General features: G+C 35.5%; 1 protein-coding gene and 1 long non-coding RNA gene across 15 annotated transcripts in view; both read left to right on the forward strand.

Annotated features, from left to right (window-relative positions):
• LOC104233975 (uncharacterized) overlaps window positions 1–1,325 on the forward strand; it is an 11,764-nt gene extending 10,439 nt beyond the window's left edge. For 5 of the 11 annotated variants that reach the window (XR_011403819.1, XR_011403820.1, XR_011403821.1 and 2 more), the window contains one exon: window positions 1–1,325. This exon is cut by the window's left edge and continues 2,641 nt beyond it. Coding sequence is in view for 2 of the 11 variants with exons in the window: in XM_070162859.1 (XP_070018960.1) it covers window positions 489–554 (66 nt within the window). In the remaining 9 variants the exon portion in view is untranslated. The other 6 variants (XR_011403817.1, XR_011403818.1, XM_070162859.1 and 3 more) reach the window with 3 other exon arrangements.
• A 36,801-nt stretch (window positions 1,326–38,126) lies between these two features.
• LOC104233964 (uncharacterized) lies at window positions 38,127–49,449 on the forward strand. 4 transcript variants are annotated; one of them, XR_712801.2, is made up of 3 exons: window positions 38,132–47,211; window positions 47,816–47,882; window positions 48,879–49,449. It is a non-coding gene; the product is annotated as an uncharacterized lncRNA (long non-coding RNA). The 4 variants fall into 4 exon arrangements; XR_712804.2 differs by lacking the exon at window positions 48,879–49,449 and having other exon boundaries at window positions 38,132–46,595; window positions 46,706–47,211; window positions 47,816–48,042; XR_712803.2 differs by lacking the exon at window positions 48,879–49,449 and having other exon boundaries at window positions 38,132–41,248; window positions 41,343–47,211; window positions 47,816–48,042.
• Window positions 49,450–72,089: the final 22,640 nt, after the last annotated feature.

Genomic DNA, 72,089 nt, shown 5'->3' on the forward strand with positions numbered 1-72,089 from the left:
AAAGGAACCCATGCCTAAACCTCTCTTTCCGCCCTGACTCAGCCTCAACATGCTTTTTTCCCCCTTCCTGAAATGGCATTGGCCAGTTATTTAAGTTGTTTTCTCTTTCGCAGGCAAATGATGTTTTTGCAGCCATGGCATGGTTAACTTTTCTTTGCCTGATCTTTTCTGCAGATCTGAGCCTCACATTTTTGTGTCAGCTGCATTTTCTTATTCAAATACACATATTGCACCAGATTTTTTTTTAATCTTCAGATGTTGAATAAAAGAATAGGCAATATAGGTGTCAAAATGAGTATATTTCTTTAGAGAGGTTGTTCGTGTTTATTTATTTTTTAAAAATCTTTTCCATGTGATATAGCTTTAATTTAAAAGAATCAATTTTAGTCCTGCAGAGTTGTAACTGTGTTTTTCTCTGTCTTTGATGGCCTTTGTGTGTATCTTCTATGTTGTTATTCTGTGTTCCCTTGACTTTTGAGTTCGAACAGCTTTTGCTTGGAGTACACGTAAATGGGGCTGTGATGATACTTCAAGTACCTTCTTTTCTGGGTTAATCAATTTGCATGGAGACGACCAGACCTGTTGGTTTGGCAACTCAATGTGGTTTGTGTTAAGGTTTCTCTCTCTCATGCAACCTTTGTTTTGCAGCCATGATGTGGTGGGCTTCTCTTTTCCTTGTTCTAAGATAGATTTGAGCCTCAATTTGCTTAAAAACAAACCTTTTCCTTGGTTCAATGCAGGGTTATGATCTAGCATGTGGCCTTCAGGTTATAAAGTTCCAAGAGAAAGCATTTTGTTGTAGTGTTGCACCATGCTGGTGTTGAATTGTCCGTTCGTGTCTGTGTTTTCAATAAGCATCAAAACCATGAGTTTCAAGCAATCATGCCTCAATCTTGAAAACAGACCCGGGTCTCTCTCTGTCTTGAGTACATATCTGACCGCAGCTTTCTTCAATATTTCTAGTTTTGTTTACCTTTTAGTTTTCAGAACTACAGCTAGTGAAAGAAAAATTGAAAAAAGTTAAGCAAAAGATTAAGTCTTTTAAAGTTCATTTCAAAAGTTTTGGGTAGAAATACTCCATTCGTATCTAAAAGATGCTATTTTATTCTATATAGCAATTACCAGAGAATGGAAATGCAGTATTTTGAGTGTTATAGCTGGCCCCCTAAATCCTAAATAGTAAGACAAAAAGGGGAACACCCAAAACTGACCAAAGTTTTTATTTTTGTGACACGAATTGAAAAGGGGATTTTTGTTCTCCTTTTTGACTTTTGACATGAATTTAGTCATAATTAATATACAGGGGGTTTGCCCTTTTTATTCAATCTACTGGATCTTAGATCTCACTAATTAACAGCCACTTCATGAGCGAATTTCAGTTGGAACCTCGTAAACTTAGTGTATGATTGACTCTATCAGTTCTGCAGTAATGAGGTTCCAAAGCCCTACTCGTAACTTCAAGATTATTGAAGCTCCATTTCTTACTGCTGATATTACATGAAAAATGTTGAAAGGGCTTTGGTCTAGTGGCAAGGATACAACACGTGATGTATGAGTTAGCCACAGGTCAGTAAGTTCATTAGAAAGAAAGGAGGAGAGGAAGTTCGGGATTATTAAAAGACCTGGACTGGCTTAGACTTATTATAGGGTTAATACGACCTATGATGGGCAAGCAAGCGAGCTAACTATGCATCGGAAAGCAAGCCTTCGACGTCACTATAGGCCAAGCCCTATACCTCATGGGTTTGAATCTTGCCACAGACAATAACCTGACATATAAGTGGAGAAAGGTAGATAGGTGGGTTCATTATCCATCCAGTTTTGAGCTGTGCGCCACTAGGTCTTGAGGATTTCTCGATCATAAAAAAAATGTTTAATTGATCACATCTTTCTTTAGTTATTTCATCTTTCTTGATTCAGAAATATACATGACCTACTAGCTTGGATCGTAATCCTGTGTTTTCATCTTTTTTGTTATATCTCCTATATGTCCCTAGTTTACTTTTTTTTTTTTTAAAAATGAAAAGGTGCCCAAAGTCTGTTCACTTGCTTAGCAATTTTGAATTTCTTTTTCTAATCATCCTTGTACTATAGCAGAATTTAAACAAATTATTCAATTTGAAAAACAGTGGTGCATATTACGTGTTCCAACTTTTCAAATCCAAATCCTTGAGCCATTGACCATTCACTTGTTTTACTTATTGTGGCAAGTACCCTTTAACTTTTACCTTACATTATGTTTGGATTATTGTTACCCATCGTTTTATAATGGATTGTACTGTACTATATTATATTGTAATGTATTATTTTATGGATACAAAGGTTAGATAAATTATATTATTTGCTGTTGTTAAATAATATTTTTGTTGTTTTGTTTGACTGTATCGTACTATACTGTAACTGATAAGTTTATTAAAATACTCTCAATTGTTTTAAATAAAATTTATCAAGAATGACGTATAAAAATAATTTAAGAAACCTCTTTCTACTAATTTATCACCAATTCTGTCGCTTGGAAATAAGAGCAAAAACTTGAAGAAAAAAATTAATTATCATTAGCAATTTTTTTTTATCTAATATGATGGAAAGAGATAAAGAAACGAATAGAGGTTTGGATGAAAAGAACGACACGAACCAACTCTAGAAAAAATGAACGTAGATAAAGTAGGTCAATAAGTTGAAAATTTGGAGTTAATAAAAAATAAAGGATAAAATAAAATTATGGAGTAATAAATAAGGATATAATTGGAAAAGAAAATACGAAACAATCCTACTGCACCAAATCGGTTGTTTCCAAAAATGGGGCTTTTGGTTGTTCCGAAACAATGGATTTAACCATATAATATAAATAATTTTAAATAAATAATCAAAACAAATATTATTTTGGGATAACAATACAACACGATACAATATATAACAATCATCCAAACAAGCTGTTAGATAGGCTAGTGTAACCTGATGTAGAGACTAGGAATCATTTATTAGGAGATAGTTAAATTGCTTGCAATGTGTGAAATTATTTTAATAATGCATGTGGTGTACCTTTTTGCCAAAGGTAAATCTGAGATATACTTTGATACAATGGTGGTTGAGCAAAAGAAACAAAATGGTGCAAGATTTGGAGGAACGCTGCTACTGCTGCAAAAATTATTAATCAGGTGTGTTATTTGATGAAGTTATTAAAATTTCTTCATTCCCCTCTCTTACCTTTTATGACTATTGGATAGAAGTCTATAATATGGGGTGTTCATAAAAATCCGAAAAATAGAACCAAATCGAAAACCAAATCAAATCGATCAAAAGACCCGATATTTTTTGATTTGGTTTGATTTTGAATTTTAAAAACCGATCAAATTTGATTTGGTTTTGATTTTAATCAGAAAAAAAACCGAACCAAGCCGACTATAGGAGTAGCTATTTCAAAGTTATTATTACACACATATATATATATATATATGTATATTTTAATACAATTCAAAAATTTTATGGGCCCTCCGAACACATTCGTATATAATCGAGACAGAGGAAGTAATTAAAAATCTAATAAAATAGTTACTCCCTCCGTTCACTTTTACTTGTCCACTAGTGACCTTGCACACCCATTAAGAAATAATAAATAAAGTGTATAATTTATCATGATATCTATATTAATTGGTGTATAGTCTTAATGATTTTGGAAAATGATTTGGAATGAGTAATATATGCTAAAGGCAAAACAGAAAAAATAAATTATTTTTATCTTGATATGCAAAATTGACAAGTAAATATAAAATTTATTTTTAAAATACTTGACAATTAAAAGTGGACAAAGGACGCACTTATTAGTATTACTTAGGAGTATTAAATTTTTACTGATAGTATAAAAGAATATTTAAATATAACTTAAATTTATAGATAAATTACCACTTAACCCGTTCTAGACTCTTCCAATCAAGAGTGTATTTATCAACTATTTATAACAAGAGAACACCAAAGGTGAAAGGTGGAAAATCATTTGGTTAAAACCAAAGGATTTCCCAAGCAAAGAAAAGTTAGCCCAGAAAAGGAAAGAAAAAATGAGGCAAAAACAGAGAGTTTGGGATTTTTTTTCAAAGGGTGGTTGACCCTCTCTGTTTAGCCAATGATTTTTCCTCTTCCATTTATATATAACAACCCTTGGACTGATGAACATAGAAAGCATATAATCAATTCTTCAGTTTTTTCATCAACAACAACTCTATTTCTCTGTTTCTGCATTTGTTGGTCATTGTTTCTCCGTTTTGATCCGTAAAATCGAGGCAGTGATGATTATTTATTCGGATTCTGGGCTAACTGGGTCGGGTATGGAGACTATTTGACCCGTATCTTGGCTCGGCAAATCACCGGCCGGCCGACGATTTTGCAGCCATGGCGTCGTCACCTCTCTTTTGCCCGATTTCTCTTTGCAGATCTGAGCCTCTTAAGTCCTTTGGAAATTGACCTAAAACTTTTTCTGCTTACTTTTTGCTTATGATTTCGAGAAATCATTAGTATTTTTTCACTCTGATTGTGGCCGACTGATGTGTTTGATATCCTTAGTAAACAAATTTTACATGAGAAATATTTTTTTTTAAAAATTATTTGTTTGTTTGATTGGTCAGTGAAAAATATTTCTTGTAAAAATAGTAAGTAGTATATATTTTAGTGATTAGTAATGATATTAGAAAATCAGATATTAATTTTTGAGTATTAGATACTAATAATAATATTAATTGTTGTTTAGAGTAAATAATACTCCTATGAACTTAAAAATTAAAATAACCGTCAAGAATAGCCTCCTCTAGTGGTCAAACAACAAAAATATTTTTTTAAATGAAGAAAAACTTTCATTGTGTATACACTCGTCTGCATTCTTTATTGCGTGTAAATGCAAAACCATATTGGCCAAAATGACTACACAAATAAACAAATAGATGGCCTTATGGGAACCTAAGGTAGTTTGGTAGGATGCATTGGAGAAGATGATGCATGCATAAACTTTTGGTATTATTAATCTTTTTTTTGATATATATTTTTAATTTACGTATTACTAATGTAAGTATTAGCTATATAATTTATTTGGTATTATTCTATGTATAATTAATACATAGTAAACTATGGTATTGGCAATACCAATGCTATTAATACATGTATAAACGGATTTTTATTCTCCGAGCTATATATCCCGAACTCGACCCACTGTACTTATATTCCCGTTGTCTCAAATTATCTGTCATGATTTTTAAAATAGTTGTCTCAAATTATTTGTTATTTTAGAAGTTCAAAAGTAAATTAATTTTTTTTTATTTATTTTATTCTTAATATTAATTGTTCTTGAAGACAACAACTATCTTAGTTATGAGTAAATATTAAATAAATAGAGATTATATTTTAAGATATAAATACGGATAAATTATTTTTAAAAAAGAATTATTTAAATTTTTTGTTAAAGGGCGTGTAAAAAAAATCATGAATAATTTGAGACTGTAGGAAAGTAGATACCAAAAAAGTATGTGACCTACGGTTAAACAACTATGACCAAACTGTTTTAGAAAATTATAGTTCTTGCCACATACATTACCAATTATACACATTTTAAAATTAAAATACAAATATAAATAATATATCACGTACCCCAAGTAGGGGTGTCAATGGTTCGATTTGGTTGGTTATTTTGCAAAATTTGTACCATATCAATTTTTCAGTTATTCTATTATATATAACCAAAATTAGACTTTTCGAAACCATCATAGTCATATAGGTTTCTTTTGGTATCGGTATGATTCAGTTAATTTTCGGTATTTTTTTTAAATACCATATAAAAGTCACTAATAGAAATATAATATAATAACATACATACTTTTATATGACTTAACAAGATTCTCTAGACATTTTTACATTTTAAAGGGTGATGAATTAAGAAAATATGAAATATGGCTAGAGTATAGGTCTATCAACAATTTTATAACAGCGTAAAAGAAACTAAGCAAATTAATATAAAAATATAAATTGCACGAGTGGAAAGATATTAACCAAGCTGGGATTCAAAAAGATAAATTTAAATCATACGAAAAGAAACATATTTAATACAGAGTAGTTTGCTACTCATAATCGCTACAATACCTTGTGTCTTGCTAGTGAATATATTGAAAATAATTTAGTTTCAATAGGAATAGCATAATAGGTTTGAGAATTAGGATTTTAAGTTTAATTACTTACTGGCTTGTAACTGTTTTCATAATTCAAGACCAAATTTAATGCTTTATTATTTTTAAACTTAATATATAAATATATTTTTCACAGGTAAATTTATTAGGTAGGATTCAGTATGTTTTCGGTTTATTTTTATAAAATAAAAAATCTACCATAATTATCGGTACGATTATAAATTTATATAAAAATCTACGATTTTATTAAAAAAAAAAATCTAAAAATTTATTCGGTACGATACGATTCGCTCGATGTAGTCGGGTTTTAAATATCCATTTACCCCCCTAACCCCAAGTTTTAAACTTTCAGTTTTTGGTAAATGCATCCTTTCACTACACTATGATTTTGCGTTTAACCTATTTTTTAATCTCAATTTTGTAAAGTAAATATTTATAACATCTTCTAACAAATTGAAATAAATAAAAGGACATGTCAAATAAAAAGAAAATTATCTGAAAAATTACCTTAAAAAGAATATTATGGGAGGTAGAAGAAGTTTTATTGTGTGCCTCACACAACTTACATTAGTCGAGTGAGACTCTTTTTTATCTCATAAATTTATATATCCCAATCTTATATTTTTGGGTCCACAAAAATCCAATCGCATGACACGCAAGATAAAGGTGGAAATTAAGAGACCACGTCTCCACGTGCTGTTCTTTGTTTCGAAGTCTTCCGACAATAACCTTAAAATTTGATCCAAAGTTGCAACTACCAAAGCAATCACTTTAAGGGGTCCTTCGGTGGGGTGTATAAGAATATGATGAATATGGTGTATTAGTAATTGTTGGTATTAGTTATATTTGTATTAGTTATGCTTGTATTAGTTATGTTGGTATTAGTTATGCTGACATATTTCTTATCCATTGTTTGGTTTGATGTATTAAAGCATTGCACAATTTCTAAAAGAATTGCTTGTTTACAAAAATACCCTCAAAACTAGTCCATCACTCAAACTTTTTAAAAGAAACATATGTTGAGAAATATTTTTATATGAAAAAGTTTTAAAAAATTATTTGATTTGTCTACCTATATTGTAAAACATAACTAAATATTTATTTATAAAAAAGAAAATATGCTAAGTATCTATTTATTTACTAGAGATATAATTTTATTTCTCAATATTTGAATTTTGCATTAATATAATAACTAACATATTTTAATCAAGCATAAATTTTGAAGGACAATTTTATCTTTAACTAATCTAATATATGCATTAAAACCCTTTGCATTGCTAATACCATTATTTTCTATGAATTAGTTATGCATAGTATAATACCAAATATGATGTATAACTAATGCTTGCATAACTAATGCATAAGTTCAAAATGTCTACCAAATAAGGTATTATTAATACACAAAGTTAATGCAAATATTATTTTTATCTAATGCATGCTACCAAACGACCCCTAAATAAATTGACACTTAACTCCTTCTAGATTCTTCCAAGCAAGAATGTATTTATAACAACAGAACCCAATCAGGGAAAGATGGAAATTCATTTGGTGAAAACCAAAGGATTTCCCAGCAAAGAAAGTTAGCCCAGAAACGAAATGAGGCAAAAATAGAGAGTTTGGGGTTTTTGTTCAAAGGGTGGTTGCCACTCTCTGTTTAGCCAATGATTTTCCTTTTCCACTTTGAAAAAAAATCAACAGCCCTTGAATTAATGGAAATACGTACTACTATACAATCATTTCTTCAGCATCAATCAACAACAACAGCCAGATTTCTGTTTCTGTGATTTTAGTTCCTCTTTTTTGATACAACATTAACAATTGAGGCAGTGATGATATTTTTATCCGGATTCTGGGCTAACTGGATCGGCATAGAGACTATCCGACCCGTATCTTGGCCTGGCAAATCACCGGACGGCCGGCGATGTGAAGGTGTTTTCTTTGCATGCAATCGGTGATTTTGCAGCCATGGCGCGGTCGCCTCTCTTTTGCTCGATCTCTCTTTGCAGATCTGAGCCTCGTAAGTACTGTGAAATAGAAAAATCTAAAACTTATTCTTCTTTGAATTTCAACTAGTTTTTGCTCCTAAGTATTGAATCAAGTTGTACGTCAGTGGGCAAAACAAGAATGGTTGACGCTTTAAATAGTTCTCTTTGACACAGAGCCGGAAAAACGAGAAGTTTTATTTTGCGTCTCATAACATGAGTTTCATTTTTGTCTCGGAACTTTGTGGACCCAATCTTACACTTATGGGTCATAGAAATTTTACAACTGGTCTCATAAGACACAAAATAAAATTTTCCGCAGAAAACCAAAAGCTCAGAGACAGTGAATGAGGGTTGCAGAGAGTAGAGGGAAGCTCAATAAGGGCAGCTGCTCCTCTCTACAATACCTATGATTTCATTTTTGCCAACAATGCCCTTCTGCAGTAAACAATGTCCAAACGACCACTCTACTGTATCTCCAAATCCTCACTCCCAAAAGGAGAATCAATAGTAATAATAATAATAATAATAATAATAATAATAATAATAATAATAATTGTAGCAAAAATCTGAGGCTGTGATGATAATTTTTCTTCTTTCTCTGAGCAAATTGATTAGGGCAGGAGAACAATCGGGACCCGTATCTTGGCGAGGCGACCCAGACGGTAACGACTTGCAACCGGTGTTTGCAGCCATGGCGGTTTCTCCAATCTCTTGCCTTATCTTCAAATATTACAGATCTGAGCCTCAATTGGAAGGTTATTTTCTTAAATGCAGACTTACGAGCTCTTTTCCATTAAATTTTGAAATCGCAGGTGAAAAACCCACGAGAATTTCCCTAAAAATGCAAAAAGGTTAGCTCAGAAAGAAATGAGGCAAAACAGAGAGAATTGGGATTTTCCTTTGAAGGGTGGTTGCCCCTCTCTGATCCGCCATTGATTTTCCTCCATTAAAATAAAAACAGAAAAAATAGCCCTTGTTTATGACGATTTACCCTCAAAATCGGATAACAATTGAATTTGTAAGTGGTTTTAAGGATACGCGGATTAATTTGACACAAAGCTTGGATTAGATTGAACAGGTAATGATAAAAAATGAATTCAAACCACACGAATAGGATAGTTTCAACCTTAATGAAATGTTCACCCTCGATCCGGGCTCACTAAGCATGGAATCAAGTTGTACGTCAGTGGGCAAAATAAGAATTGTTGATGCTTTAAATGGTTCTCTGATGCAAAGCAGAAAACTAAAATCTCAGAGACAAAGAATGAGGGTTGCAGAGAGTAGAGGGAAGCTCAAAGGGTAACTGCTCCTCTCTACAATACCTATGATTTCATTTTTGCCAAAAATGCCCTTCTGCAGTAAACTATGTCCAAACGACCTCTCTACTCTATCTTCAAATCCTCACTCCCAAAAAGAGAATCCGTAGTAGTAATAATAATAATAATTGTGGCAAAAATCTGAGGCTATGATGATATTTTTTCTTCTGTCTCTGAGCAAATTGATTAGGGGAGGAGAAAAATCGGACCCGTATCTTGGCGGGGCGACCTGGACGGTGACGACTTGCAACCGGTGTTTGCAGCCATGGCGGTGTCTCCAATCTCTTGCCTTATCTTCAATATTACAGATATGAGCCTCAATTGGAAAGGTATTTTCTTAAATGCAGACTTATTGGCTCTTTTTCGTTGAATTTTGAAATTCGCAGGTGAAAAAGGCACGAGAATTTCCAATGCAAAATGGTTAGCCCAGAAAGAAATGAGGCGAAACAGAGAGTATTGGGATTTTCAGTTGAAGGGTGGTTGCCCCTCTCTGTTCTGCCAATGATTTTCCTCCTTTTTCAAAAAAAAAACCAACAGCCCTTGTTTATGACAATATCAGACAGCGTTTGGACATAAGAATTGTAAAATTCCGGAAAAAGTAAAAAAAATTCTGAGTGAAATCTGTATTTACTTTGTGTGTGTGTGTGTGTGCACGCGTGCGCTTATTTTACTGATGGAAGTTACATAAAGAGGCAGTATGATGACGTTTCTTGTATTTGGGCTAACTGATTTGGGCATAGAGATGACCCAACCCGTATATAGGCGTGGCAATCCGGTATGGCATGTGATTCAGATTTCTGTCTCTCACTTGCAATTGGTGTTTTGCAGCCATGGCGTAGCTGTCTTCTCGTTGCCTTATCATAACACATTTATGATAAGCCTACTATAGCATGGACCAAGTTGTAAATAAACACACACCAGAGGGCAAAACAAGATTTTAGATGCTTTAAATGGTTCTGTTTGACACAAAGCAGAAAACTAAAACCTCAGAGACAAAGAATGAGAGTTGCAGAGAGTAGAGTGAAGCTCAAGGGCAGCTGCTCCTCTCTACAATTCCTATGATTTCAGTTTTGCCAAAAATGCCCTTCTGGCTTCTGCAGTATACTCTAACCAAACGACCCCTCTACTGTATCTCCGAATCCTTACTCCCAAAAAAGAGAATCAATAGTAGTAATAATAATAATTTTAGCAAAAATATGAGGCTATGATGATGATTTTTTCTTCTGTTTTTGAGCAAATTGATGAGGGCAAGAGAACAATCGACCTGTAACTTGGCGGGGCAACCCGGAAGGTGACGTCTTGCAACCGGTGTTTGCAGCCATGGCAGTGTCTCCAGTCTCTTGTCTTGTCTTCAAGTTCAATTTTACAGATCTGAGCCTCAATTGAAAGGTTATTTTCTTAAGTGCAAACTTAGTTAAATTTTGAAATTCGTAGGTGAAAAACCCTCGAGAGTTTCCCCTAAAAATGCAAAAAGGTTTGCCCAGAAAGAAATGAGGCAAAACATAGAGTATTGGGATTTTTATTAGAAGGGTGATTGCCCCTCTCTATTCCGCCATTGATTTTCCTCCATTTTCAATAAAAAACCAATAGCCCTTGTATGTGACAAAAGCAGAAGCAGACAGGATTTAAGTGGACGTTTAGACATAAAAATTGTGAAATTCCCGAAAAAAGTAATTTTTTCCCAGTGAAATCTGTGTTTACTTTGTGTGTGTGTGTGTTTATGTTGCTGATGGAAGTTACATAATGAGGCAGTGATGATGATGTTTCTTGTATCTGGGCCAACCGATTTGGGCATAGAGATGTTCCAACCCGTATCTTGGCGTGGCAACCTGCTATGGCCTGTGATTGAGATTTTTGTATCTCATTTGCAACTGGTGTTTTGCAGCCATGGCGTAGCTGGCTTCTCTTTGCCTTATCATAACACATCTGAGCCCCATTTGCTGAAAAGAAAAAAAAAAGATACATCTTTTCTATGATTTGGATTAACTGGAAAATAGGAAGGGGAGTCTCGGAGCAACGGTAAAGTTGTCTTCGGGTTCGAGCCGTGAAAGCAGCCACTAATACTTGCATTAGGGTATGTTGTCTATATCACACCCCTGTGTGAACGCCCTGTGTGAACACGGGATGCCTTGTGCACCAGGCTGTCATTAACAGGGAATTGGCAAAAAACTCATTTTGTTTAATTCTGAGGCTGCGGTCTAGGCAGAGAGCTGTAGGGAATTTCATTGGGTGGTTTTGCCCATCTTTGTGATTGTCCGCCGCCAACGATCACTCTCCCTTTGACGCAATGAGGCTATGAAGATTTTATTCTTAATCAGACTTATAAATCTATTGAGCTGGGACAAAATTGTAATCTTGGCGTGGCAGCCAGCTTAGATGGGTCTTTAAGATATTGGAGAAAAATCCATTTCTGTGTGTGTTTTCCTGTTTCCTAAGACTAACTGATGCTTCAGCCATAACGGTCTTTTTCCAAAGCTTTTTGGGTGTTTGTCCGAGAAAAGGAGAAGAATAAGGCAACAGAGAGATTGGGATTTTCTGTAAAAAGGGTGGTTGCCCCTCTCTGTTATGCCTACGATTTCTCCATTGTAAATCAACAGCCCTTTGAATTAACCCCCCCCCCCACCCCCCCACCCCCACAACAAAAAAAAAAACATCATCCAAACAGACCCTTAATATATTGCTCTTCCTCCTCCCTGTGTTGCTGCTACTGAATACTGGTGTATATAAAAAGGTTGTGATGATTGCTTTCCTTTCTGGGCCATGTTCAATTCATGGCATTGAGAAGATATCTGACCCGTATCTTGACAGGGCTACCTGGTACGGCTTTTGTATAGCAAACTGGTGTCTGCAGCTATGGCAGCGTTGCCTTCTCATTTACTTTGACAAAAAATACAGCAAATCTGAGCCTTCACGAAAAGGCCTGTGTAATAGCCCGTTTGGCCGTGCTTCTAAAATCAACTTATTTTGTAATAGGCTGTTTGGCCGTGCTTCTAAAGTCAGCTTATTTTGTAATAGCCTGGTTAGCCGTGCTTTCAAAATCAGCTTATCAGCTCTAAGAAACTACCCCTTATTTTCTGAGACCTCACAAGTATGCAATTATGAGAAGGGAAAAGGTTAGGCCAGAAGAATTAAAGAAATGAGGCAAAAACAGAGAGTTTGGGATTTTCTTGAAAGGGTGGTTGCTCCTCTCTGTCTCACCATTGATTTTCCTCCATTATTTGAAAAAAAAAACCAACAGCCCTTGTTCATGTCTTTATGACAAAAACTGAAGCAGCAGAAATGATTTATGTTATATATACTAACATCTCTGTTTGGAAACAGCCTCTTTACCTGCACAAGCTAGGGTTAAGGGTGCTTACTCACTGTCCTCCCCAAACCCCACTTGTGGGATTATACTCGTTTGTTGTTGTTGTTGCATATTGACTTCTCTGGCTTTCCTCTCTGTCCTTTTATAGTGTTGATGGAAGGTACACAAAGTGTCAGTGATGATGCTGTTTCTATATCTCGGCTAACCGATTTGGGCATGGAGATGTGTCGACCCGTATCTTGGCGTTGCAACCCGGTATGGCCTGTGTGGAGAGTTTTGAATCTTCTCTCACACATGCAACCGGTGTTTTGCAGCCATGGCGTTGTTGGCTTCTCTTTTTCCTTATCATAACACACATTTGAGCTCCATTTGCTTGAAAGTACAAAAACAAAATCTTTTCGATGATTCGTTGTTGGGATATGTTGAACATGCGAGCTTCTGCCACAACTAATATATTGTAAACCCAGTAACTCAAATGGGTTGTGGTAGAAATTCGAACTCGAATAAAGTTGAAATCGGATTCATTTATCTGTATGTCTATGTTACACTAGCAGCCTGTTTGGATGGTTGTTCTCATTGTATTTATTGTTACCTTGAAAAGCTACACACCAAAAAAACGGGGAAGAAATTATAATGCGGCGATAAAGAAGACCTCAATGGCGCCTTTGCTTTAGGCATTACTGGATTCTTAGTATGATCTTATAGCCTGTTTGGCCGAGCTTTTTTTGGCCAAAAGTGTTTTATTTTTTTGCCAAAAGCACTTTTGGCCAAAAATTGAGGTGTTTGGCCAAGCTTTTGGAAGGAAAAAAAGTGCTTTTGAGGAGAAGCAGAAGCAGTTTTGGAGAAGCAGAAAAAAGTAGCTTTTCTCCAAAAGCTCTTTTTTTAGAAGCACTTTTGAGAAAAATACACTTAGATGCAGTTTTTTAAAGCTTGACCAAACACTAATTGCTGCTCAGAAGCGCTTTTCAAACTAATTAGCCAAACACAAACTGCTTCTCACTAAAAGTACTTTTGAGAAAAGCACTTTTGAAAAAAAACACTTCTCAAAATAAGTTGATTTTTGCAGCTTGGCAAACGGGCTAGTCCAGAACTTCCATACTTACATGAAATGTATGAAAGAGTAACATTTTTTGAGAGGCAATTATTGTGCTTGTTTAGTTGGGCTATAAACCATTGGGGCGTAGAGACAATTCGACCCGTATCTTGGCTTGGCAAACGCCGGAATGGGCTGTGAGATTTGAGGCTCCTCTTTCACATGCAATCGGTTGTTTGCAGCCATGGCGTGGCTGGCTTCTCTTTTGTCTTACCAAAACACACATCTGAGACCCATTTGCTTGAAAGGAAAAAAAAAAAATCTTTTCCATGATTCAGTGTTGGGATATGTTGAACCGGCGACTTTCTGCTACAAGTTGCAAATCATCTTGCAGCCTATTGTATCACCATCTTTTTTCAGTATCAGTTGAGCATAGCCTAGAAATATAGAAGAATGAGGCATCAGAGGGACTGGGATTTTCTGTAAAGGGTGGTTGCCCCTCTCTGCTATGCCCATGATTTCTCCTTTTATAACCAAAAGACAACAGCCCTTTCAAATAAACAAAAAGATAGATAAAAAAGAAAAAAGAAAATAGTTCATCCAAACACACCCTAGTATATTGCTCTTCCTCTTCTTTTTGTGCTGCTGCTATTGATGTTGTAAAGGGGCTAAGAAGGTTGCTTTTCTTTCTGGGCTATGTTCAGTCATGGCATTGATAAGATACTCGACCCGTATCATGGCAAGGCGACCCAGTATGTCCTTTGTATAGCAAACTGGTGCTGCAGCCATGGCGTCGCCGCCGTCTCTTTTGCTTTGTTCAAATATTGTAAATCTGAGCCCTCAATGGCCAAACATAGAGAAAGTAAGCTCATAGAATGAAGCATCAATGAGAAATATGATTTATTTATTTATCTATGCATTTGTTCAGTTTTGCTGGTAAGCCCATGATTTCTTGCTGGAAGCAAGTACCGGTGCTTAGTTCTATCTATAAATCTAGTTTCGAGAGATGCATGTTGTTGTTGATCTGATGTTGCTGTTACCTTTTTTTTGTTCTGGCTGCTATGTGGCTGTGTTAACACCCAAACAGCGGGATCATACAAAAATTAATGGTAAAAGTGAAGTTTGAGGCAGTGATGATATGATTCTTGGCAAATGGCATTATTGATTTGCATTGAGATGGTATTAAACTCGTATCTTGGCAGGGCAATCTGTAGGAGATTGCAGCCATGGCGGTTTTGAGAAACTCAATACCTGATCATAGTGAGATATGAGCCTCATTTGTTACTCTCTCTGTTTCATTTTATGTACGATAAAGCTATGATTTTTTTTATTTTTTTTTTGTGGAAGATGAATCAGACATATTTTTCTATTGAGCTGGAAAAAAAACTCTATCTTGGCATGGCCGCTCAGATGGGTCTGTGAGATATTGGGAAAAATTCCATCTTTATGGTTTTTCTTCTATATCCCATAAGGCTAACTGATGCTTGCAGCTAGGGGTGTGCATAATTTGGTATATACCCTTTCTTTTGAGAGCTTTTAACTGAAGACACCTCACCAGTTTGAATTTAAGAAAATAACTGGCCCTTTTAGGGCTGGGAAATGCGAAGGTGAAAAAACCAAAAGAATCTCCCCAGCAACGAAATATTAGCCTAGAAAGAAAAAAAAGAAATGAGGCAAAAACAAGAGAGTTTGGATTTTCCTTGAAAGGTTGGTTGCTCCTCTCTGTTGCGAAATTGATTTTCCTCGTTTATTGAAAAAATGAACAGCCTTGTTTATGAAAAAAGCAGTAAGAGCAAAAAGGATTTTCGTTATATACACTGGCATCTCTGTTTTTACTATATATTTGTGTTTGAGACTGTGTGTGTGTTTCTTATGGTGTTGATGGAAGGTACATAGAGAGGCGGTGATGATGATATTTCTATATCTGGGCTAACGAGTCCAGGCATGGAGATGACACGGCATGTATCTTGGTGTGGCAACCCGGTATGGCCTGTGATTGAGACTTCTGTCTCTCACATGCAACTGGTGTTTTGCAGCCATGGCGTGGTTGGCTTCTCTTTTGCCTTATCATAACACGCATCTGAGTCCCATTTGCTTGGGGAAAAAAAACTTTCCATGATTTGATATTGGGACAAGGTGGGTTGCTATGATTGGTAAGCACCCTCCACTTTCAACCAAGATGTTGTGAGTTCGAGTCACCCCAAGAGCAAGGTGGGGAGTTCTTAGAGGGAAGGATGCCGATGGTCTATTGGAAACAGCCTCTCTACCCCAGGTAGGGATAAGGTCTGCGTACACACTACCCTCCCCAGACCCCACTAGTGGGATTATATTGGGTTGTTGTTGTATCTCGTTAGTTTAAGTCTGAGGCTGCTCTGAAATCAGAGGGCTGTGGGGAGTTTCAATTGGTGGTTTTTCCCCTCTCTGTCATTCTCCGATCACTCAAATGAAAAAAGTTTCCGATTCCAAAACCAGCCTTTTGGTGAAAATTCAAATAACCTCTCTATTTTCCTTTCTTGTTACTCCTGTTTCATTTTATGTGATGCAACGAGGCTATGAAGATTTTGTTCTTCTATGAAAAGTGAACCCAAGACATATATTTCTGTTGAGCTGGAAAAAACTGTAACGTGGCATGGCAGCTCAGATGGGTACATTGGAAAATATTCGATTTTTTGGTGCTTCTTCTGTTCTTGTAAGGCTAACTGATGCTTGCAGCCATGGCGGTTTTACCGAAGCTCTTTTGGTTTCTGTCTGAGGAAAGGCGAATCTGAGCCTATCCCATTACTTGCAGTTTTGTTTTTGCCTTTCTCCTTGGTTTTACACCATTAATCTGAGCTTACCCGAAAGCTTTCACTTATGACTCACTCCTAATTCCTAAAGAAAGAAAGAGAAATATATACAAGAATAAATTTATATTTACAGCTTTCAGGATAGTATAAAAAGAACTGTTATGGAGATGCAATAAAACAAAAGCTCAGGAGAACGAGAATGAGGCTTCAGGGAGTTTAGGATTTTTTGTTGAAAGGGTGGTTGCCTCTCTCTATATTAGCCCATGATTTCTCCATTATTGTAACAATCCCAACAACCCTGTAAAAATTTCATGGTATGGCCAGTTTTCACCTTGCTCTATAAGCTTTATCCAGTTTTTTCAAAGTATTTAATTTGTAGCGAGTTGGTGAGTATGATTAACTGCTTGAAAGAGGCGATGATGATTTTTTGTCCATGTGATCAGGAGGTCACGGGTTCGAGCTGTGGAAATAGACTCTTGCAAAGATGCAGGTAAGGTTGCGTACAATATACCCTTGCAGTCCGGCTCTTCCCCGGACCCCACGCATAGCGGGAGCTTAGTGCACCGGGTTATGCACGGGAGCTTAGTGCACCGCGTTGTCCTTTTCTTCTATTCCCTTCTGAGCTTATTAATTGGGCATTTGAGATGATTCGACTCGTATCTTGGCAGGGCATGCCCCCAGATTTCTGGTGGTTCTTTGCAACCATGGCGTCGTCGGATCTCCTTTTGCTCGAGTTATAACAGAGATCTGAGCCTCAAAACTGTAATCGGATCTATCCAATTGGATCGAAGCAGGGGTGATTTTGCACAAATAGGATGTTTTGAGGCCACCATTTATATTTTGGTACGTAAGTTTTTTTTTGCAAATCTCATTAGTTTAAGTCTGAAGCTGCGGTGAAAGCAGAGAGCTGTTTGGAGTTTCAGTGGGTGGTTTTGCCCCCCTCTGTCATTCTGCGCTGCCAATGATCACTCAAATGAAAAACTTTTCCAGTTACAAAACCACCGTTTTGGTGAAAATACATGACCTTGCTAGTTTCCTTTTCTTGTTGCTCCCTCGGTTTCATTTTATGTGCGATGAGGCTATGAAGATTTTGTTCTTCTGTGGAATATGAATCAGATATCTTTCTATTACAACAGCAACATACCCTCTGGGAATGGTAGTGTGTACACAGACCTTACCTCTACCTTGTGAAGATAGAGACTGTTTTCGATAGAGTTGTAAAAATCAGAATTTGAGATTATTCGGACCATATCTTGGCAGGGCATGCCCCCAGATTTCTGGTGGTTTATGCAGCCATGGCGTCTTTGGATCTCTTTTTGCATCTGTCGAGTTGAAGTGTCTCAATGACAATTCATGACAAGTTTGAGGGGCTATCTATCTATTCTGCCTATCTGGAATAACTATACAATACAATGGTAACAACCATCCAAACAAGCTGTTATTAGTTTGTTTGGCTTAGAGACAGGTTATGCCAGTCGTGGTGAGTATGATTGACGGCTTGAAAGTGGCAATGATGATTTTGTATATATTTCATTCCATTCTGAGCTTATTAATCAGGCATTTGAGATTAATTATCTGACCCATATTTTGGTGGGGCATGCTTCAGGTTTCCCTTGGTGGTATTTGCAACCATGGCGGTGTCGGACTCTTTTTGCTTGAGTTATAACGCAGATCTGAGCCTCAAAATGGAAACACAAAAATGGTGATAATCTTATTAGTTTAAGTCTAAGGCTGTGGTGAAAGCAGAGAGCTGTGGGGAGTTTCTATGGGTGGTTTTGCCCCTGTATATTTCTGCTGCCAATGATCTCTCAAATGAAAAAATTTCCAATTGCAATACCACCCTTTTGGTGAAATTTCAGTTGACCTCCCTCTTTTCCTTTTCTGGTAACTCCTTCCGCTTAATTTTATGTGCAACGAGGCTATGAAGATCTTGTTCTTCTGTGGAAGATGAATCAGATGTATCTTTCTAATGAGCTGAAAAAATCTGTATTTTGGCGTGGCAGCTCAGATGGATCTTTCAGATATTTGAAAAATTCTATCTTTTTGGTTTTTCTTCTGTGTCTCACAAGCCTAACTGATGCTTGCAGCTATGGCAGTTTTTTCAAAGCTTTTTGGTTTTTGTCTGAGAAAAGGCGAATCTGAGCCTACTACATTGCCTTAATTTTGTTAAAAGAATGAGTTTTTTATACTCGGAAAATGAAGGAGATCGTAAGGGTGGTTGCTCTGTTTCTCTCTGAGTTTATACATATCTTGGCTTGATAAAGTTCAGTCGAATTTGTGAGTTTTATTTTCCCCTACAATAAGCCATCTGCCTTTTGCAGCCATGGCGGCCTTGCCCATTTTCTGATGGTTTTCGGACAAATCTGATCCTCATTTCTGTTAAACTTTGAATTCCTTCTACAATCTTTCTGCTCTTATTATGTTCTTTTTTATTTTTGATGTTTTTAATTCTCTAATATTTTCACCATGACCTTCTCGATATATATGGAAAAATCCCAATTTCAAAAAGAAGTGTCATTTAGTCCTCAAATTTGGTTAATGCCCTCTTTTGGATCTTGAGAACCCAAATTACCGAGGCAGTTGATATTTTTGATGTTTAAAAGACTGAAACATTATTTTTTAGTTAATTCCTAGACCTGGCTCGGAAAACATTATTCTGAAATAATTTCTCTAAATTTATTTCTGAATATTAGTATTTTAACAGGAAATGGTGATGCCAGCAAAACAGTCACAACCACAACCAATCTACAAATTCTCATGTTTTTGGAATTCTAGGTATTGATGTGAATGCAAGGTCTATTTTTGAGTTATTATATTTTGCTAAAGGTGAACTTTTGATACCTTATTCTATTTTGTCCCTTTTTGAGCTTTATATGCTGCTTCACTGATATGAGTGTGCCGAAAAATGTTTTCTTTTGACGAGAATTCTAGGAACGCAAATGCTAACATCTATGTTTGAGTTTCTTTGTTGGTAAATATGTTCCTTTTTGATACTTAGTCCTATTTTCCCCTGTTTCTTGACTTTGTAATGAATGTGAATGCGAATGCTCTGAGATGGGTGTGTCTTAATTTTCTCTCTCTTTGTCTAGAATCATAGGCATTATTGCTAAAGATGAACTTTCCGTCTTTCCAATACTTTAACCCTTATTTTCTCTGTTTTTGTACTCTCCCTAAAGAATCACAATGCTGCCTCTTTGATACGGGTAAGTTGTTTCCTTTTGTCTATAAATTTAGGCATGTGAATACTGATGTCTATGTTTGAGTTACTTTGTTGCTGAGATGTTTTATTGTATTTATATGTTGAGTTCCATAATTTCGCCATCATTACATGTACTTTGAACTATAATATACTCAACTTTGAAAATAATGTAATACTACTGAATCGATTTATGCAGGAGCTCTGCAGTTGCTGTTGTCAGAACCACAAGCCAAAAGCTACATTTTGCTTCTGTTGGTAATTGTTGTGTTAACCCACTATTTTTTTTGAGATTGTATAGCACTTGTTTCCTTTTATGGGGTATGGTACTAGGCAAACTGGAAATTTTAAAAGAATATGGAGAAAGATTGAGAGGGGTGTCACATTTCCGACTTGCATTTCTATTAAACACAATGTTTTCCATTTTTCAGCATTGACCTGTGACGAGTTGGGATTGGCGGAAGGGTGAAGATGTAAGCTATCATGAGGCTCTAATATACACATACAATGATAATATGTCTGTCAACTATTCAACTAGAATGGCAATATAATGGTGAAATGTGATTTATTATTTGTGTACATGGGTTCATTGCATTAGTTCACATGCAATTTGTGATTGACCTAAACAAGAAATCATAAACCTTGCTCTTTTCCTTCAATTAAATTTGTATGTTCTGTGCATAGAGGAATATACTAAATGATGAGTAATTCAAGTAAGCTATGGATTAACATCCAAATGAAGCTTTTTTGTGATAGTTACACTGATAGATGAAATTCCTTTTTAGGTCTATGTTATCGTGACTAGTTGTCTAAAAAAATTGTTTTCCTAAGGTGCATTTTCTGCTTTATATAATCAGAGATCATCCGTCAATTTAACTTCTTGTTCCACCTCTGAGACTGTAACTCGGAGAAGCTGTGTGGGAATAATTCTTAGCTTTCTTCATCAAAAATAATTCTTAGCTTGAAGGTGTCCATGTCAGTCTTAAACTGGTTTCATTTTCCAAAATGCTCGGAATAATTTCTCCAAATTGTATTTCTGAATATTAGTAATTGAACAGGAAATGGATATGACAGGGGAGACGCCAGAACCACAACCAAACAACAAATTCTTTGTTTTTGAATTCCAAGGAATGTGAATGCTGGATGTCTATTTTTGAGTCGCTTTATTGTTAAAGATGCACTCGGTGATACCTTAGCCTATTTTCCTCTGTTTCTGAGCTATCTGTGATTGGTAATGCTGCTTCTTTGATATGGGTGTGCATAAAAATGTTTTCTTTTGACTACAATTCTTGGAATGTGAATGCTAATGGCTATTTTTGAGTTTCTTTGTTGATAAATGTGTTCTTTTGGTACAATCAAAAAATATGTTCCTTTTATACTTAATCCATTTTCCCACTGTTTCTTTAACTCTAATGAATGAGAATGCTCTTGCTCCGAGATAGGTGTGCTATAATGTATTTTTCTCTGTTGAAATGTAGGCATCATACGTTGAAGAGGTACTCCCCGATACTTCAGCCCTTATATTCTCTGTTTCCAAACTGGGTAAAGAATTACAATCCTACGCAGTTCTTTGGCATGGGCGTGCCTAAATATGTTTCCTTTTGTCTAGAAATCTTGCATTTTTAATAACGTCTATTTTTCAGTTGCTTTTTTGGTGAGATGTTCTATTGGACTTAGCCTTTTTCGCGAAGCTGTAATTTGATTACTCAACTTTGAAATAATGTAATATGATTCCATTAATTTATGAAGGAGCTCTGCAGTTGGTGTTGTCAGAAGACAAGCCAAAAGCTAAAATCATGGAACTTTGCAGGAAAGGCGATGCATTTATAAGAGGGTAAGTTCATTTCTTATAATTTATTGCAAAGTTTGCAGTTGGTTGTTTTGTGAATACCCCCTAATTTTTTAGATTTATTCCGTGATGATTGATTTTTCCTTTAAGGGGATGATATTAGGCAAATTGGAAATTTGTACAAGAATGTGGAGAAAGGTTGAGAGGAGTGTTGCAGTCCCAACAGGAATTTCTGTAAACAATACTATTTACCTTTTTTCACCATTCGCCGGTGACAAATTGGTATAGGAGGGTGGTGATATTGAAGATATAAGATATCATGAGGCTCTATAGACACATACAAACAGTCAATTATTCAACTAGAAATAAAGTTGGATAGTTTTCATTGTATACTTTGTGATTGACCTAACAAGAAGTCATACTTCTTGTGCTTCTCCTTCAATTGAATTTGTTTATTCTGTGCATGAGGAATTCATCCTAAATGATGAGTAATTCAAATAAGCTAAGGATTAACATCCAAATGAAGCTTTTTGTCATAGTTACTCTGATAGATTGATGAGATTCCTTTTTAGCTATATGTTATCACTACTAGTCTGTCTAGTCTAAAAGGATTGTTTTCCTAGGTGTATTTTCTGCTTTAGTTAGTCAGGTTCTTGATACTGCTATGTGTTATCTTAAGGTTTCTTTTTTCTTGATGAATTATCTCATAGTTTGTTATGTTGTAGATAACAAGAGATTTAGTACTTATCAAAAGAAAAAAAAGCGTGATGTTACGTGAGCATCGAAGATTGTGGATTAGTTGTCAATAAAGTGGGTGCGAGAAAGAGTGAAAAAAACAGTGGAAGAAAGACAGATTTCCTGGTTCTTCAAAGCGAATGAGGAAGTGGAAAAATGAATAAGTGTGTAGTAAAATGAAGGTTAATTTCACCGACCTCAGCAAAAACAATCCCCAAAGTGTTGACTATACTTGTTTTGGAACCATTTCTTCAATTGCAAAGACTCTAACCTTAAGTCTCGAGTTTGAGCATTGGGAGTGAAAAAAACTTTTGTTAGGAAATGCACATCCCTTTAATGAGCCTTGCGCCGCACGAGTGTGAATTGCTTTTGGTTTCTGCTGTTCACTCTTCCACTTTGTAAAATTTCTGTTACTTCTGATTGTCTTTGAATTACATGAATCAAATTAACATTATATAGTGTATTTGAATATACATGAACCTAAATAGAATAGGGATGCCAATTGAGTGTACACTTTATAAAGATTTCATTGTCGGAGGAAATTGAATCGTCAGTCAAAGACTGACTGCTGAACTGATCTGCTTTTTGTATTTGTTAGAAGAGTTTTAAGTTATATATACCATCAGTATAAGGAATTTTTGTGGTGGCTTCTACACCAGCAGGGTGATGAACATCATTGGTTAGTATATTAGTTACTATACATTTGCAGCAGGTGAGATTATCTCCGTAGCAATCAGTATTATATCTCAAGGGCTTGTTGAACCAAATGATTGAATTTCATAATTCAGATTGTGACATACATTTGATTAGGGGTGGGCATATATCAGTTTGAACCGAAAAAACCGACCGAACCAAAAAAAATTTAATTTCGGTTTCGATTATTCGGTTTTTTCGGTCGGTTTCAAATTAAAATTTTTAAAATTCAGTTTTTCGGTTCGGTTGTCGGTTATTGATTTATATTTTTCGGTTAACCGAAAAACCGAATTATTAGTTCATGGATTCTTTAAAATATATATTCCATACTTATATAGGCTAAGGCCCAATTTTAAGTTCCATAAAAATCAGCCCATCCCAAACCCAATTGCCCATCAGCTCCTTTTCTTTTCACTGTCTCAGACTCTCAGTTCACTCATCACATCAGCTCCTTTTCTTTTCCCATTCTTAGATTAGGGCTTTTCTTTCTCCCTTCTCTTCTCAGTTCTCTCTAGTCTCTATCGGGCATCGGCACTTCGGCAGTTCCTCCCCCCAAATACGCTAGGGCTTCCATTGATACACTGGTGGTTTTCCCAAATACGCTAGGGATCTATCATTGTCGTCAAATTTCTTGTGGCGGTAAGCTTAATTTTTGTTATATTTCGCTCATTTCTTCTTTTTTTGTGTTCTACTCCTCGACCCTCGCCGATCTTCTCTTCTTTCTCTCGTTTCAGTTTATTTTTTATTTTTTTCTGCTAAAAGTTAGTATTTAAAGACTTAAAGATGCATGCAACATATATATTATTGAAAGAAGTCTTGACTCTTGAATGTGATGTCCATTTTCTTGTAATATTTGTTGGTTTCAGTGTTGTTGAGAGGTTCTAACTTGTTATTAAAACAAGAAAAGCTCACTGTTCAGTATTTTTTTTTTTTTAAGCAAGGTCATACTCATTACATTACATGGGTCATAGGGTTACAAAACCCCATCCCATTTATGTTCAGAATCATGAAAACACATACTAATATGTCCATTAACAAAGGGGAGAAGATTCAGAGAGTTGTGCCTCCAGTTTGATGCAACATTGCATCAATTTCATCACCATCTTCCATCTCCAGCTCATCCAGAGTCTGCTCCCCACGAAGACGACGACCATCAAACAAGAGGGCAATTGAATTGAAATCAATTGACTGCCTGTCACAATAAGCATTCATCAGTTTTTTTAGCCGTGTTTTTTTTTATTCTGAAAAAGTCCTCATTCCCATCCTGGCCTTTGACTTTAAGATTGATGTGAACTTGATCGCCGTTGGGCTTCTTGTCTTCCTCTGCTTGCGACATTTTTCTCTCCCAAAATGCTTCTCTCTCTCTTTGGCAAAGCAATAGAATTATATCACTGCTCAGTATTTTATTGTTATGTTTGTATTCTTTTTTTAGATGGAAGAAAATGGAAGTAGGGTAAGTGAAACCTGCGAAGGTGGGGGTTCAAATGATAGCATACCTAATATTGAAGGTCTTAGTCCAGACAGTCCTGATGAAGCTCCAAAGAAAAGGAAAGCGATGCAACCTAGATCTGATGCTTGGAAACATTTTGAGAAATATGATGATCCTAGTGGAGCTAAAAGAGCAAAATGTAACTACTGTCAAAAAACTTATGTTGCTGCTACGAAAGGTAATGGTACTACATCAATGAATAATCATCTCACTAAGTGTCCCAAAATGCCCCGTAGCATGGAAAATAGTCAAACACAAATCAGTTTTCTACTAGCTTCAAATGGGGCAAATGAAGGGGTGCTTATCACTTGGAAATTTGATCAAGCACTTAGTAGGAGAGTTTTAGCTCAAATGATAATTTTGGATGAAGTGCCATTTAGTTTTGTTGAAAAGGAAGGATTTAAGAAGTTTATGGGAGTCACAATGCCTCAATTTCAAATTCATTCTCGTAGAACATTGACAAGAGATTGTTATGAACTTTATTGTGAACAAAGACATAGTTTGAAGAAGTCCTTCAATGAAGCACGTCCTAAAATCTGTCTTACAACATATACTTGGACTTCTATACAAAGAATAAACTATATGTGTCTTACTGTTCACTTTATTGACAGAGATTGGAAATTGCATAAAAGGATAATAAACTTTTGTCCTATCTCTAGTCATAAGGGTGATGATATGGCATCAGTAATTACTAATTGCTTGCTTGATTGGGGGTTGGAAAATATATTTACTATAACTGTAGATAATGCTAGTTCCAATGATGTCACAGTAAGAGAAGTGTCTAAACAATTGACTACTTGGGGAACTAATATAATGAATGGTAAACACCTGCATGTTAGATGTATGGCTCACATACTTAATCTCATTGTACAAGATGGGTTGAAAGAAATTGGTGTTTCTATCAAGAGAGTTAGACAAGCTGTGAGATACATTAGACAATCTCCCGCTAGGATTAGAAAGTTTAAAGAATGTTGTGAATCTCAAAAGTTAACTTCCAAGAGATCATTATGCTTAGATGTTTCAACTCGATGGAACTCTACATACATGATGTTAGACACAGCACAACAATTTGAGCTTGCCTTTGACAAATATAGTTTCTTTGATATTAGATTGTTGTATCATCTTCGTACCTATGTTTGTGAAGATGGAACTAGTGCAGGTGATCTCACAAGTGCTGACTGGAATAATGTGAGAACAATGGCAAAATTTCTTGAAGCTTTTTATTTGCTTACTTTGAGGGTCTCTGGTTCTATTTATGTCACTTTCAATGTGCATTTTGTTGAAATTTGTGAGCTTGATCTTATTTTGAAAGAGTGGATGGAACATGAAGATACTAGTTTGAAAGAAATGGCAAAAAAATGAAAGAAAAATTTGCCAAGTATTGGGGTGAACCTAAAAAATGAACAAGATGATCTTTATTGCATCAATTTTGGATCCCCGTAACAAGCTTGAATATGTTCCTTTTGCAATTGTGAGGATGTTTGGAGAAAAAGAAGGGAAAAAATTGATTTTAGAGGTGAAAAATTATATGGATTCTTTGTTTGATTATTATGTAAAAAAAATTCAATAGGAACATCATCTGCTTCATCTGGAAACACAACAGCTACTGTCAGTGGTTATGGTAGCTTTTTGAAAAGAGGAACAATGAGAACAAAATTGGAATTTGAGAAATATAAGGAAGTGACCGGAGGTTTAGGTACTAAATCAGAGTTAGAAAGATATCTTGCTGAAGATCTTGAGCCTAAAACAGATGACTTTAAAATCTTAAAGTGGCGGAAAATCATTGAGCCTAGATTTCCCATTCTTGCGGAGATGGCTCGTGATGTATTAGCCATTCCTATTTCAAGTGTTGCATCTGAATGTGCATTCAGCACGGGAGGTCGCATTCTTGACTCGTTCAGGAGTTCGTTGACGCCTAAACTGGTGCAATCTCTTATTTGTCTTCAAGATTGGCTTAGAAGTGAACCTATTCCTATTAAAGTTGAGGAAGACTTGGAGTATCTGGAACAACTAGAACTTGGTAATTATTTTGTGTTTTGCCTTTATTATATTACAAATAGTTTACTTAACACTGATGCATGACAAAGTTTTCTTCAATATTTTCCTTAGATTTGGCTAATAGTGCAAAAGATTCAACTATTATTGACATATAGTTGCAACATGTACCATGTGTGGTAAGTTGGTAGCCTTCTGTATATTTGAAGATATAACATTGATATACTTTATTATAAATCAATTGTGTTTTTGACCTATAATTATGTCTTTTGATGCAAAGGTTTGATCATGGCGCCTAGATGGAAGTGATGCTGTAGTAAATAGACTTCACTTGTTTCATGCTACTTAATGTAATTATTTCTCTGGTTTTGAGACTTGAGCAACATGAACATTCTAACTTTTGGATTACTCTTTTGGTTATGTAATATGCTTGTACTAAACAATGGCAGCAAAGTAGCATAGATTCTAAGTTTTTTGTTTTCTCATGGCTGTAAGCAGTGGCAGCAAAGCAGCATAGCTATTTTGGTTTTTTGGTTCTGTAATGTAGTGCTCTTTTGGTTGTAACTACTAACTACTCCCTACTCCCTAGTTTATATTTGTTTTGTATGATTGTGGGATCTTGTATGGACCAAGTAGAGGTGTAATTAGCAACATCCTTTGGTTATGTACTTATGTTTGTTAGCAGCATCAATTGTAAGGTCTCTTTTTATTAGGATGATTTGAGTAACATGGAACTCATACCAGATTTTTGTTACCAAATTTGAGTAACAGGGAACTCATACCAGATTGAGAAATCAATGTTTAAATTGATGTCATAAGTTGCTCCTTTTTCGGTCATCTCATTCCCAGTTCAAAAAAATCCAGGCTTAGACTGAACTTTATAAAATTGAGCCTAGTGTAGTAGTGTTTGTTATATATGGGCTTATCCTACATATAGTTTATGATTATGTAAATAAAAAGAACAGATTTATGACTTAACACATTCAAAAAGTCCAAAATTTTGGAAACAACCAACAAGTTAGTCCAATTATTAAGCAGAATAAGCCCAGCCCAATATGATAATGTTCAAACCGAAAACCGACCCAAAATAACCGAACTGAAATTATAAAATCGAACTGAACTGAACTTATTTCAGTTCGGTTTCGGTTATCATATTTACAAAACCAAAAACCAAATAACCGAACGCCCACCCCTACATTTGATAACCTTTTGACATTTGAAATATGACATTGTGATCTTTTATGCATAGTGCACACTAAAGATTAGCTACTTATTTTTTATTGAAGAGTCGAATATAAAATGTTTTTTCGTGCTAAATTTTCCATTGTTATTGTTGTGTTAGATTTTGGACGAGATCAAAATTTGTACATATATAATAAATTCTATAACAAAAATATAGGATTTGAGATTAACTTATTGGATTCGGCCAAACCAGTAAGTTGCCTTCTAGCTCGGGCCCTTTAGAGTATCTTTTGATCTAAAGCCAGAACATTTTCTCTTTTTGCTTTTCCTCCACCTTTCTAAGGGGTCGTTTGGTAGAATGTATTAGAAAAAATAATGCAATCATTAGCTCTATGCATTGCTAGTACCTCGTATTAGTTATACATCATACTTGGTATTATCTTACGCATTAGTAATGCATAGAAAACCATGGCATTAGTAATACCAAGGCTATTAATGCATGCATTAGTATGCATAAAGATAAAATTATCCTTAAAGTCCTTTAAAGCTAGAGAATATGGAGGGCATTTTTGTAAACAATTATTTTTCTTAAAAATTATGCAATGCATTATAATTTTAATATACCACACCAAACAGTAGATAAGAAATAATATATGCACAATTAATGCTTGCATTACTAATACACCTTATTCCGTATTATTTTTGTACATCCTACTAAACCACCCCTAAGTGGTATCAGGTATGTGATGATTGTTGCGCTAATCAATATGGAGTTCCGCAAAAATGAGAATAGAGGCGGATCTAGGGTTTGATCAGTACGACTGCTACTATATTAATGCAAACTAACTAATAGCGAAGTAGATTGACATGGTACATTAGTCGGTTTGATCCGTTTTGAATTAGTTCGGTTCAAACGGTTCAATCCGTTTTGAATGTAGCAAAGAGTAAAGAAAAGGAGCAGAAAGAGAAGAAAGGAAATGTAACAAAGAGAAAGCACATCGAAACCGTTAGTAGTTAGGCTCAATCCTAGTCATGCAGATGGCAAACCCGCCCTTTAGCCATGGCACTTAGAGCGGATTTGCGACTTTAGGTACCACCTTTTACATATATAAAATTTTAGCCGAGCGTATGAGTGGCGTATCACCGTCAATGCTATACATAGATCCGCCCTGACTGAGAATAAACCTTTCTTAGAGCTCGTTTGGCCATGCTGTCAAAATTTGCTTATTTTGAAAAAAAGTTGTTCTTGTTTGGCCAATTCTTTTAAGAAGTACTTTTTGCAACATTAGGTAAACAAATTGTGTTTGGCTTTCTAAAAGTGTTTTTGAGTGTCAAATTACCAAAAAAGATAGTACAAAAGTCTGATAAATCTGTTAAAGAGAAAATTAAACTTAAATATTTATCGTAAGAGACTTTTATTATTATTTTTATTTTAATTTAATTAAAATATAAAATATAAAGTAGACAAACATATTAAAGATTTAAATTAATTTTACATATATAGTTGTACTAAACCATATGATGTTATCTAGTATAATTACTTGTTATTATATGATGATTTGAGCAATTAAAATACATCATTCAGTATAAATTAGAAGTCTATCCATAAATTACTATATATTGATAATCCGTCATGAAATAATAAGTAAAGTCACTCACACATGATAATATTTATTAACAATTTAATCTCTACTTCTATCACACAACGTTTCCATATTAGTAGAAGTCTTGCCTCGCATTTCTAAAGGAATATCAGAAGGCGCATCTCCTTCCTCAATCTCTGCAGTAATATCTTCGTTAGCATAATAGTTGAATTTCTTATCGGCAGAAGAACGTCGTCAGATAAAATCATGTATAGCCATGGTAGTTGTAACTAGATGATTCTGAGTGTCAAACTTAAAAGATGGCATTGAGCGTAAAATAGAAATAATTTTAAATATAAAAAAAAATCATAAAAGAAATAGTTAAATATGTTTAAATTCTAATTCAAAAAGAATAACTAATTATTAACAACACATAATGTGTAATTTTTTAAAAAAAAATCAAAAAGAAACTAATTACTGCCTAACCTTACTAATTTTGTTCTAAATTTTCAAGTGGCCTATTGTGAGGCTACCACTTGATTTATGTGGATACATTTTCTTCTTCTTTTTTAATAATACATAGATAGATTATGTGATGCAATTGTAAATTTATTACCAACTTGTAGGTCATTTTCACAAATTAGATTTGATAATTGTTTTAAAGATTCGGAAACTAGTGGATATAATAGAAGAAATTATAAATAATAATTTGTAGGAAGAGAATTGATAATCCAAAGAAGGATGCATCTAATTTGCTTTAGTGTGAAAAAAGAAGAAGATAATTTGGAAAGTTACAAAATATTACACAAAGAAAAATTCAAAAACAAGAAAACTCAATAAAGAATTTGGAAAGTTACAATATGATTCATATATATATATATGATATCTTTAATTTTAATAGAATAGTAAAAACTAGAAACAAAAATGAAAAGAAAAAACTTAAATTAGTAAGGGATAATTAGAAAAATATAAATATGTGGTGAAGATAGTTTTGTCTTGAATAAATTAATTCTCTACTTCTGCTTCTTCTTTTTGGAAGAAGCTAAAATTCTCTACTTCTTCCCAAAAGCAGAAAAACTGCTTCTACTACTAGCCAAAAGTACTTCTTTATATTGGCCAAACAATTTAAATTTTTTTAAAAAAGTACTTTTTAGAGGGAAAAAGTACTTTTGACCTCCTAGAAGCTTGGCCAAATATGCTCTTAGAAAACCTTGACGTTTGTCGTCAAAGGTATTTTACTTCTTATGTCCCATGCGGCCAAGTTTTTCTTTTCAAAATTTATTGAAGTTTTTTGAGAAAGTGTTTTTTTTAATCAAGATAGCTTTGAGCAACGGTGCAGGATAAAGGATTTTTTTTTCAAATAAATCTTTTACATGCAAAACATTAGAGAGTTGGACCTTTTGGGGTTGGTAATAACGAAAGCATGTCATTATTCTAAAATAAAGTTACCAAAAGCTTAGTTCAACAATGTCACTATTGGTAAAGCAAAATACTTATTCGTAATCTCCGCTATAACAACAAATAGGAATGAAACAACTATTGTTCCAACTATTGGGAAGATCAAGTCAAGACCTAAACTTTTGTGAACTTTTTGTTTGAAAGGGAAAAAAAGACTATAATTATCGATATGTTATGAATAGTTTGTACATTGGATACTACTTTGGATACTACTTTGGATACTACATTAGATGCTACATTGGATGTCCATGTTGTGAATAATTTAAAGATTAAATTTCTTACTTTATGTCCATCATCTTTACTTTTTATGCCTATAAAAGGCAATGTAATTGCAATGAAAAAATACACCAAAGTGAAAGAAGAAAACACTTCTCCCTTCTTTCTACCTCTTCTTATTTACATTTTACTGCATTACTTTTATTTTATAATACGTTATCAGCACGAAGCTCTAATTTTATTCTTAACTCCCGCTAAGTTGAGCCATATTTTATTAAGGTATGTATCATTATAATCATCTTATTTATGGCAGTACATATCATATGCTCACTGTTTGCAGATTACTTGTGCGCTTGGGCATCTTAAATAGTTTAAGTACATTGCAGTGATTAAATAACTATTTCCTTCCGTGCTCAACTCTTAGAGGACCTCAAAGTCATCAAACTAGCTATGCACTAATGTCATGGACTCCCTGGATCAAAACATATCTTTAAGGCATTTTGAAGAACTGTGAGAAATGAATTGACAAGCAATAATTTTTTAATTACTTTATATTTATTGGAACATATAAATAATGTTAGTCACGTTCAATTCTATTAACACATATATATCAATAATATAAAGTGAAATGAAACAAGTATGTAATTTCTACTTTATGGCAAGAATAAAATGAAATAGTAGATTGTTAACATGATATAGCTCTATTTTCATTTCTTTTACCTTAATCGTTTTGTTTTCATTAATTATTTATTATTATAATTATTTCTCTAACTTATTCATCTTTTATGATAGTTTTCACTATGTCAAATTTATCAAAACTTGAATTTGTGGCACTTGACATCACCGGAAAGAATTATTTATCATGGGTTCTTGATGTTGAAATTCACCTTAACGCTAAAGGTCTTGGAAATACTATTATACAAGAAAATAAAGCATCAAATCAGGATAAAGCGAAGGCCATGATTTTCCTTCGTCATCATCTACATGAAGGGTTAAAAACTGAATATTTAACCGTAAAAAATCCACTTGAATTATAGATTAATTTGAAAGATCGATATGACCACCTAAAACTTACGGTATTACCGAAAGCTCGGTATGAGTGGATACATTTAAGGTTGCAAGATTTTAAAACCGTAAGTGAGCATAATTCTGCTATCTTTAAAGTAAGTTCTCTATTAAAATTATGTGGAGACATTATCACATATGAGGACTAATTGGAAAAAACATTTTCTACTTTTCGCGCTTCAAATGTGGTGTTATAACAACAATACCGTGAAAAAGGTTTTAAGAAATATTCTGAGTTAATCACATGCCTACTTGTGGCTGAGCAGAATAATACTCTATTAATGAAAAATCATGAAGCTCGTCCTACCGGGTCAGCTCCATTTCCGGAAGTGAATGCTGTAGCAACATATGATAAGTTTGAAAGAAAACAAAATAATTACCGTGGTCGTGGACATGGACGTAAACGTGGACGTGGCAGGGGGCGAAACAATTATCGTCATTATGGTGGAAATAAATTGAAGAACAATAAGGGTTCTCAAATTAATCATTCAAAAGGTAAAGCTAGTATGTGTCACTGATGTGGTATGAGAGGTCATTGGGCACGTATTTGTCGTACGCCAGAATATTTTGTCAAACTTTATCAAGTCTCCCTCAAGAAAAAGGAAAATAATGTGGAGGCACACTTGACCTTTCAAAATAATGATGATGAAGCGGGTCTCTCAAATAAATATGATTCTAAGGCACATCTTGCATATAAAGATGATGATTTTGAAGGCCTAACAAATATTACTCATTTAGAAGTTGAAGATTTCTTTGAGGATATTGACTGAAGAACTAATCATCTTACTGGGGAATGAAACTATAAAAGTTGTTATTTTTATGTTTGCAACTAGTTTATTTTTCTTGAGTGTACTTTTCTAATGCATCAGATGTTGCTAGTTTCTACATTCCTAATGTATTTCTTAATGTTTTTTTTCCGCTTGTCTTTCATATTTCTTATGATGTATTTTTTTTTTATGAAGAATATGAAAATTCCCAGTCTTCAGTTGGACTCAAGATTAATAAAGATGATATATGTCTTCTGGATAGTGCTACAACACACACTATTTTAAAAGATAAGAGATATTTCTCTTATTTGGTAATGAAAGAAGCGAATGTTAATACAATATCCGGTAGTACAAGATTAATTGAAGGTTCTGGAAGAGCCAATTTATTACTACCAGGAGGAACAAATTTGGCTATTGATGAAGCACTATATTGTAGTAAATCTCAAAGAAACTTATTAAGTTTCAAAGATATTCGCCAAAATGGCTATCATATTGAGACTACAAATGATGAAAAGATTGAATATCTTTATATTACTACAATAATGTCCGGTAAGAAATATGTGCTTGAAATGTTACCTGCTCTTTCCTCCGGCTTATACTACACAAGTATTAGCAGGATTGAAACACATGTCATAGTAAACGAGAAGTTTACAAATCAAGATAATTTTATTATTTGACATGACCGGTTGGGCCATCCTGGTTCTAATATGATGCGTAAAATAATTGAAAATTCACATGGACATGCAATGAAGAATCAGAAGATTCTTCAATTTAAGGAAGTCTCTTGTGCTGCGTGTTTTTAAGGAAAATTAATTATTAGACCATCAACTATTAAAGTTAGGATGGAATCCCCTGCATTTCTGGAACGTATACAGGGTGATATATGTGGGCCCATTCACCCTCCATGTGGACCATTCAAATATTATATGGTTTTGGTAGATGCATCTACAAGATGGTCACATGTGTGCTTACTATCAACTCGCAATATGGCATTTGCGAGATTGTTGGCTCAAATAATAAAGCTAAGAGCACAATTTCCAGATTATGCAATTAAGACAATTCGTCTTGATAATGCTGGTGAGTTTACATCCCAAGCCTTTAATGATTATTGTATTTCAACTGGGATAACAATTGAGCATCCGGTTGCTCATGTTCATACACAAAATGGTCTAGCAGAATCATTGATCAAACGCCTCCAATTAATTGCTAGACCAATGCTTATGAGAACAAAACTTCCCATTTCAGTATGGGGTCATGCTATTTTGCACGCAGCAGCACTTGTGCGGATAAGGCCCACAAGTTATCATAAAGTCTCCCCATTGCAATTGGCTTTTGGTCAGGAGCCAAATATTTCCCATCTTAGGATCTTTGGTTGTGCGATATATGTTCCAATTGCTCCACCAGTATATCCAACATTAGGGGGAGAAAATAAGCAGCTGAAAAAGAAGATAGATTGGAATGCATTATCACTGTCTCATTTAGATCCTCGAACAAATCAATGTGAACAAGAGGTTCAAAAGATTATTCATTTACAAAATATTGCAAATCAATTGCCAGATGCATTCACTAACCTACCAAGGGTGACTAAGTCACATATTCCAGCTGCTAATGCTCCAATTCGAGTTGATATCCCGACAGAACAATTAATTAAAGCAAATGAGTCTAAGCCATGCTTGAAACGTGGTAGACCAATCGGTTCTAAAGATAAAAATCCTCGAAGAAGAAAAGGAGCAAGTGATCAAAGTGAACATAACACAGAGGTAGTGGCTCAAGAAGAGCCCCAAGACGTAACAAATGATAAGACCTTAGGAGAGGTCCAGGTACCTAAAATAATAAAAATGAAGAGATATCAATAAGTTATGTCTTAACCAAGAAAAGATGGAACCGAAATAATATTGTTATTGATAACATTTTTGCTTATAATGTTGCTGTTGAAATAATGCAACAAGATGATGATCTTGAACTAAAATCTGTCAATGAATGTAGACAGGGAAATGATTGGCCAAAATGGAAAGACGCTATCCAGGCAGAGTTAACTTCACTTGGAAAACGTGAAGTCTTCGGACCCATAGTTTGAACAACTGAAGGCATAAAGCCAGTAGGGTATAAATGGGTTTTCGTGCGAAAACGAAATGATAAAAATAAAGTCATTAGATATAAAGTGTGACTTGTGGCACAAGGGTTTTCCCAAATGCCTGAAATTGATTATATGAAGACATATTCTCTTGTAGTGGATGCTATCACCTTCAGGTATCTCATAAATATGGCAGTGCAAGAAAAACTTGATATGCATCTAATGGATGTTGTTAGAGCCTATTTGTATGGATCATTAGACAACAAAATTTTTATGAAAGTACCTGAGGGATTTAAAATGCCAGAAGCATATAAAAGTTTTTGAGAAACTTGTTCAATAAAGCTTCAAAAATCTTTATACGGATTGAAACAATCAGCTCGTATGTGGTACAATTGCCTAAGTGAATATCTATTGAAAGAAGGATACAAGAATGATCCAATTTGTCCTTGTGTCTTTATAAAAAGGTCTGGATCTGAATTTGTTATAATCGCCGTGTATGTTGATGATTTAAATATCATTGGAACTCCTGGGGAGCTTCTAAAAACAGTAGACTGTTTGAAGAAAGAATTTGAAATGAAAGATCTTGGAAAGACAAAATTTTGTCTTGGTCTACAAATTGAGTATATGAAAGATGTAATATTTGTCCATCAATCAACATACACCGAAAAGATTTTAAAGCGATTCTATATGGATAAAGCACATCCATTGAGTACCCCAATGGTGTTGAAATCACTTGATATAAAGAAAGATCCATTCCGACCTCATGAAAATGATGAAGAACATTTTGGTGCCGAAGTACCATATCTTAGTGCAATTGGGGCATTAATGTATCTTGCCAATAATTCCCGACCAGATATAGCTTTCTCAGTAAGCTTATTGGCAAGATTTAGTACTTCGCCAACACAAAGACACTGGAATGGTATTAAACATATATTCAGATACCTCCAAGGGACCATTGATATGGGTTTATTTTATTCAAATGAATCCAAGCCATCATTGATTGGTTATGCAGATGCAGGATATTTGTCTGATCCACACAAAGGTCGATCTCAGACAGACTATTTATTTACAAGTGGAGGTACAGCCATATCATGTCGTTCGACAAAGCAAACTATGGTTGCTACTTCTTCAAATCATGCAGAGATAATAGCCATTCACGAAGCAAGTCGAGAATGTGTTTGGTTAAGATCTATAACTCAACACATTCAGCAAACATGTGGTCTTTCTTCGAAAGAGAATATTCCAACAATATTGTATGAAGACAATGCTGCATACATAGCTCAATTGAAAGGAGGATATATCAAAGGAGATAGAACAAAACACATTTCATCGAAATTCTTTTTCACTCATGATATTCAGAAGAATGGTGAAATAGATGTACAACAAGTTCGTTCAAGCGATAATTTGGTTGATCTGTTCACTAAGGCGTTACCAACCTCAATATTTGAAAAGTTGATATATAAGATTGGAATGCGTCGTCTTCGAGACATTAAGTGATTTTTCATCAGGGGGAGTAACTACACGCTGCATTCTTTTCCTTAACAAAGGTTTTGTCCCACTGGATTTTCCTGGTAAGGTTTTTAATGAGGCAGCAAGCAATACATATTATAAATAACTATGTAAATCCCAATATTTTTTTTTGTAAGTTTTTAATGAGGCACATTATCTTACATGGACATCCAAGGGGGAGTGTTATGAATAGTTTGTGCATTGGATACTACATTGGATGCCCATGTTGTGAATAACTTAAAGATTAAATTTCCTATTTTATGTCCATCATCTTTACTTTTTATGACTATAAAAGGCCATGTAATTGCAATGGAAAAATACACCAAAGTGAAAGAAGAAAACACTTCTCCCTTCTTTCTACCTCTTCTTATTTACATTTTACTGCATTACTTTTATTTTATAATACGATACAATTTTTTCCTTTTTGAAAATTCACTTCTAGAATTATAATTTTGATAGATTTTATTTTATGATAATCGTGGTATCGGGGTCAGCTTGCATTCATCTCGCTTAATTTGTATTAACTAACTTTGTCCACCAAAATTTAAACAAAAAATAAATCACTTAGCATTTTTTTTAATCTCTGCTAAGATTTAAACATAAAATTTCATGATTTTCAAGGTATTTCATTGATCATTAGCCACACAGTTATGTCATCTTGATAAATTTGAATACTTGTTTTCTCCTTTAACCTCTATTCTTTCCCATATTAGCTTGAATATATTAATTTAACCGTTTCAATACTCTAGTACTTCATACAAATAAGAATTTTACAAGTATGTATTCCTAAAAACTAGGGGTGTACACAGGAAACCGAAAAACCACATCAACCCAATAATTCGAGTTAAACCGAGAAAAAAAAATCCGACTATGATTTGGTTTGATTTGGTTTAGTGTTAGAAAAAAAATCCGACCATAATTGGTTTGATTTGGTTTGGTTTTAACTAAAAAAAGCCAAACCGAAACCAAACCAACCCGACATTACATGTATACAAGTTTTAAAATATTTTATACATAAAAATAAGTATTGTAATGTAATTTATAAATATTTTTTTAACCTTTTTCATAATTCTCTCTTTTAATGTATTATTTCAAACTTTAATTTAGAACTTTTGAATGGTCAAATATGATTTATAGCTCATACAACTTAGTGACTCAAATAAATTCCAAAGCAAAATCAAATCAATAAAAATGTTAACAAAAAAAATTTAATTCAATACTAGGAATGACAATAGTATTGGATATTTTTTTTTTAGTTTTTCATTACTTTAGATAGTGAAAATACATAACTTACTTTTAATATTATTTAGTACTTACTACTTATTAGTCGTACTTATTTTAACATGATTTAGTAATTTTACATTATATTTATTTTTATTGTGGCTTATTAATTAGCAATATTTATTTTATGTGATTTGTTGACTATTTTAGTATAATCATGACTCATTTCACATTATTTTTATTATTTTATTGGGTACCATCTTATATAGTTTTATCCTACTAGGACCTAAGAAATATTAGCGCACAAAATATAAATTTTATGCTATAAAGATTTTGTCGAAAAAACCCCCGAAAACCCCGAAAAAATCGAGATTGAAAAACTCGACTTTTGTTGGTTTGGTTGGTTTATAGATTTAACAATCCGAGACAATTGATTTGGTTTGATTATTGAAAAACTCGAACCAACCCGATCCATATACCCTGCTAAAACTCTATATCCATTGACCAATATGCCCTTGATTCCACGTCCCCCAAAAGTTTTGCCCTATTTATGCTGACGCTTCAACCAGAAAATAGCTTTGAGCATAGCCTTAGAAATGAAGAAGAATGAGGCAACAGAGAGATTGGGATTTTCTATGAAAAGGGTGGTTGCCCCTCTCTGTTATACCTGTGATTTCTCCATTAAAAATCAACAGCCCTTTCAATTAAACCAAAAAAACAAACAAAAAAAATCATCCAAACACACCCCTAATATATATTCCTTTTCCTCCTCTGCTTTGTGCTGCTGCTACTGAATACTGATGTTGTAACGGGGCTGTGATGATTGCTTTTTCCATTTCTGGCTATGTTCAATTCATGGCATTGAGAAAATATCCGACCCGTATCTTGGCGGGGCAACCCGGTATGGCTCTTGTATAGCTAACTGGTGTTTGCAGCCATGGCGGCGTCGCCTTCTCTTTTGCTTTGACAAAAAATACAGCAAATCTGAGCCCTCACGAACAGGTCCGTGTAATAGCCTGTTTGGCTAAAATCAGCTTATTAGATTGAAGAAACTAACCCTTATTTTTTGAGACCTCACAAGTCTGCAATTATGAAAAGGGTAAAGGTTAGCCCAGAAGAATTTAAAGAAATGAGGCAAAAATAGAGAGTTTGGGATTTTCTTTGTTAGGGTGGTTGCCCCTCTCTGTTTCACCATTGATTTTCCTCCATTATTAAAAAAAAAAGAGAAAAAAAGTACCAACAGCCCTTTTTATGTCTTTATGACAAAAGCAGAAGCAACAGAAATGATTTAAGTTATATATGCTAGCATTTCTGTTCGAGCCTTGACTTAACTGGTAAAGTTAGATGCCATGTGATCAAGAGTTTACGGTTCGAGATCTTGCAGAAATAGTGTAAGGCTACGTAGGATAGACCCTTGTGGTCCGGCCCTTTCCGGACCCGCGCATAGCGCTAGCTTACTGCACCGGGTGCCCTTTAGTAGTTGTTGTTGTATACTAACATTTCTGTTTTTCCTATGTGTGCTATTTTACCGTGTTGATGGAAGGTACATAAAGAGGCAGTGATGATGATGTTTCTATATCCCGGCTAACCGATTTGGGCATTGAGATGAGCCGACCCGTATCTTGGTGTGGCAACCCGGTATGGCCTGTGATTGAGAGTTTTGAATCTTCTCTCACACATGCAACCGGTGTTTCGCAGCCATGGCGTTGTTGGTTTCTCTTTTGCCTTATCATAACACACATCTGAACCCCATTTGCTTGAAAGTACAAAAAATAGAATCTTTTCCATGATTCGATGTTGGGATATGTCGAACCTGTGGCCTTCTGCCACAACTATTAGATTGCAAACCCAGGAACTCAAAATGGGTTGTAGAAATAAAGTTCAAATCCTGAATCTGCTCTATTTTCATCTTTTAAGATTCGGAAAAATAGAACATGCTCTACCCCTTCCTTCGATTGCTTTCATTTTTGGCCTGATCAGGCTTCATCTTCTTATTGGGATAGCCATTTAGCTTGGTTTCTTGGGACTAGCCTTGAATACTAGCCATTTTATCATCGCATCAAGAGGGCTCCAACCCTCTATAATCGAGTGATGGTGGAATGACCAATCCAGTTGGATATGCATTTATCTGTCTGTACACTAACACCCTGTTTGGATGGTTGTTCTCATTGTATTGTATTGTTACCTTGAAAAGCTACACAAAAAAATTATGGAGAAGAAATTAAAATGAGGTGATAAAAAAGACCTCAATGGTCCCTTAAGTTCAAGGGAAGGTCTATAACGGGGCTGTGGTGATTGATTTTTTCCCGAGCTTCATGGAATCAGGAGTTGATAGGCCGTATCTTGGCGCGGCAGCCCGATAATGGGATTTGTAGCAATGGCGGTGCATGAGATGGAGTACAGATCTGAGCCTCAAAATCTTTGTTATTATCATCTCTACTTTGCCAGAAGGAAGAATGAGGCAAACAGGGGTAAGAGGGAGTTCTAGGAGGGTGGTTGCCCCCTCTGTTTTGTCCTATGATTTCTTCTTTAATAAAACCAACAGCCCTCTTTCCTCAAAGAAAACCAAGAAAGCATACATCTGGCGCCTTTGCGATAGGCATTACTGGATTCTTAGTATGAGCTTAGTCCAAAACTTCCACACTTACATGAAATGAATGAAAGAGTCAACATTCTGAAAGAGGCAGTTATTGTACTTGTTTATTTGTGCTATAAATCATTAGGGCATAGAGACAATTTGACCCTTTTCTTGGCTTGGCATGGGCTGTGATTTGAGGCTACTCTTTCACATGCAATCGATTGTTTGCAGCCATGGTGTAGCTGGCTTCTCTTTGTCTTACCAAAACACACATCTGAGCCCCATTTGCTTTTCAGAAAATAAACAGAGTCTTTTCCATGATCCAATGTTGGGGTATGTCAAACCGACAATTTTCTGCTACAAGTTGCAAAGCATCTTGCAGTCCTAATGTATCACCATCTTGTTTCAGTATCAGTTGAGCATAGCCTAGAAATATAGAAGAATGAGGCATCAGAGAGACTGGGATTTTCTGTAAAGGGTGGTTGCCCCTCTCCACTATGCCCATGATTTTTCCATTTATAACCAAAAACAACAGCCCTTTCAAATAAACAAGAAAAAAGAAAAAAATGAAATCCTTAATCTAAACACACACTATTATGTTGCTCTTCCTCTTCCTCTTCCTCTTCTTTTTGTGCTGCTGCTACTGATGTTGTAAAGGCGCTATGAAGATTGCTTTACTTTCTGGGCTATGTTCAGTCATGGCATTGAGAAGATACCTGACCCGTATCTTGGCAATGCGACCCAGTATGTCTGTCGTATAGCAAGCTGGTCTGCAGCCATGGCGACATCGCCTTCTCTATTACTTTGATCAAAACAGTAAATCTGAGCCCTCAATGGCCAAACAGAGAGAGTCATAGAATGAGACATCAGTGAGAAATATGATTTATTTATTTATTCATTCGTTCAGTTTTGCTGGTAAGCTCATGATTTCTTGCTGGAAGCAATTAACAGTGCTTAGTTCTTTCTGTAAATCTAGCTTCGAGAGATGCATGTTGTTGTTGATCTGCTGTTGTTGTTGCTGTTTCTGTTGCTGCTACCATTCTTTTGTTCTCGCTGCTATGTGGCTGCATTAACACCCAAACAACGAGGATCATACTAAAGATAAAGGTAAAAGTGAACATTTTGAGGCAGTGATGATATGACTCTTGCCAATGGCGTTATTGATTTGCATTGAGATGTCCTTAAACTCGTATCTTGGCAGGGCAATCTGGAGGAGATTGCAGCCATGGCAGTTTTGAGAAACTCAATGCCTGATCATAGTGAGACATGAGCCTCATATGAAAATAGCAAAGATCTCATTAGTTTAAGTCTGAGGCTGTTGTGAAAGCAGAGGGCTGTGGGGAGTTTCAATTAGTGGTTTTGCCCCTTTCTGTCATTCTCTGATGCTGATGATCACTCGAGTGAAAATATTTTCCGATTCCAAAACCAGCCTTTTGGTAAAAATACATATAACCTCTCTATTTTCCTTTCTTGTCACTCCTGTTTCATTTTATGTGATGCAACGATGCAATGAAGATTTTGTTCTTCTGTGAAAGATGAATCAAGACATATATTTCTATTGGGCTGGGAAAAAACTGTAACTTGGCATGGCAGCTCAGATGAGTCTGTGAGATATTGGAAAATGTTCCATTTCTTTGGTGCTTCTTCCGTGTCTCTTAAGGCTAACTGATGCTTGCAGCCATGGTGGTTTTACCAAAGCATTTTTGGTTTTTGTCCGAGGAAAGGCGAATCTGAGCATTTTTACTTTTGAGTGTTTTCGCTCTTCTCCTTGGTTTTACCCCATTAATCTGAGCTGACCCCGGAAGCTTTCACTAATGACTCACTCCTAATTCCTAAAGAAAGAAAGCGAAATATGTACAAGAATTTTTGGTTTTCGCTCTTCTCCTTGGTTTTGCCTCATTAATCTGAGGTTACCCGAAAGCTTTCACTAATGACTCACTCCTAATTCCTAATGAAAGAAAGATAGTATATACAAGAAATGATTTATATTTACAGCTGTCAGGGTAGTAGAAAGAACTGTTATGGAGATGTAACAAAACAAAAGCTCAGGAGAACGAGAATGAGGCTTCAGAGAGTTTAGGATTTTCTGTTGAAAGGGTGGTTGCCTCTCTTTGTATTAGCCCATGATTTCTCCATTACTGTAACAATCCCAACAACCCTGTAAAAATTTCATGGAATGGCCAGTTTTCACCTTGCTATTTAAGGTATATCCAGTTTTTTCAAAGTATTTAACTTGTAGCCAGTGTTGGTTAGTATGATTGACTGCTTGAAAGAGGCGATGATGATTTTTTGTCAATATTCTATTCCCTTCTGAGCTTATCAATTGGGCATTTGAGATGATTTTGACGCGTATCTTGGCAGGGCTTGCCCCCAGATTTCTGGTGGTTTTTTGCAGCCATGGCGCCGTCGGATCTCCTTTTGCTTGACTTATAACACAGATCTGAGCCTCAAAACCATAATCAGATCTACCCGGTTGGACCAAAGCAGGGGTGATTTGCACAAATAGGAATCTGAGGTCACTATTTATATTTTGTTGCGCAAGTTTTTTGCAAATCTCATTAGTTTAGTTTAAGTCTGAGGCTGCGGTGAAAGCAGAGAGCTGTGGGGGTTTTCAATGGGTGGTTTTGCCCCTCTGTCATTCTGCGCTGCCAATGATCGCTCCAATGAAAAACTTTTACAACTACGAAACCACCTTTTTGGTGAAAATACATATGACCTTGCTAGTTTCCTTTTCTTGTTACTCTCTCGGTTTTATTTTATGTGCGATGAGGCTATGAAGATTTTGTTTTTCTGTGGAATATGAATTAGATATCTTTCTATTACAACAACAACAATATACCCAGTGAAATCCCACAAGTGGAGACTGGGAAGGGTAGTGTGTGTGCAGACCTTAACCCTACTCTTGTGAAGATAGAGATGTTGTTTCCGATAGAGTTGTAAAAATTAGAATTTGAGATTATCCGGACCGTATCTTGGCGGAGCATGCCCCCAGATTTCTGTTGGTTTATGCAGCCATGGCGTCTTTGGATCTCTTTTTGCATCTGTCGAGTTGAAGTGTCTCAATGACAATTCATGACAAGTTTGAGGGGCTATCTATGTATTCTGCCTATCTGAAATAACAATAAGTATACAATACAAGATGTTATTAGTCTATTTGGTTTAGAGACAAAGAATGAGGGTTGCAGAGAGTAGAGGGAAGCTCAAAGGCAGTTGCTCCTCTCTACAATACCTGTGATTTCATTTTTGCCAAAAAAGGCCCTAATGCGGTAAACTGTATCCAAACGACCCCTCTACTCTATCTCCAAATCCTCACTCCCAAAAAGCGAATCAATAATAATAATATTAATTGTAGCAAAAATATGAGTCTGTGATGATATTTTTTCTTCTGTCTCTGAACAAATCGATTAGGGAAGAGAACAATTGGACCCGTATCTTGGCGGGGCGACCGGGACGGTGACGACTTGCAACCGGTATTTGCAGCCATGGTGGTGTCTCCAATCTCTTGCCCTAGCTTTAATATTACAGATCTGAGCCTCAATTGGAAGGTTATTTTCTTAAGTGCAAACTTACAGGCTCTTTTCCGTTGAATGTTGAAATTCTCAGGTGAAAAATCCATGAGAATTTCCCCTAAATATGCAAAAAGATTAGCCCAGAAAGAAATGAGGCAAAACAGAGAGTATTGGGATTTTCATTTGAAGGGTGGTTGCCCCTCTCTGTTCCGCCGTTGATTTTCCTCCATTTAAAAAGACAACAGCCCTTGTTTATGACAAAAGAAGAAGCAGACAATGTTTGGACATAAGAATTTTAAAATTCCTGAAAAAAGTAACTTTTTTCCAGTGAAATCTGTGTTTACTTTTGTGTGTGTGTGTGTGTTTATGTTGCTGATGGAAGTTACATAAGAGGCAGTGATGATGATGTTTCTTGTATCTGGGCTAACTTATTTGGGTATAGAGATGAATGGACCCGTATCTTGGCGTGCCAACCCGGTGTGGCCTGTGATTGAGATTTCTGTCTCACTTGCAACTGGTGTTTTGCAGCCATGGCATAGCTGGCTTCTCTTTGCCTTGTCATAACATATCCGAGCCTCATTTGCAAGAAAAGAAAAAAAGATAATCTTTTCTATGATTTGGATTAACAGGAAAATAGGAACGGGAGTCTTGGAGTAACATATCTGTGCCCCATTTGCAAGAAAAGAAAAAAAAGATAATCTTTTCTTTGATTTGGATTAACAGGAAATAGGAAGGAGAGTCTTGGAGTAACTTGTAAGTTCTCCTCGTGTGACCTATCGGTCACGAGTTCGAGCTGAAAGCTTTCATAGCTATTGATGCTTGCATTAGGGTATCTGTCTACATCATACTCCTTGAGTGTGGCGACTCCCTGGACCCTCGTGAACGTGGGTTGTCTTGTGCACCAGGCTGCCCTTGGATTAACAGGAAAATAACAAAAAAACTCATTTGTTAGTTCGAGGCTGCGGTCAAGGCAGAGAGCTGTAGGAAGTTTCATTGGGTGGTTTTGCCCCTCGGTAATTGTCCGCCGCCGATGATCGCTCAAATGCCTGTTTTTAAAACCACCCTTTTGGTGAAAATACTTATTACTCCCTCCCTTCCAATTTATGTGATGCAATGAGGCTATGAAGGAATAGGAGCCTTGGCGTGGCCGGTAAAGTTGCTGGCATGTGACCAGGAGATCACGGGTTCAAACCGTTTAAAAAATGCAGGGTAAGACTGCGTACAATAGACCCTTGTGGTCTGGTCCATCACCGGACCGGCGGACCCCGCGCATAGTGGGAGCTTAGTGCACCGATCTACCCTGAATGAGGCTATGAAGATTTTATTCTTCTGTGGAAGATGAATCGGACTTACAAATCTATTGAGCTGGGAAAAATTTGTAATCTTGGCATGGCAGCTCAGATGGGTCTTTGAGATATTGCAGAAGAATCCATTTTTGTGTGTTTTTTTCCCTTTCTCATAAGACTAACTGATGCTTGCAGCCATGACGGTCTTTGTTCCAAGCTTTTTGGGTTTGTGTCTGGGAAAAGGAGAAGAATGAGGCAACAGAGAGATTGGGATTTTCTGTAAAAGGATGGTTGCTTCTCTCTGTTATTCCCTACGATTTCTCCATTGTAAATCAACAGTCCTTTGAATTAAACCCAAAAGAAAAAAAATTCATCATCCAATCAGACCCTTATTATATTGCTCTTCCTCTTCCTCTTTCTCCTCTCTGTGTTGCTGCTACTGAATACTGATGTATATATAGGGGCTGTGATTTTTGCTTTTCGTTTCTGGGCTATGTTCAATTCATGGCATTGAGAAAATATCCGACCCGTATCTTGGCAGGGCGACCCAGTACGGCTTTTGTCTAGCAAACTGGTGTCTGCAGCTATGGCAGTGTCGCCTTCTCATTTGCTTTGACCAAAAATACAGCAAACCTGAGCCCTCAGGAAAAGGCCCATGTAATAGCCTGTTTGGCCTTGCTTCCAAAATCAGCTTTAAGAAACTAACCCTTAATTTTTGAGACCTCACAAGTATGCAATTATGAGAAGGGAAAAGGTTAGCCCAGAAGAATTAAAGAAATGAGGCAAAAACAGAGAGTTTGGGGTTTTCTTTGAAAGGGTGGTTGCCCCTCTCTGTTTCGCCATTGATTTTTCCTCCATTATTTTTTTTTTTTAAAAAAAGAACCAACAGCCCTTGTTTATGTCTTTATGACAAAAGCAGAAGCAGCAGAAATGATTTAATTATATATACTGACATCTCTGTTTGGAAACAGCCTCTTTGCCCTACAAGGTAGAGTAAGGCTGTGTACTCGCTGTCCTCCCCAGACCCACTCGTGAGATTATACTGGTTTATTGTTGTTGTTGTTGTTGTTGCATACTGACATCTCTGTCTTTTCTCTGTGTTCTTTTACGGTATTGATGGAAGGTCATAAAGTGGCAGTGATAATGTCTCGGCTAACCGATTTGGGCATTGAGATGAGCCAACCCGTATCTTGGCGTGGCAACCCGGGATGGCCTGCCTGGAGAGTTTTGAATCTTCTCACACATGCAACTGTTGTTTTGCAGCAATGGGATTGTTGGTTTCTCTTTTGCCTTATCATAACACACATCTGAGTCGCATTTGCTTGAAAGTACCAAAACAGAATCTTTTCCATGATTCATTGTTTGGATATATCGAACCTGCGAGCTTCTGCCACAACTAAAAATTAGAATTTGAGATTATCCGGACCGTATCTTGGCAGGGCATGCCCCCAGATTTCTGGTGGTTTATGCAGCCATGTTGTCATCGGATCTCTTTTTGCATCTGTCTAGTTGAAGTGTCTCAATGACAATTCATGACAAGTTTAAGGGGCTATCTATGTATTCTGCCTATCTGAAATAATAATACAATACAATGGTAACAACCATCCAAACAAGCTGTTATTAGTCTATTTGGTTTAGAGACAAGTTATGCCAGTCGTGGTGAGTATGATCGACGGCTTGAAAGTGGCGATGATGATTTTGTGATTATTTCATTCCATTCTGAGCTTATTAATCAGGCATTTGAGATTATCTGACCCGTACTTTGGCAGGGCATTCTTCAGGTTTCCCTTGGTGGTATTTGCAGCCATGGCGGCGTCGGACTCTTTTTGCCTGAGTTATAACACAGATCTGATCTTCAAAAAGGAAACACGAAAATGGTGGTAATCTCATTAGTTGAAGTCTGAGGCTGTGGTGAAAGCAGAGAGCTGTGGGGAGTTTCTATGGGTGGTTTTGCCCGTCTTTTTCTGCTGCAGATCTCTCAAATGAAAAATTTCCAATTGCAAAACCACCCTTTTGGTGAAATTTCAGTTGACCTCCCTCTTTTCCTTTTCTAGTAACTCCCTCCGCTTCATTTTATGTGCAATGAGGCTATGAAGATCTTGTTCTTCTTTGGAAGATGAATCCGATATATCTTTCTAATGAGCTGAAAAAATCTGTATCACGGCGTGGCAGCTCAGATGGGTCTTTGAGATATTTGAAACAATTCCATCTTTTTGGCTTTTCTTCTATCTCTCTCAAGAGTAACTGATGCTTGCAGCTAGATGTGAACTCTAAGGTCTATATTTGAGTTACTATATTTTTCTAAAGATGAACTATTTGATACCTTATTCTATTTTGTCCTTTTTTAACTCTTTGTAATGAATTTCTATGTTGCTTCATCGATATGAGTGCGAAAAATGTTTTCTTTTGACGAGAATTCTAGGAATGCAAATGATAACGTCTATTTTTGAATTTCTTTGTTGATAAATATGTTCCTTTTTGATACTTAGTCCTAGTTTTCCCTGTTTTTTAACTTTGTAATGAATGCGAATGTGAATGCTCTGAGATGGGTGTGTCTTAATGTTTTTCTCTTTGTCTAGAATCATAGGCATCATTGCTAAAGATATACTTTCCGATACTTTAACCTTATTTTCTCTGTTTTTGAACTCTCCATAAAGAATCACAATGTTGCCTCTTTGATATGGTTAATTTGTTTCCTTCTGTCTAGAAATTTGGGCCTGTCAATACTGACGTCTATGTTTGAGTTAACTTTGTTGCTGAGATTTTTTATTGGATTTAACCTTGTTGAATTCCATAATTTCGTCATCATTGCCTGTACTTTGAACTGTAATATACTGAACTTTGAAAATAATGTAATACTACTGAATCAATTTATGCAGGAACTCTGCAGTTGCTGCTCTCAGAATACAAGTCAAAAGCTAAATTTTGCATCTGTTAGTAACTTTTGTAAGCCACTATTTTATTTTTTTTGAGATCGTATACCACTTGTTTCCTTTTATGGGTTATGACATTAAGCAAACTTGAATTTTGTACAAGAATATGGAGAAAGATTGAAAGGGGTGTCGCATTCCCGACTTGCATTTCTATTAAAAGACAATGTTTTTCATTTTTCACTGTTGGCCTATGACGAGTTCGAGTTGTTACTGGAGGAGGGGTAAAGATGTAAGCTATCATGAGGCTCTAACATACACATACAAATATAATCTATCTGTCAACTATTCAACTAAAATAGCAATATAATGGGGAAATGTGATTTATTGTTTGTGTACATGGGTTCATTGCAGAAGTTCACATGCACTTTGTGATTGACCAAGAGGGAAGTCGTAAACATTGCTCTTTTCCTTCAATTAATTTTGTTTATTCTGTGCATAAGAATATCCTAAATGATGAGTAATTCAAGTAAGCTATGGATTAACATCCAAATGAAGCTTTTTGTCATAGTGACTGATGGATTAGATTCTTTTTTAGCTTTTTGTTAACACGACTACTTGTCTAAAAAAAATTGTTTTCCTAGGTGTATTTTCTGCTTTATTTAATCAGGTTCTTGATGCTGCTTCGTGTTATCCTCGGGTTTCTTTTTTCTTGATGAATTGTCTCATAGTTTGTTATGTTGTAGATAACAAGAGATATAATGCTGTCTCATAGTTTGTTATGTTGTAGATAACAAGAGATATAATGCTTATCAAAAGAAAAGAAAACAAGAGATCTTACATGAACATCGAAGGGCGTGGCCTAGTTATAAATAAAGTGGGTATAAACCTTAGAGACTAGGGTAAACCCCAGCTGAAACAGAAAAAATGACGCCAAATGATTTCTTCTTATATTTTTAAGCCTTGGTGGATTAGAGTTTCCCAGGTACTATTGGTGAGAAATACCTGTCTTTTCTAAGCTATTTGTTGCTGATAGTTTATGCTCAGTCTAACATGCTTCTTCTGTAATTAGGTTGTTTTCCCCTTTTTTAACCGTCTATGTGATTGGGTTCAAGCTTTCCCCAGCCCCTTCTCATCAATGGACTCCTGATATATACGAAGGAGTACGGTTCGTTCGAGAAATTCCTACCTCTATCTTTGAGATGTTTGGATTTTTCAAAACTCCATGGACATGCAGAAGAGCTTTTACAAATAATATCTCGTGGATTTATTGGTGTTGCACTTTTTTTCTTGGCGGGAACCCAATTTTTTGCTTGTTTTCAAGATTGCTAAGAGAGTTGCAATTTTCTTCACACTTTTCCATACCTTATGGCAGTCTGGTACATAAGACATCCCATGTTCACGCAAGGTCTGGGTAAGGGTTGCACCCCAAGAAGTGGCTATAGATATTGCTCATATTTATATTATTTTCTTGAAGGGGCAAGAAATTTCTCGGTTGTTTTTATAAATATGCTTTGGTCTAGTGTAAGAGCACGATCTACCATGTGAGGTTAGGCACACTTCATAATTCTGCCTCAATGATAGTAATATTTTTAAATATTTGAATCGAAGTGTGAAACTGGGGCAATTGGTTTTGTGGTCCATTACAAACTTGCATTTAGTTTTATGATCCCATTTTTTTTATTTTTTTTTTATTTTATATATGGGAGATTTTCTTTTACACATGGGAGATCTATCTTTTATAAGTAGGAGATGTAAAAAAGAACAACAACAACGACTCAGTATAATCCCACAAGTGGGGTCTGGGGAGGGTAATATGTACGCAGACCTTACCCCTACCCCGAAGGATAGAGAGGCTGTTTCCAGGAGACCCTCGGGAGATGTAAAAAAAGACATTTTTTTTAAATTCAACATTGTAAAAGCATTTTCTAATTTATTGTTCTGCTTTCCCGAGTTCTAAAATATTTTCGGGAAACATTTTCCATAATACAAAATAGTAGTCTGTATTGGTGCGTAGCTAATTGAGGAAACATTTCCATAATGTATTGTTTGCTTTCTAAATTTACTGGTTTTGTAATGCATAGCTTCCCATATATCTACAATTATATCTTCTATTCATAGAATATAAATTCGATTATTAATAAGGTGGTATAAGACAATCACTACACTGATATCATATCACTAACGAAATTAAAAAATTTAGACTATCATATAACTTGTCGTATAAATTAAGGTGCTCGATTCTCTAAACTTCAACCCAAAAGGATTTGGGTTAAGATCTGCATTATTGTAGATTGGTTGCTAGAATTAGTTATGTTACTTGCAATTTGATTATCATAGTACTATATCCACATATATATATATATATATATATTCAGTTATTTGTTAAAATTTCCTGCTTGATTTTACCTCAAATTATCATTTGCCTCGTTTCACGCTTTTCGCTCCAGGTTGAAGGACCTTATCGTTTGTGCTTTTCGCTTTCAAACCACTGTTAACATATTTGGCAGCAATTTTTTTTCCAAGTTTAGTGCCCGTTTGGATGAGCTTGTTTTAAGTAGTTTTTAAGCCAAAATAGTTGTTAAGCCATAAGTTAGGATTTCTAGCTTTTGATTTTTGGCTTGTTTTTGTCATTTTAGCTTAAAAACAAGTGCTTAAAAGCACTTTTTTTACTTTATCCAAACACTATAAAATGGCTTAAAAGCTATTTTAGCTTAAAATAAGTCAATCCAAACGGGCTCTTAATCACATTCAGTTATGTGCTTTTTGAAGCAAAGAAGGAGATTAACCACTTTATAATAAAAATAGGATTTAGGGCTAAATTTGATAGTATTTGATTAATATTGGTAGTATTTTATGAATTGATTAATTTTAATAGCATTTTAGTCAAAAGGCCTAAATGGATAGTTTTTCATTAGGAAAATTTACCTGTCATAGCTAAATCTAAGAGCTACTATTAATGAATCATAGCTACCTTTTAATTTAATTATTTTTCATAACTACAATGAATTTTTAATTTACCCATCATAGTCAATACCAAATACACAGAGCGTTTCACTCTCTCTTCTCCCTCGGCACTAGATACAGTGTATATTGTATTTTCGCCAGAGATCTAAAGTGTATTTTGGATTTTTGTCGGAGGTCTATAGGGGTTTAATTGTATTCTCCATTTTTAAAATACAGTGCATCTTATATTGTCGGAGATTTGACTGTATTCTTTATTTTTTTAGTTAAATACATTAATTTTTAAAAGGATTTGAATGTATTCTTCATTTTTTAGTGTAAATACAGTGGTATTTTGTATTTCGATTGAGATCCGGCTGGGTTTGATTGTATTCTTTCTTTTTAAATATAGTGTATTTTATATTTTCGCCAGAGATTTGACATGATTCTTCATTTTGTCATCTTTTTTAGTAAATAAATTCAAATACCTTCGAATATATTCAACCTTGCCACATCAAATAAGGTTGGATCAACTGAACAATGTATTTAAATACACTCAAAAAAGTCGAAAAAATAAAAATAATAAAAATACAGCTTAACAGTGTATTCAAATACACCCAAATCAGCGAGTTATCCAAAACTAGCTATGAAACGTAAATACATAAAATGTAACTGCGGATTGTTCAAAGCTCCTTAAAAGTAGTCATTTCTGAAAGTTCCCCTTTTTCATTATTTAACTTCAAAATTCGGATTTAAATTCAAGGTCCGAATTTATATGGGCAAATCCAGTTAGGCTTTAAATAGCGAAAAGGGATTTTTACATACCTATGCACTATTTGAAATTTTATTACCAAAATTGTCCACGTTTAGTTAATTATCCTACCTACACAAATTTTGTTTACAAAATATATACATTCCACCTTAAAATACTACAAATCAATTATTAGTGTCTTCAATCAAAGAATTTAGCTACAATTTTTTCCTTTTTTTTCTCCTCTTCTCTTTCCTTATATTTCCACTCATATATTTTCTCACAAATCATCTTCTGATTTTTCAATCTCCTCGGTCATCTTTATGTACAAAAGGAAATGATAACTAAAAAATGACAATCAATGTATAACATACAACTACTAGGAAATTAAAACTGTATATACACTGCCGCTTCCAGTCAGACATTAATGTCATTTGTTTACTCTTGTCATTTATCAGGAAAAGGAATATATCCAACTTTGTGATGTGGAATGCTGAAAAAATTTCTAATTGACTAGAATATGAAATTTTTGTTACGAAATAATAAAAGAAGAAGAGTATTGCAGAGAAAAATAGAGAGAAGAGAATTCTTATTGATATGAGATAATTTACGATGGAATAGAACCCTCTATTTATAGGGAGAGTGTGATTTAGCCACCAAGTAATAAATCTTAGAATCTCTTTAAATATAGACATTCACCATAAATAAAATTCTATTTATAACACTCCCCTTGAATGTCTATTCAACAGAAAATGTGCCTTGTTAAAACCTTAACTAAAATAAAACCCAATGGGAAAAAAATTCTAGAGAAGGAAAAAGAGTACACATATCTAACAATACACCTTTTGGTTGCCTCATTAAAAACCTTGAAAGGAAAACTCATTGGAACAAAACCTTGTAAGGAAAGAAGAGTACAACACGTATTAACTTTTCCTGATGAGAGCATCAATTCACATCCTAGAGTCTTCACATTCCAATCTTGTGCACCATCTTCAAGAGATCGTTGGTATAGATTCGATAAACAAATCAGGCATATTAACTTGAATGAATATTTTGCACCTTGAAATCATCATTCGTGATAGATATATAATGTCTTCATAAATATCTTGGAATGGCTCTTCAATATCTCTATAGAGGTATTCTCGCTATCACATTATCATGATTATAGTTATAGCAAGATACATATGTGCACAAATTGCACTTAGGAAGTGGTACTTGTAAGCACGTGATTTTTTGCCCTATGAAAGAATTACTCCCAAAAATTCAAAATAAAACGATTTTCCTTGGTGTGCAATTTTGAGAATTTTTGTAACATTTTGGATAATTATTTGTATTTGTCCGTGCATGTTTATTTGTTAAATTAATAAAAAATACAAAAATATGTCGCATTTGCATTTAGGATTTAATTCTACAATTAGGAATAATTAGGTTTGTTTTACAAGAATGAAAATTACAAAAATATGCATCGTTTGCATTTGTAGCATTTAATGTCCAATTGTACAATTTTATGCTTAATTATTACTTAATTGTGTGTTAACTGTTATTGGGAGTTAATTTGCGCTTTTATGAATTAATTTAGTTCTATATGATAATTTAAGGATTTTAGAATTTAGTTTCAGTTTAAGAAAAATAAAAGAAGAAAAGAGAGCAAAAATATAAAGAAAATCGGAATTGGGCTCTTCTTCAAATCCAAGCCACAGGCCCAAACAATACCCAACCTTCCCCATGACCCGGTCCATCTCCACACGGGTCGACCCGGTCCGCCCCATAACCCCAATACCTAACCCCTCTTCATTTTTCATTTTTTCCCAAAAACAAAAGGAAAAAAAAAACCCAAACCCTAAAACTAAACTATCCGCCCCTCACCCTCTCTTCTTCTTCTCCAAGACAACACCCCAAAACCCCAAGCAGCCATGGCTGCTGCCCTTTCCCCCTCTGCCTCACCTTCACACACACGCACATCCCCTCCATCGACCACCCTTCACCAGTCGTCGAACCTCCATAGCAACCGGACAGAGAGGCAACAAACACCATAGCCATCCGTTCGTTGCTTCTGCTTCTGCTCCGTCTCCAAACGACCACCATCTTGCTCACCAAAACAATCCCCGACGTTCGTCGTCGTCACGTCCAAATGACAACAAGCATCTCCATAGCCAACTAGCCACACCAAACGACCCCGCTGCCACTGCTTCGTCTTCTTCGTCACCAAACTCAAGCTCGAGCTCCCATGGCGACTTTCTTTCTCGACGACCAGCGTCTTCTTCGTCACCAAGCTCAAGCTCAAGCAATTTTTGGTTCATTCGTTGCTACTGCTTCTGCTTCGTCAACCACGAACAGCTCTAGCCACCGCCATTTTTCTCCTCCATTGAGCTCGTTTCTGTTGTTGTTGTTGCGTCTTTGTTGTCAACCCGTCGCCATGGATGCCATGGCTAGCTCCCTGCTGCTTCATCTTCTGCTTCGTCATCACCATGGCTGCCATGGCTAGCTTGACGACCATGGCTGCCACAACTTTGAACTCCAGCCACGAACGAACAAATACACAGTAGTTGACGAAGGGCCATAGATTTTCATCTAAAGAAACAATTGACGAACAAACCAACTGATCGTCACGTCCCAAATGAGCATCGTTGCCGTTGCTGCCCGTCCAGTTTGAGCAGCGTTTGTTGCTTTTGTTTCGTTCTTCTTCTTGTCAAACGAACCAGCACCGCCACTACTGCGTTCCTACTCGTCAAGTTATTTTTCGGGCAGATTCGAGTTACGTTGGTTTCAAAGTTTTCGGGCAGATTTGTTTTCGTGCAAGTTCATCGTCGTTCCGATCCGGTCAGTTGGTTTAACCAATTCGTGTTTATCGTTCTTCTTATTTTTCTTCAGTTTGTTTCATTTTTCTTGTTTATTTTTAGGTAGAAATTGTTAGTAATTTCAATGTTTTTAGATTTAAGGTGAAATTCAATTAATTATTTCTTCTTCGGTTTGTTTTTATTCGTTTAAAAGAATTTAGTTGTAATATAGAAATATGTTAGTTTAATCGCTTGAATCATCCATCTTTGTTGATTAGTTTAGATTTAATTCGTGTTCATCTTTTTGTTTGAAGTTCGTTCTTAATCTGATGATTTAATGTGAGTTTATGTTTTAATTCTTGATTTAATTTGAATATTCATCTTGGTTGTAATGTTGTTGGATTTAGTTTAAAGTTTAAATGATTATTGAATTTAGAAATTCAAATCTACTTGTTTGTTATGTTCAATTTGTTAATATTATTGAATCTGAAAATATATGTGTTGTTAAAAATATCGTTCAGTCAAAATAATTCCGATTGTTGCTTTGTTGTTCATCGTTTAAGTTTGAATTTGTTGATTGAACTGGATTAAGGATTGGTTATAGCTGGTAATTTAATTTTAAGTTCTTAGATAATTTTGAAGTTTGAACAGATTTTGAATCAGGGTAGTAACAATAGTTTTATGGGTAAAACGGGAATTAACCAATTGCATATTATTTAATTATGGTGGGGGATAAGACATAATGATAAAAGCAAAAAGAAAAAGGTTAATAATGATGTCTTCTTTTGACCATTCAAAAAGAGGGAACATGGGGGGCCCATGTTGACTACTTTTACTAAAGTAAAAATTAGAAGTAGTGTAGGTAATAATAAAAGTTAAAGAGTGCACATAGTAAAAGAATATTGGGTTAAAAAGTAAAAGAGGTAAAAGGGGTAGTAATAATAGTTTAAAAAGTAAAAAGGAATTAGGTAAAAAGAAAAAGGGAGGAGTCTTGCTTTGGATATAAAAGAGGACTCATTTGATACTTAGGAAAGAAAATTTTTGGGGGAGATAAAAATTTCAGAACAAAAGAGGAGATAAGAACATACTTTTAATCTTGAGGAAGAGGATTCCTAAAATATCCGAATACTATTTCTGTGTATTTCTGAGTGTGATCTCTGCCTCCTGTTTGCTTCCGGGATTTTCAATTGGCTTCTTGAGTTAACTGTTGGTCCTTTGTTATTGCTTTATTGAGTGGTTGCTGGAATTTCTGTTTGGTTTTCAAGTCTACTGCTGGGTTTTCTGACTGCTGGTTGTTTGTTGTTGTTGCGCTGTTTCTACTGTTGCTGATCCTATTCTTCCTTTCCTTGTATTCAAATACCAGGTACACGACTGTAATACTAGCTATTGCAAGCTGAAAAATGTGAAAGCATGAATACATGAAGAATGGAACTTTGAAGTTTTAATTTCGCTTTTTCTTCGTTTCTTTTACTGATTGTATTTAGGCTATTTCATGTATTACTGTTTAATAATTGGAATAAGAGAAAAATAACATAAGTTGGTCTTTAGTGAATCAGCTTGGCAAAATGGGTTATATGAAGGTTTTAATATGGTCAACAGTAGGTTAATCATGAATGAATAGTTAAATTTAGTTAAAGCCAAATAAGACTAGATAATGTTTAAGTTTAATAAACTTTCTAATAAGCTTTAATTATTATGGTTAAATCTAGTTTCAAATGGTTATGAATAATTAATTCCAATAGTTTTTTTTTATATAACAATGCGAGCTTCAATCTAGCTATATTTGATTTCTTTTGAATTTTAGTTGTCGAATTTCTTATTTTATTTATAATTTCGAATTTTTTTTTTAGTAAAATTCTTTCCATTAATATTTGTCTTAATCTAGCAATTAGTATGTTACGTTTTCTTAATTTTTTTTGAAAGCTCCTAATTAATTAGGATTTTCTTTCTTTATTGTAGAGACTAAACTTAATAGAAAAAATGTAGTCACTATAGGTTTATCCTTTTAAATAAAATTGAGATGAGCCTCGCCCAATAAAACGCACCAATTGCGGGGCCCTCAATAAATGTTTAATTGAATACTTAGATTTCGAGATGGGCCGTTTAACAAATTTCACGGCCTTCTCCAAAGTAATAAAGCGTTAGATTCTTTAGGCACGATTTTAATAATACTACATCCCTAAACTCGGGTGCGCATTTATGCGGCCCAAATCCAAATCTCAACGGAGTCAAAACGTGTCAACAACCATGGGTGCATTGATTGCGGTGTGGTTCGAAACGCATTTTTACGACGTTGCAATTTTAAAAAAAATAATATATAATAATAAAAGCGGTAAAGAGTTAAAATTTGCACATGAGCTCATAATTGTATAAAATCAGATAAACAAGCCGAATATGACAGTTGAGCGACCGTGCTAGAACCACGGAACTCGGGAATGCCTAACACCTTCTCCCGGGTTAACAGAATTCCTTATCCGGATTTCTGGTTCGCGGATTGTAATACAGAGTCATTCTTTTCCTCGATTCGGGATTAAATTAGTGACTTGGGATACCCTAAATCTCCTAAGTGACGACTCTGAAATAAATAAACAAAATCCCGTTTCGATTGTCCTTTAATTGGAAAAACTCCTTCACCCCTCTTGGGGGCGGAAAAATGAGGTGTTAGTACTTCATGACCAAGAATTGTATGTGCTTCAAACGATTTAAATCCTTCAAGGATTGTTATATAAGTTAAGTCAAGTCATATAATAGACTTTAATTAGATACATATAAAGTTTTCATGTCATGCTAGACAAATAAGATATCGAAAACTGATTGCACATATCATTGACTTTATATTTTCAAGTGTTTGAACTACATGTTCAAACTACATGTCTTTCATATTAAACCAATTCTATTTGAACTGTGTATCGTCTATTTGGCCAATATTTTTGTGTCTGTCTCGACAGTCTTAAGATCCCCATCTATACTTAGCGCTATGATAGATGTCGTCGACGAACATTTTATATCGGTTCCAATAATTTTTCACAAAGACATAACATAGAGATCTCTTCATTCATATGTTCAAGTACCTGAATCTCTCCTGAGATTTTATGAAGTGTTATGTCATGTGATCTTCTAGATCACTTGCCTCCTTATTATGACCATTTTGATCATTTGCTCATCTTCTTTATCAAGAAGTTTTATTTGAAACCGATTTGTCTATACGCTTTAAGCGTACCATAGACTTTGTCCTTCTAAGACTTAATAGGAGCATTTGCAATGAGAATTTAGTTACTTTCTTTGGTCAGCAAATGCGTCTAGCATGCTTTGCAATATATTGCAATGAATTATCCTTTTATGAACTTCAAGTTCATATTATTTTATTCGAGGATCTAGATGTACACATGATAATTCATTTCACGTAACTTTTTCTCAACTGTTTATTATGTCTCCCCCTCATGTTAGAAAAACTAACTTGTTTCTTCAACTTTGAGAACCCATCTTTGTGCGTTATGATGTTAATCAAAATATACACCGCACATCAATAATAATAATAATAATAATAATAATAATAATAATAAGATGAAATTATTTGGTTCCTGACCCTGAACCACTTGTAAGGGGAGAATGTAATATACTTTCGTATATGACCTATATCAAACTGATATAGATAACTTTGTTCTCATAAGCAATAGTTTAGCCATTAAGTGGAGGCACTCAATAAATTATTTTGCTAAACCAACTGTGATGTAAACCAACTAACTGTGATGTAAGCCAACTTATCAAGATGAACTTCTTGAATAGAAAATCTGAAAATTATGCTCGAAATTAAATTATTAAGCAAGTTACCTCGCAAAATACCATGTTGCGGGTTAATAATAATTGCACATATAACCATCTCATAGATGCATCTTATGTGATATACATGGCAGGTGAATGGGCTCATATTCACCTTTGATATTTCCAGCATTCATGGGATTCAATCCCAATTTTAATTGATCTATTAATTAATAAGAACAAGCAACGTAAGAGAATTCGTACTTTCTAGTTCTTTAATATTTACCCATATGAACTCTCTTTTATTTTTGCACATCATACTTAAATTGATATGGCTAAACTAATTATGCCAACCAGATAAGTTATCAATATTGATAAAGTTCAGGTTTACACCATGACGTATGCAATTATCTATAAACTCCAAGTTTATTATGATATGAGTTTTTATATCAATAAACATCCACTTTATTGTGTTATTCTTTTATTTGTGTAGTACAAACTGTAGAATAAAGCGGGTAACTTTTCACATACGTATTACCCCGCTACAAGTTGTAGTAATAGAAGATATCAAATCTTTCCTTTATTTATAGTCTCAATATAATCAATCGCTTTCGTGTATACTTTAGAAACTGAATAAGTTTATTTGAGACTTACTACAAATATACTAATGACCATTTATGCCATAATAATGACATTATTTTCTTATTTCCTCTCAAACCTCCCTCTAGAAGTGAGTGTGGTATATTCACTACCATTAGCACGTTCATATTTTTCCAAGAATAAATATGTATTCATAAATCATATGTTGTCACATTCACATCATGAATGGACCATAATCATTTATATGTGCTTTACAAAATCTCATGTCAAATCGATGACAAACATTACTTTCACAGAGTGAAGGATTATTTTGAGAATCCTTATTATTCTAATTACTATAATGATGACGATTATAATTTCGTCTATTGTCACGTCCACATCCATTGATACATTCATAGTAATAATTTTGTCTTCTTTCAGACTTATTACATACTGCTATCATATTCTCTTAAGGGAATGAGAATGAAGCAAATTCAATGGGACGAGTTTTCACTTCTTGTGTCCACGATCATACATGGCTTTGATCATGGCAAGACATAGAAATTTTACCACTTTGAGTGGTTATAATTTCTTACTAACTCCATTAGAGTTATAAGCAAAATTTATTGTCTTTGCTTGTATTTAAAATCAAATTATATAATTTCAAGAATTTAAAAGAGAAAAATAAAGTAAAATACTTACCTTAAATAATTTAATCATGAAGGAAGGAACAATTGACAATCATTATACTCAATCCCAAAACTTCTACTCAATTAGTTAGAGTCTCGTGTTGATAAGTATTATGAAACAATAAAAGAAGAAGAAGAGTATTGCAGAGAAAAGTAGAGAGAAGAGAATTCTTATTGATATGGGATAATTTACAATGGAATAGAACCCTCTATTTATAAGTAGAGCGTGGCTTAGCCACCAAGTAATAAACCCTAGAATCTCTCTAAATATAGACATTCACCATAAATAAAATTCTATTTATAACAATTTTGATTTTGTCTTTAATGTGTGCTGCCAGTGAGTCCCATATATTTTATACAAATTTTATACAATGTGTCTTTTGTATACTTTATATCTGATTTATACATAGTTAAAACAAATCTCATACAACTAATTATATATTAAACAACTTATCTACAACTTTCATACATTATTTCTACCCAGTTATATACAACTACAATATCATACAACTTAAGAATAATTTTTACACAATATTGTTCAACTTTCATATATATATATATATATATATATATATATATATATATAACTATAGCAGAATATAATTTTTTTACAATTTTACAACTTTACTACAATTTCGTAAATATAATGTATGCCATATCTTCTTTTTCTTCTTCTTCTTCTTCGAGTTTCAGTCTGAAATTCAGCCAAAATCAAGTCTAATCTTCACCAAACACCCTCAAAATTGAGATATAAACTCCACACAATATTCCCAATTGTTTGCAACAATATCCAATCCAAACAAATAATGGTTTTTGAAAACTCAAATTCGAATTCAAAGCTTCAAAGCTTTTTAATAGCTGTCAATAGTGGAATTGATGCTCTCTTTTTCTTTGCTTTACATTACTGGAATTAGGGATTGAGAGATAGAGAGAGACGTAGAGATAATTCTCAATTGTTTGCAACAACACCCAGTTCAAACAAATAATGTTTTTTGAAAATCCAAATTCGAATTCAAAGATTCAAAGTTTTTTAATGGTTGTTAATGGTGGAATTGTTGCTCTCTTTTCTTTTGCTCTACATTACAGGAATTAGGGATTGAGAGAGAGAGAGAGAGAGAGAGAGAGAGAGAGAGAGAGAGAGAGAGAGAGCAGGAGAGTGAGAGAATAAGAATGAGAAATAATTGATTCCTAATATAAAGGGATACTCATTTAATTCCTAAAGTGTATATAATTAATAAATTTATATATATAATGTAATTAAATTGAAACTTGAGTAGGAAGGATAATAAAGTTTCAAACAATATATAAGTTTGTAAAAATTCCTAAGAAAAAATGAGCACATTCCATTAGCACATGTCCAAAAGACTATTAGTTCGCCTAGTTCAAGCTAATGTATGTTAAATTACGCATGCCAAGTCAAATAAAAGCATCTAAAGGAATCATGCCATACGTCGAGTAACGTGGCATGTTAAGTTAATCAACTTGTCAAATAAATGTAGTTCATCTTGAAGTCTAAGTTGTTGCCACGTATCAAATTAACTGGGCGTTTGGACATAAGAATTGTAAAATTTTATAAAATGGTGAATTTTTTTTTCAAATAAAAATGATATTTGAAATTTTGAGTTGTGTTTGGATATGAATATAATTTTGGGTTGTTTTTGAAGTTTTGTGAGTGATTTGAATGGAAATTTTAAAAAACAGCTCTTAGGAGTTTTTCAAATTTTCGAAAATTTTCAACATGCATCTTCAAGTGAAAATTGAAAATTTTATGAGCAAACGCTGGTTTGGGAAAAAGTAAAATATTTTGGAAAAAAGGAAAAAAATTCTTATGTCCAAACGAGCTCTAAATAATTCCAAGTCAAATAAAATAGCCAAAGGAATATGTACACATGGAGCAGCATGGCATGCCAAGTCAAATCAATCTTGCAATAAGCTTGCCAAGTGTATAAGTGATATTCTGGCCAATCAAGTGGAAGTATATCATAAAGAAAATGAGATTGAATTTTATAATTCAAATACACCATTTAAGTTTTAAGAAAAGACTGATTTTTATCACAACTATTTTGTTCTATCACTAACTTCCATAAAGCCAAAAGACGCTAGATATACATTCAACCAAATTAAATAAAGCTAGAGAAGTTCTGAATAAAGCAACCAAGGTCTTCCTTTACATCTGGGATCTTTGTTTGTGATTAAATTCAATAATGATGTTCGAGTCAAGATTTCAAGCGGGCAACTCCAAATCTTTTATTCGTAGTAATTATAATTCCAAAAAAAAAAAATTGTGACGAATATATATACATCGACTGTTAGTGACGAATTCCATCCCTTAACAAACCAAAAGTCCTAGAATTTATGTTCGTGAGGAGAAGAATCAGATGCTATTATTTATTGATCTAATGACATCCAATTAGGCTCTTAATATTAAAATTGTAACCACCAAAGGATGTGGTGCAGTGGATAGGGCTGCTCCTCCTGTTATGTCGAGGAAGAGGCAAACCCAAAAATAAAGAAGATAAAGAACACCAAATTTTAACGTGAAAAACCCTTCAAATCGAAGGTAAAAACCACGGGATCACAAAGATCCAAAAAAACTCCACTATAACAATAAGAGGGTTATAAAAGTTCTCCAAATTTGCTACACAACAAGTGCCAAACACGGAGCAACAATAGCAACAAGAGCAACAACTAATCAATTGAAGAAAGAGGAGAATCCAAAAAATAAAGTTGTTGTTCGAGACTCGAAATCAGATGCTACGAGCCTCAAAATTCGATCTCACCATTCAAATCCAAGACCAAGATGTTACGAACACTCAGTCAAAATTTCAGCCCGATCTAGCGGTTAACGAATTAGAAAACGTGATTTGAAGTTGGCTGCTCGGAATAAAAATCTGCAGCAAAATAAATACTTTTCTTCTCTCTTCTCTCTTGACGAAAGCTCTCTCAAAAATCACTTTTATGTGCTTAAGTCTTTCAAAGACTTGTATCAATGAGCATAGAATAATTCTCCAAGGTTGTCCTATTTATAGATCATGAGTGGTGCTTTCTCTTAAAAACAAAACTCATTCAAAATAGGAATAAACAGAATCCAATTCCAAATAGGAAAGGAAACCAAAAGAGAATAGGATTGGGTCATTGGGCCTTTGGCTAGACAACATGGTCATGTGCCCAACAAACTCCCCCTCCAACCAAGGGGCCAAATGTGTCTTCAAGTAGAGGAACTATTGACAGGCTTCATGCTTGCCAATTTTCTGCAAAACACATGCTTAGCTGTAAGCTTAACTACAAAGTCATCAGGCTGCTCCATATAAATCTCCTCATCTAAATCACCATGAAGAAAAACAATCTTGACATCCATCTGCTCAACCTCTAAATCTAGACTTGTGGCTAAGCCTAGAACCACACGAATAGAAGACATCTTCACAACAGGGGAGAAAATTTCATCAAAGTCAACTCCCTTCTTCATGCCAAAACCTTTAACAACTAACCTCGCCTTGTATCTAGGCGCAGAGGTATGGTTATCTTGCTTTATTCTGAATATCCATTTGTTAGATAAAACTTTCTTACCTTTTCGACAATTTCACTAACTCATGTATGTGTCATTCTCATGGAGTGACTTCATCTCATCTTCTATCGCTTCGATCCACTGATCTTTGTGAGTATCTTGCATGGCTTCATCATAATTCTCAGGTTCTCCCGTATCAGTCAAAAGTACACTCTTCAAGAGGATAGCGCATGGATTTTTACTTCTCCCTTGTAGATCTTCTAAGAGAGGTTTCATGAGCATTCGAAGTAGTTACCTATGCAGGAATTGGTTGCTGATCAACCACAACTTCATCAACTGGAGCATCCATAACATCTACACCATGATGATCGTTTTGATATTTCACTATCTCCATCATTGTATTGGGTTCCTTCATGTGCAATAGGTGCCTTAGCAATTGAAACTGGATCAATATCAACTAAGCTCTCATTACTCTGAGAATCTATCTTCTCAGCTTTGTCAATATCTTCAATAGTTTGGTCTTCAAAGAATATTGCATCACGACTTCTAATAATTTTATTGTTGTAGATATGTGATTTTTGACCATCCCCAAGATTTTTCATATTTTAGCACGTAAGTATTTAATTTAGGCCTAATATAGCTATTTCAACTCATTTTTACTCTTTTACTTTTATTTTATTACAAGAAAACGAAAATTACAAAAAAAAAATTATTTCATTAATATTTTGTAGTTATTTTTAATCCTGAAAAATACAAAAATAGTGTTGTTTTAATGGTCAGTCTTATTTTAATAGTTATTTTATTTAAGTAGTACTAATTAATAAATGAGATCATATTTTAATCTCATTCACGTGGAAAGAATAAAGTTTGGGCTCGAGCAACTCATTTTTAGGCCTAATTTTGGACCTAGCCCATAACTCCTAGGCCCATACCCCTAACTTAATCTCTACCCCTATATAATAGGACCTATACCTAAAATATAAGGACACGCCTAAAAAATCTAAAAAACCATCAGCCGTTTGGACAGGAGAGAGGAGCCTTCGCGTCGTCTTCTTCTTCAGCTGAAGAAGCAACGCCCATCACTCCCTTTCCAGAAAAAAAACCCAGCCACAGACGCACACACACTGATCACCCTCAACTAGATTTTGGCCAAACTATTGAAGTGAAAAGAAAAATCCTCACCTGAGCCCATTTTTAGTTCTTAGGATGTTAAATTTTTTCACCCCAAAATCCAAATCTTCGTGGTTTTTCATTTTCGGCTCCTAACCAACAACTATTTGAGCTATCGGCCAGACATTGAGATAATTTTAGGCCAAGACTTCTCGATTTGTCTATTTGGCAAGTTGAGAGCATAATGACATAGCTTCAGTGTCACGACCCCAAACCGGATCGGTCGTGATGGCGCCTCTCGTGAAGACAAGGCCAGCCGACACAACACTCACCTTAACCCTTTAAGCATTAAGAGTCATTTTTAAGTTTTTAAATTAAACAATATTTTATAGTAAAATCCTGGAATAACAGTGCCGAATAAAATACCAGCCCGACATCGGGGTGTCACTAGTCATGAGCAACTATCAAGGTCTGAATACAACAAAAGTCTAAAAATGTACTAAATACAGTAATAACAATGAGGGGAAGGAAGCAGTGCTGCGAACGTCATGCAACCACCTTGCTAACTCTGATGACTCCGCGACTGAGCTATCAACACCCGCTACTAGGTTTCGATATACCTGAATCTGCACACGAGGTGTAGGGAGTAATGTGAGTACTCCAATCCAATAAGTAATAAGAGTAAATAAAGGCTGAGCAGTAGGAAACAATGAATCCACATTCACGTTAGGCTCAATAAACACAACAGGCCTTCAAATCATAATACGAGTCAATCTTCCCTTTTAAAATTCAGCCTTTAGTAAAAATCATTTTGAAATACTTTCCAGCAGTTTCGGTAGGGGTTCAATACCATTTAAGATAATAATAGAGATTAAAGCCATAATCGGCCCCTCGGGCAAAACATAGTTTGTAAAACAGCCCCTCGGGCAAAACAATAATCATAAACAGTTCATAACTTAAAAATCTCAGCGGAAATAACCAATGCCAAATCAGTGATTAGTTTCTGAACATCTCATAAACCCCAGTTTAAATAAAAGTTGTTTTAAAATATTTGTTCAACTTTCCGATAGAGGCTCAATATAAAGATGAGTGAAAACAGTCGATAAATCAACATATTCGATAGAAATTCACTTTAAAGAGGAGTGAAATCAATAAGTCCATAAACAGGCCTCTCAGGCAAAAATATCACTCATATGCATGTATATATCTATCGCCCCTCGGGCTAGCCTCTCTGTCACTCGTGACTCAACTCTTACCAATCAGTATTCGCACTCAGTTCACCTTTGGACACGAACACTATTCCGTTCTCAGCGGAAACCCGCCTTAGAGATTGAACGGCAATAAGATAAGTCAACGTTCAATCTAAGACAGCGCTGAGCGCTGATAGCTTGTAGTGAACAGCCCCATTATGAAACCAACCGAAAGCAGCCTTTGGTACTTAAGTAGTTAAGGTTTGGAACCCTTGCAACTATGATAGAAAGCCGTTTGCTTGTTGCCAAACCCTTCGCCTTTCTTTTGAATCAAAGTAGGTCGCGACTGTTGTATTTTAGTCGGTCGGGTGAAGCGGTAGCTTCGTGCTCCGCTTCTCTCGCGCTTGCTTGCGTGAAGGCTTAGAGCCCTTTTCGCTAGGTCCAAAAGCTTCCCAAAAGATCTGATCCAACAGAAATCCCGCATTGAGCGTAGCTGATATGCGGCTACGGCTAGCCGATCATATCATTCCATAAAAAAAACCCGGTATTTCGTCGTGAAAGTGTCACATTTAGATTGTTCTTATTAAAGGAAAGAGCCGAATAGACAAAGGGTTTACATGACCGCTCGCTTTGGACAAGATGCAAGATCAGCGTGTAAACTTGAAGGGCTAGGGAACTCCTTTAGCTCAATAATGAAAGTTAGGGTTGATCGGAGGAGGTACTCATTAGTAGGAAAAAGCCCTTCACTTCAAAACAATCAATTAGGACTGGTGCCATCCGCGCTTCTTCTAACTATTGAAAGTGGAAGTTCAAGCTTTGAAGCTCATTTTCCAGCATTCCTTTCAATTCTTTCAACCGATTTCCTTAATGGCTACCCGCTTTCGAGTGAACTGAACTCTTGGACTGGCTGAAAGGGAAAGGGGAGGGAAAGATAGTCTTTCCATGGCAGCCCACGCATCTGGGGATCTTGTTAAAGCTACAGGGAATCTAGTCATCAGTACATATGTGACAGGTAAGCCAACCAATAAGAGAGACTTTCTATCTTGCCTAGGCGGATAGTTAGGACTACTAAAATGGAGATCGTGTACAACAACAATCCTATATTTGATGTCGATTCATCCACACTTCCATTCCTTGTAGAGGAAGGCTAACTGCTTGCTTGCTGGGAGCTGTATGAGCGATAACGTCCACGTACGGCTCCGTGAGAAGGGCGGTGGACAGAAATGGGCTTACTTTTAGGTAGTGGCCTAAGCGCTAAGAAGCTCAAATCATGTTACTCAGACTATATGCTTAACACATGCAAGTCGAACCTTGGTTTTCGGAGTTCGGCACTCTTCTAGGCCAATGGGTAGATCAGTGGTTGCGATGGCTCTCTTGGTATCACACCTCGGCATGGAGAGGGGAAACATAGCATGTCACAAGAGCAAGGCGAGGGTTGGAACCCTACTGCGAGAGGGATGCCTCGCGAGCCGGGCTTTTAGATATGAGGCCTTTTGGCGAAGCCAAGTCAATTTCGGGCCACCAAACCCTGCAACAGGTGTGCAGCCCGATCCGTATATCTCTCACAATAACTGAAATCAAAGTAATCACGGCGGCGTGCAGCCCGATCCATGCATCGCTGTGGCGCACAACCCGATCCATATAAATAGTCGACTGCGCTCACTGGGGGATGTGCGGACTCCAGAGGGGATCCTACAGCCCAAGCGCTATATTATTGCGGCGCGCAGCCCGATCCATATAAGTATCGCTGTGGCGTGCAGCCCGATCCATATACATATATATACATTGTTGCGGCGTGCAGCCCGATCCATAGATATATAATCCTCACAACTAGGCCCTCGGCCTCTCTCAATCATTAACCTTACCATCAGACTCTCAGTCTATCTCAGTCATCAATCTCATAATCAGACCCTCGGTCTATCTCAGTAAAACAGGGAACTCAGCCCAAAACAATTCCCACATTTTAAGAATATAGTGATAAAGCCAGATTTGAGCAGTAAATAGGTAAAACATGACTGAGAATATGCTTTCAAACAAATAGAGTGAATAAAGATAGTAAAAATGCCCCTAAGGGTCTCAACAAGTCGGCACAAGGCCCCAAACATGGCATGCAGCCCAAAAATATAATAATGTCAAACAATTAACTATCAAATACGCATTAAAATATTCGTTCGGGATGGACTAGGTCACAATCCCCAGCGGTGCTCTACCCCACGCTCGTCATCCAGCGTGCAAGTCACCTCAAAGTAATACAACGACGTATAATCCGGGGTTTCAAACCCTCAGGACAGTATTTACAATCATTACTTACCTTGAACCGGCGAAATCTCTAGCTCGCAACGCCTTTGACCCTCGAATTGGCCTCCACGTGCGTCGAATCTATCCAAAATCACACAAACATCGATGAAGCTCGATATCTAAAAGACGGGGTTTTAGCCATACATATCTGGGACTTGCCCTTTAATGGTACTACAATGATCCACTACTCTTAGGTAACTTCAATCTACAATACAACATTCAATAGGGCCAATATTAGTAATAATTTCCATAACTTATGCCATTTAGGCCTATTATCAAACATCATGTAGGCATAGATATTTACACCTCATAACTATAGTATTGGTTCCTCCAACTATCACCATTAACCAACAATTTCATCCCACCATTAGTCTTTAACAATTTATACTCCTAACATCACATGTGTGATCAACCATTCACACCCAACCAACAAAATTCCATCAACTAATCACCTTTAAATCTCTACCATGATCATGTATTTAAATTAGAAATTTATGGCCTCCAATCACCATACCCCAAGTTCTAATATATATATCATACATAAATAATCACCATAGAGTAGTTGGAGATGATAGACATACCTCTTGTAGTACGAATTTTAAGAATCCCTACTTGTGGTGTTCTTGATAAATTCAAGGATTTGAAGGAAAATCTAAGGATTTTCAAGATCAATCCATGTTAATATAAGTGTTTAGGAGTAGTAATTAACTCAAAATACCCCAAAAATCTTACTTTGGATCATAGAAATGAAGAGTGGGACGGATTCCTCTTGAGAGAGCAAGCCCTTGCTCCAAAAATGACTTGGGAACTCTCTATACCCGGTCTTGGGGGTATTTAGGAGCCTGCTACTAGTGCGGTCGCACACCTGGGCGCGCTAAAGTAGCGCGACGAAGGCAGAAAACTTCGCAATATGCGCGTTCACTAGAGCGATCGCGCATCTGGGCGCGCTAGTGACACATGCCCAGTAAAATGGTCATAACTTTCTGTATACACCTCCAAATGACGAACGATTTATTGAGTTAGAAACTAGACCCAAAGAGCTTTAATTTGATATGTTGTGGATTACAGAACTCCTTATATAACTGGAGATATGATTGTCCAAAGTGAGGTCTTGTGCGCACTCATTTACAACTTTCGTCTATTATGAAATTTTTCCAACCTCAAAAGTTCCCGTTAGCCATCCGAAATCACCCCGAGGCCCCCGGGACCTCAACCAAAAGCACTAACATATCTTAAAACATCATCCAAACTTGTTCCAATCATCACAATGCCTAAACTAACACCAAAATTATCGAATTCAAGCCTAAGTTCTTTTAAAACTTCTAAAACACGCATTCGATCAAAAACCCAACCAAACCACGTCCGAATGACCTGAAATTTTGCACGCACATCCCAAATCACCTAACGAAGCTACAGCAAATCTCGGAATTCTATTCCGACTCCCGGATCAAAATCTCACCCATCAACCGGAAATCGCCAAAAATACTGACTTCGCCAATTCAAGCCTAATTCTATACCGGACCTCCAAAATCACTTCCGATCACGCTCCTAAGTCATAAATCACCCAATAAAACTATCCAAACCATAAAATTTTCGATCCGAGCTCATATACAAATAAGTCAACTCTTAGTCAACCTTTCAAATTCAAAGCTTTCAACTGAGACTGTTCCTTCAAATTCATTCCGATTTTTTTCCTGAAAACCAAAACCAATAATCTACATCAGTCATAATACGTTACACGGGGCAAGTCATGCCCGGGAACTGACGATCAAAGTGCAAAAGTTCAAAACGACCAGTTGGGTCGTTACATTCAGCTGCAACGTGCTAGGATGAGGTTACAATTGATTAACAGTCTAAATTTCTATTTTGGTTCACTGCACCAAACAAGTTCCGGTTCGAGTCCGAGGTTCCGGTCCTAAGTCAAGGTTTTCGTTCGATGTTCACCGATTCCAAGTGCGGATCTCGATTTTTGTTTCTCAAATAGAAAGTTTCATTTACTTTGTTGTGTTGAAGGAATGTCTAGCTGTGAAGGTCTGTTTCTACTTTAATTACTATTACTTGCCATGCTTTTGCCGATTGAATGAATGCATAATTTTGTTTTATCTAATTTTTGTGTTCAACTTTTGCTAGTATTGGTTATATATTTGTGTGTGTGTATATATATATATTTTGGGTGAATAGTGAAATTTCTTTGGTAGAGAAGATGGGGTTATTAAATGCAGAAGGTTTTGGTTTGGTAGAAGAGACTTACGCGTGCGTGTGTGAGCATTTGTGACATTTTTTGTTCTTACTTCTTAAACTGCTAATTTGAAGATTATATATGATATGATGTACGTATATTAATATCAATAAATTAATTAGGTACTCACTCCGTTTGCGCATATGAATAGCTAGCTTTTAAACAAGCTATTTTGTATTCGCTTTTTTTTTTCACAAATTAATGTCCATAAACCCTCGGCCTTACAATAATCTCAAAATTTAGGAGAAATAATGAAGTGCATAGTTGCTTTAGGCATGCTATTTAAATTAATTTTCATAAACTCGGGTGTGCATTTCATGTGACCCAACTCCAATTCTCAACAACGTTAAATAAAACGTGTCGCGAATCGGGGGTGCATTTCATGTGGCGTGGTTCAAGGCATAATTTAAATAATGTTGAATCTTCTTGAAAATAATTAAAAGCGGTTAATAAGTTAAAATGTACCATAGGTTAAAACATGTATTAAAATCAGATAATATGCCAATTAAAACAGTTGAGCGACCGTGCTAGAACCACAGAACTCGGGAATGCCTAACACCTTCTCCCGGGTTAACAGAATTCCTTACCCGGATTTCTGGTTCGCGGACTGTAATACAGAGTCAACCCTTTCCTCGATTCGGGATTTAAACCGGTGACTTGGGACACCAATAAACTATCCCAAGTGGCGACTCTGAATTTTTAATAAAATGATCCCGTTTTGATTGTCCTTTAATTGGTAAAACTCCCTTATACCCTCTTCCAGGGTGTAGGTAAAAAGGAGGTGTGACAGCTCTGGCGACTTTGTTGGGGATCGAACCCTGAATCTCTGGTTTAGGGTTCAAGAATTTGAGCTTAGATGAATTGTTATAGTTGGCTTTATCCATTATCTGGTTTTGTTACATGTTTGGGCCTAATGGGCTAATTGTTGCTTTTACCGCTTTGATATTCTGTGAACTGTATGTAAACTGCTATGAAACCCTTCCTCTCTCTGAGTCTTCTAAATCATGGAGGAGTGTGCACTTCGTGTGACTTCTCTTCTGTTAGAGTCATATCCCAAATTTTAGAACGAGGTTCGGACAAGTTGCAAAGCCGGTGAAGCTTCTGTATTCCTGGTACGTTGCCCCCCTCGGCTCGAGCTGTCCGCTCGGGTAAGCCAGGTCTAGAACAAATAAACCCAGATTTTTAAATTTAGTATAACATAGCCTCATGCCGGATCCCTAGTAGGAACGCTTGTTTGCATTATGTGCATTTTGACTTTGGGGACTCAACACAGGGGTTGGGTCCGTCTAGGACAGGTGTACCCAAAAATCAAAAGACCATCTTGATGCATCTTACGTGCTACTTGCGTATATGTCTGTTTCGGCTTGCATGTTGACTACCTTCTAGAATAGGGAAAGAAAATGAAAAAGAAAAAAGAAAAAAAATCAAAAAAAAAAGAGGAGAAAGAAGAAGAAAGAAACAAAAAGTGAGAGGTAGGTATTTAGAAAATTCTGAAAATCTGCAAAAATTCTGGAAAAAAAAAGTAATTTCAAAACGAGCCAAAATTTTCAAGTGTCATGTTTTCCTGTTCCGTCAAAACTGGGCGAACTACGCGGGTCTGATTCTCACCGGATGTGAGATACGTAGGCAAACCTCATCGGTTCTGGCCCATAATTTTCAAAAAATCCAAATATTTTCGTTTAGTTCCTCTCTAGAAAAGTCTTTTTTTTTAGACACCATTTTTTTTAAAAAAAATCCAAAAAATATTTTCATTTACTTGCTTCTTTAGAAAGTCCTTCTTTTAGACCCCATTTTTTTTAAAAATACAAAATTATTTATTTTAATTTCTTCTCAAAATCCAAAAACATTTTCATTCTTCTTTCAAAAATTGAAAAAGAAAATTCAAGATTCAAAAATATTTTCCTTTTCTTTAGAGGCATTTCTTCCATAAATTCAAAATAAAATTTTAAAAAATTCTAAAATATTTCCTTTCCTTTTTAGAAGTCTTCCTTTTGAAAAATTTAAAAAAACAAACAAACAAACAAATTGAAATCCAAAAATATTTTGCTTCTTCTTTTTAAGTCTTTCTTTAGAAAGAAGTCCAAAATCCAAAAAACAAGAGTTAGTTTATCTACTTTATTTCTATTCTTCCCGAACAACGCAAGATCTGATTCATGTTCCCACATGATACGTATGCAACCCACATCAAGTTCGATCACCATAAAAAAGAAATGAAAAAAAATGAAGAAATGAAATTATTGATAATAATAAGGACCAACTGAGTCCATTCTAACATGTTTTGTTTTGAATTGTGAAGAAAGTTGAGGTGGTCGGTTTGTGATAAGCTGGAAACACAAGATCCAAGGAAAAATGATAACTGACATCGAAGCTGTTACAAGTGCTCAAGAGACTCAGGGTCAGAGGGTTCAACAAGAGTCTATTGTGTTTGAGAAAAATAGAATAC

This window comes from Nicotiana sylvestris, chromosome 11 (genome assembly GCF_000393655.2).
Source record: "Nicotiana sylvestris chromosome 11, ASM39365v2, whole genome shotgun sequence".
Taxonomy (NCBI): Eukaryota; Viridiplantae; Streptophyta; class Magnoliopsida; order Solanales; family Solanaceae; genus Nicotiana; species Nicotiana sylvestris.